The 71,197-nt window shown below is 42.5% G+C and overlaps 3 protein-coding genes across 6 annotated transcripts; 1 reads left to right on the plus strand and 2 right to left on the minus strand.

Annotated features, from left to right (window-relative positions):
- The first annotated feature begins 2,414 nt into the window (after positions 1-2,414).
- WDR82 (WD repeat domain 82) lies at positions 2,415-19,350 on the plus strand. The gene is made up of 9 exons (XM_081071901.1): positions 2,415-2,911; positions 7,061-7,158; positions 10,042-10,108; positions 14,517-14,616; positions 15,107-15,223; positions 15,449-15,604; positions 16,042-16,111; positions 16,676-16,818; positions 17,797-19,350. Exons 1-9 carry the CDS (start codon positions 2,751-2,753, stop codon positions 17,824-17,826), a joined length of 942 nt encoding a protein of 313 aa, XP_080928027.1. The 5' UTR covers positions 2,415-2,750; the 3' UTR covers positions 17,827-19,350.
- Positions 19,351-22,552: 3,202 nt separating this feature from the next.
- On the minus strand, positions 22,553-27,554 carry PPM1M (protein phosphatase, Mg2+/Mn2+ dependent 1M). 4 transcript variants are annotated; one of them, XM_081071902.1, is made up of 11 exons: positions 27,052-27,554; positions 26,237-26,360; positions 25,841-26,095; positions 25,285-25,397; positions 24,818-24,902; positions 24,611-24,729; positions 24,386-24,449; positions 24,071-24,178; positions 23,813-23,961; positions 23,392-23,464; positions 22,553-22,912 (listed from the first exon to the last, which is right to left on the minus strand). In XM_081071902.1, the coding sequence occupies exons 1-11, from the start codon at positions 27,273-27,275 to the stop codon at positions 22,754-22,756; spliced, it is 1,473 nt and encodes a 490-aa protein (XP_080928028.1). In that variant the 5' UTR covers positions 27,276-27,554; the 3' UTR covers positions 22,553-22,753. The 4 variants fall into 4 exon arrangements, with proteins under 4 accessions (XP_080928028.1, XP_080928029.1, XP_080928031.1 ...); XM_081071903.1 differs by having other exon boundaries at positions 22,559-22,766; XM_081071905.1 differs by lacking the exon at positions 25,841-26,095 and having other exon boundaries at positions 22,622-22,912.
- A 20,310-nt stretch (positions 27,555-47,864) lies between these two features.
- LOC308507493 (cyclin-dependent kinases regulatory subunit 2) lies at positions 47,865-48,286 on the minus strand. The gene has a single exon (XM_081072494.1). The coding sequence runs from the start codon at positions 48,201-48,203 to the stop codon at positions 47,964-47,966; it is 240 nt and encodes a 79-aa protein (XP_080928620.1). The 5' UTR covers positions 48,204-48,286; the 3' UTR covers positions 47,865-47,963.
- Between the last annotated feature and the right edge of the window lie 22,911 nt (positions 48,287-71,197).

The raw sequence follows: 71,197 nt of genomic DNA on the forward strand, positions 1-71,197 counted from the left end.
CATTTTTCTTCCTCTTTAGCCACTGCAATTTAGTGAAACAAAGTAAATAGGCTCCATCTCCATTGTTGGAGACCCCAGGCAATTAAACTTTTGAGAAGCTGCAGAACAAATTAGAGATCTATGAACACTCATGGGTTGCACCGAGTTTAACTCCTTGCATAGAAAGTTAAAGCCAGGGTTCTTGGTACCTATTTTGTGATTAGATATAGCTTTCTTTTGTTACGGATCAACTTTCCTTCCTTTAAGGCAAATAAATCCCTTATTAGGAACCATTGAAACAATTTCGTTGACTACAAAGAGGGTAATGAAACTGTTCTATACCTTGAATGTGGTGGTGGTTGCACAACTGTCTATGAGTGTTAGAACTATTGATTAAAAAGGCCAATTTTTACTCTACATAAATTATACCTCGAACATGGAAAAATGTGATCTATACAATATTAAAGAAGGGGAAAATGGTTTATGTCGGTATATAAATAAGGGGGGAGAACTCAGGAGAATTTAAAACTGTATTTTGTTGAATGAGGAGACAATTTTCCCTCTTAAAAATTTCTTTGTAATTGATGCTGAATTTCAGAGCTGTAAATACATTTGAAAACTTAGATGAATGTTTATAAAAATGTGTGGAACACTTAAAATTTGTTTACTGTATGCACTTTATGTTATGTATCAATTAAAGTTTTAAAAGAAGGCTTGAAGTTCTGCCTGGTGGTCACATGAGTGTACGAGGTGTGATTAAAAAATACAGTGAAGGTTTATTTTTTAAAATATTTCTAGAAGTTTTTAATTTTTATTTATTTTTTGAATGTTTAAATTTAAAAAATTTATTATAGTAAAAGACACATTGCCATTAATCCCCCTCAAAATACTCTCCCTTACTTCGAACACACTTATCCCATCATTCTTGCCATTTTCTGAAGCAGTTCTGGTAGTCCTCTTTTGTGACTGTCTTTAGTTGTGCTGTCATGGCTGCCTTAATGGACTGAATTGATTAAAAAATGTTTTCCTTTCATGGTCATTTTGACTTTGGGGAAGAGCCAGAAGTTGTACAGTGCCAGATCCGGTGAATAAGGTCGATGAGGACACACTGGAATGTTTTTATTTGACAGAAATTCCCTTATACCAGCAGCGATGTGTGACATGGAGTGTTGTCACGATGGACAATGAAGGAAAGACACTCAGGAAAAAGGACTTCCAGAACTGTTTCAGAAAGTGGCAGTAACAATAGGATCAGTGTATTCCAAGTGAGGGTGGTTATTTTGAGGGGGACTAATGGCAATGTGACTTTTACTGTAATACATTTTTTAATTTAAACATTCACCATATCTTTTAATTACACTGCGTATATCCAAATGAAAAAAATTCATCCACTAAAAATGTTTGCTGTCTACCGTATATTATATACCAATAAAAAAATACAGAAATGGAAACTATGTTGACTCTGTCATGATGTGTAGAGCATGATGACTGTGATCGTTGTGTCCGTCACGAAGTGACAGTTATGCCAGAGCGGCACAGGAAAGGTGTACCCAGTGAACGCCCTAACCACGTAACTCCAGACCAGAATGGAGCGTGACCACCTGGACCGTTTTATCTGACTGCAGATGAGCTTTACTGGACTGCAGATGGGTGCACTGCACCCAGTCTTGAGCATAGAAACAGAGGCTCTCTGACAGCTCATCGCTCAGGCCGTAACAGCTGACAGCCTCATCTGCACTCCTCCAGACAGAGCGCCTGAAGTCTTCCGTCCTGAGCATCTCACAAGCGCGGCCTGGCGGAGGCTCTGCTCTCAGCACCGCAGGGACTCTCACTGAGCACGACTCTTTCTCATCCTTCTTTTGTAAGACTGTTCGCCTTGCCTAACCTTATTGTTTGCAAACCTGCGTGACCCTCGTGTGTGAAATCACCCTCCCTTCACTATCGGAGGCTATCGTCTGGCTAGAGCCTCGGTTAATGCCCGTGGTAAACCCACTAGGTAGGACTAGGTCCATTACTGGATCCATTCTAATAAAGCCTGACACTGTGGGGAGACACAAACTGATGTGAGACTGCTACTTGGATAGTCACCCCCGGCTCGGGACACGGGCATTTGCGGTTAAAGCCTGCCCGCCAGCTGATGGGTTCCCTGACTGACCCCTGGAGGGGCCTGGCGGATCCCCGCAGGACCTGCTTCCGGGTAAACTGCGATGGAGCCTCTGCAGAGGACGCGCCCGCGTCTCTAGTGGGGCTGCTACCCGCACAAAGGCCTACGGCTCCCAGGCACCAGCGGTCTTCCCGCCCACGGAGGTCGTGGGCCTCCCCACCCCCTTCCTCCCCACAGCAGTGGCCATCCCGCCACTCCACTCCACGCCGCCGTGCTGACGTCACCGCCCCGCCTCCCCGCCTCGCGCCGCCGTTCCCGCTCCGCCCTCCTTCCCGGCGTGCGCCGCGCTGCGGCTCCTCGCCCCAGGCTTCTGCTTGTCGCCCCAAGATGGCGGACACAATGAGCGGGCGTCGCTTGGGTTGTCCCTGAGGCGGCTGTGAGGAGGACCGCTGGGCAAGGCCTCACCGTCAGGCAGAAGAACACTGCACGAGCCGTAGGAGGGAGAGGAGGAGGCGGCCTGATCGTCGGCCGCCTTCCTGCTCGTCGCCGGCGCGGCGCCCGCCCCGCCCGGGTCGGCCCTTCGGCAGCCCGCCCGTTCGCCCGCCCGTTCGCCGCGGGGCCCCGCCCCAGCCCTGCTCCGCCGCCGCTGCTTCCAGCAGCTGCCGCCATGAAGCTGACCGACAGCGTGCTGCGGAGCTTCCGCGTCGCCAAGGTGTTCCGCGAGAACTCGGACAAGATTAACTGCTTCGACTTCAGCCCGAACGGCGAGACGGTCATCTCCAGCAGCGACGACGACTCCATCGTGCTCTACGACTGCCAGGAGGGCAAGTGAGTGCGGCGGCGGCGGCCCAGGGCCCGGCTCTGCGCCCCTCCCTCCCTCCCTCCCTCGCGGGGCCCGGCCCGCGGCCGGCTCCCCTCCCCGACTCCGGCCCCCGCCGGGTTTGGGCCCGCGCCCGCCAGGCCGCTTCCCCTCTAACGCTCCAGAGGTGCCCAGGAGACCTTTTGTGTTTTTTGTTTTTAACAAAAAACTAATGATAGCGTTCCTATTTCGTGTGTCTTTGGTCTCCTCCGAGAGCACTCCTGCATCTTTGGCCCAGCTCCACCGTGACCTTGACCTCTAAGCGTCCGACCCGCCCACCCTGGCCCCAGCTGGTGGCTTTTCCCCAGCTCCGGCTGCACAGGGTGCGCGTCGGCCGTGCCCGCCGCGCGGAACCGCAGCGGCCGCTCTCCCGCTTCATCACGCAGCTCGGCTTGCTCCCCGTGCCTTCTCCTCGGCGACCTCGATTCGGCCCTGGCACTCCGCCCGCGCCCGGCCCCTGGGCTTCCCGCCGTCTTTCTGCCGGAAGGCCGCGTGGGTTGCAGTTCTCAGCTGTCAGGATTTATTTGTTGTGCCTCTTTGGGCCCCGTGTCCTTTGCTTTCTGTTTCCAATCGTGCTCTTCCTCCCTCAGACCCCGTGCCCACGCTTGTTGTGAACTTTTGTAGCAACGTCTGAAACTTTTCCCTTTTACCAGACACGGACGAACTTGGCTCGACCTCCCATTAGAACAAAGAAAGCATCGTATAACAATTTCGTGTTTCCTCTTATGCTTTAAAAAAAAAAAAATTACACGTTAATTCCAAGTCTAGTCTGACCGTGAAATTTCTGCGTTGCCCCAAGTGCTGGATACCCACCCTACCTGCATCTCTGCAAAATCTTACAAGCACAGTGTTTTCCCTTTTCCCCTGGGGACCATGTCCGCTTCACGGCACCCTGACTTCCTCCACCCCTTGCTATAGTTGAGATGTTTGATGTAACTAGGTGGCTACTGGTTTTGTCAGACTTCATTTTGTTGCCTTCCTTGTTCCAGATCTTATTTTTTGAATCTTTGGGTTTTTCTCTACTTTCTCCAGTTCTTTTGCCTTAAAAACAAAAAACAAAACTGGTGTCTTCTATAAACTTCTTTTGGAACTTGCCTCTTCGTTTGTAAGTTTGGTTCTCTAAAGTAATGCTGTTTTGGTCTGAGCTATAATGTTCTCCCCATTCCCCCCCCCCCCCCACTGGGGCTATGAAAGAGTATTACGTAACTGGCTCTGCATCTGCCTGCAGTATGTGGAAGAATGGCCCATAGTGGTGGTCCTGGGGGGAGAGAGAGTTGTTAGCTGGACCTATGCTGAGTTATTTGAGTCAATGTTACTCATTTACTATATGGATTTCCTTGTCTGGCCACTTGAATCAGCTTGGAAGAGAGAGTAAGGTATAAAGCTAGGGAAGGGCGGGTCGCTGTGCGGTCCTGGGGCTAGAAGTAACTTGAAGCTGGCTTGCTTGAAATGTGTAGTGCTTGTGCACGGATTGGAACCTTTCCCTGGAATCTGAGGATGGAGCTGTATATCCTCATTCAAAAGAAATGAAGGTTGTGATAGCATTTCTTCATAGTTTGTCTCCTAATTTCAACTCGTTGCAAGGGATGACAGTGACTTGAAGTCCTGTCTTGTTAAAAGTAAAATGTTAATTTTATGACATAATGCAGTTTATTCACTTATGTAGCATTTTTACATAATTACAAACTTAAGAGTTACAGCAGTGTTTCAAACTCCCATATGATACAGTAATTGGCTACATTTGCCCCCTTTGATTTATTCTCTATGTATGTATGTATATGTATGCGTTTTTTTTTTTTTTTCTGAATCATTAGAGAATAGATTGGATGTATCAAGCCCCTTTATCCCTAAACACAGATCCCGGTGACATGGTTTTCCTAAACACGTAAGGACATTCTCTTACATAACCAGAGCACAGTTATCCAAATTAGGAAATTTAATATTGATAAAATAGTATAGGGCATGCTTTTAAAATTTTTCTCTTGTCAATTGTGGACTTTTTTCATTGTGATCTGTGATGGGAGAGTGGTTTGGTAGGAGATCTGAGTTCTAGTTTGTCCTTGTGACCAGGTACCGTGTTTCCCCGAAAATAATACCTAGCCGGACTATCAGCTCTAATGCGTCTTTCGGAGCAAAAAGTAATATAAGGCCTGGTATTATATTATATTCTACCCGATCTATTATAGTAAAATAAGACCAGATCTTATATTAATTTTTGCTCCAAAAGTCGCATTAGAGCTGATTGTCTGGCTAGGTCTTATTTTCCGGGAAACACGGTATGTGACTGATCAGATCACTTCTCTGGATATTAGATGTCCTCTTTTAGCCTTTAGGAGTCCATGATCCTAAATGGTAATAAGAAAACATTTGCCACTAGTGTAGGTCAAACTAACAATGGAAGAAAAGTATGTTGCCTTGTAAGGCATAATACGTTTGTTAGATGGTACTAATGTTAACATTATATTATAGCTAAAACAATGTTGTTTTTGCTTGACATTTTCTAGTTTACTGTTCATTTAAACTTATAATGGAGTTTATCCATTGAGTGATTTTTTTCAACTTGAAAGAATATGAATCTGTGGTAGGTGATGTGAATTATTCAAAGGAAGGCTTTAATATTATTTATTCATACTTGATCACCAGAATCATAATAAGTGGAGAGAAGCTTACCAAAATATTTGTGAGAAAATGTTCCTGGGCTTTTTAAAGATCAACTGAAATGGACGTAATACATTAGGATATTGCTTTCAAAGTAGGAAGTGATAAGAGGTAAAATATCTGTAAGAACAAATCTCAGGTTAGTGTTATTGATAAATTTGAGACAAATAGGCCACATAAAAATTTTCCCTTAATTCCACACGCTTTATTTAACATTGGCTCTTTAGGCTCTGTCTTCATTGTTGTAGATAGACTGAAATACTGGAATAAGTAAGCTTTTCTTTGCACTGGTAGAGGCAAAGTCAGCTTATCTTTTGAGAGCAAGACCATGTGCACATGCTCATACTCACTCCCTCACTCCCTCACTCACTGGTTACTTTTACTACACAGTAACCCCAATGCAGAACCTGGGACAGTGGACTAAACAAAGTAGCCTTTGAGCTGATACTTCTAGCTGATTTTTCAGTAATGGTAAGGTTGTGGAACATTCAGTGCATTTGGAATGAGAAGTCTTGTTTGGAAATAAGTTTTATATAGGGAAACCCGTAGCCTCATTGACATTAACAAAAATTGAAACTGCAAATGATTGACTTCATAAAGCTGCCTGAGGCATCTGATTGTTTAGCATCTAGGTTCCAAGAGGATTTTGCATTGACAGGGTGAAGCTCTTTTTCATAAATTGGAATTCTTGGTAAACATTGGTACAGGATTTATGAAATCCTCCTATGCTGAAATGTAGAACATTGTAAGTTTTTGAGTTTGGTTTCAGCTTCATCTTCAAGCTTCTATAGAAGAAGACATTCAAGGAGCTTCAATGAATGGATTGATATTCTCTAGATTGGAAATGTGTAATTTTACATTAAAATCAAAAGAAAACTGATGACTGTTTTGCTAGGGATAGTTAAGCTTGCCTTTCCAAAGGCTCGGTAAGTGCTTTGACCTTTAGGACAGGGAGGATGGATAGCTTCTGCAACAGCAGGTTGTATATGTTAGAAGTTTTGCATCAGGTTTCAGTTTTGATGAATTATTTCTTCTTGAACAAAGAGCCTAATAAGTGAGTGCCTTAAGAAAAAGTTCCGGCCTCATTGGTTTGACGTTTTTCCATATCCCCTTTGTTATGTTATGACTTAATGTTGTTTTCTGTGCCTTTCTTACCAATAGATGTACCTTTTTGCAAAGCTTACTTTTGAACATTGGAGTAAAAAGACTGAATAGAGTCCTCAGATTTACTTCCACTTCCTAACCATGGCATTTGCTATTCAGAGGGGAAAGTTGTTGCACTTGATTGATTCTATTTGTTTCCTTTTGGAAGAAATTTTGTCTCTTTCCAGTTTTATAGCTTACCAGGAGTCATTCAAGGGTTTACCACATCATTCAAGGGCTTCTCTCTTTATTAAGTTCCCAGATTTTGGTGATGGAGGATTTTGATGGTTTTCTTTCTCTATCCATTTCCTCACCAGACCAAAGAGAACCCTGTACAGTAAGAAATATGGCGTGGACCTCATCAGATACACTCATGCAGCAAACACAGTCGTTTACAGCTCTAACAAAATAGACGGTAAGCGAGCCTTCTTTTTAGGAAGTTATGGCTATGGTTTCCTTTGTTAAATAGTTCGCGGATTGTTTGTGACTACATCTATTTTGTTTATACCGTGTTTCCCCCAAAATAAGACTGAGTCTTATATTAATTTTTGCTCCATAAGGGCTTATTTTCAGGGGATGTCTTATGTTTCCATGTTTCCGTGTATAGCAACCTACATTTATTCAAATACAGTCATAATTGTCTTCTGGAACATCGTCATAACGTACTAAACGCATCCATCTGGCTGAGATCTTAACTGGGGCTTATTTTTGGGCTAGGTCTTATTTTTGGGGGAAACACGGTAGTTACTTTAAGTATTTTCCTATGATGTTAGCAATGCTAATAGCATTGTTATGATGAAGAGATGCTGGAAGCAAGCCACTAGTGTTTTGAAGGACTTGAAACAGTATGAAAGAGTAGAAAGTGGGAATAGGAAGTAACAAATTGTATTTATGGTTTGTGCTTCTTGAAACTTGAAAGAATTCTTTTAGAACAAATAAAAGGAAAGAATACTTGACACACAGCAAGGGTAAACAACAGTACTTCCTGTTCAAAATATAGAGATCTCAGAAAAGTTTTCACAAATGTGTGAGCTATGATAATTTAGGGCATCTTAGAAGAGGTTTTGGTGTATGCCCAACCTTGTATGGTCTGAGTCATAAAGGATAGCGTACTGACTTTGGGTATCTTTGATTCTGGGGATATTTTTTGATCTGAATTTTATCCCTTTCCCCTTTACTTTTAAATAAAGCTAAAGTCTTTGAAGGTTAAAGAATTATTTGTAGAAATTAAACTTGTGAATTTCTTTCTCTAATAAATGGCCTCTGTTTTTACTTGCATTTCGCCGGGGAGAAATCATTTTCATTTGACAGATCATCTTGGTAATTGAGCAGTAACACTCACTTTCATGTTAGGGCTTTTTTTTTTTCTTTCATTTAACTTACTGATTTATTGATCCCCCCCTCCTCCCCACACACACTTTTTGTAGTAAGATTTTTCTAATGTCATTCAACAGAGATTGTTTAGACTGCTATTTTAGCTATGCCTACCTATCTCAGAGCAGGTGGGCAGGTCTTTTTTTTTTTTTGACTTTTTCTGCCTGTACTTGACTTTTAGTAAGTATATTTCTACTTTCCATGACTTTATTTCAGAAGTGGTTTTCTAAGTAAGCGTGCATTTGATGCTTTTGGATAAGAGTATAAAACGTTAGGATCCAGAGGAACGTATCTCTGACCTCTGCATGACTGGTATATTTCTTCTGTTGGGGTGTTTTTCTGGGTGGTTAAATGAGGATTGTCCAAATGGGGTGCACGATGAGGCAAATGTGTGGCACTTGCAGCTTTGCTGCCAGGCCTCTGCTGTGAGGATGTGGCCTTTCCTGTCTCGAGTGCATCCTGAAGAGTTCTCCAACGCTTCGTTTCCTTTTGCCTGATTCCAGGCTGAGGTAGTAGTTTGTACAGTTTGAGGGTCTATGATACCACCCGGTACAGGAGATAACTGTACAGGCCACTGCCTTGCCAGGAACAGCGCGCCAGCTACCGAGTGGGGCGGAGAGGATGGCGACGCCCTGCTCATCTCTGGGAAACCAGGTAATGGGAGGAAGCCTTTTTCTGCTTAGGGCAGGTGAGTAGTTCCTAGCAGTAGAATAACCAGGAAGACTGTAGGTGTCATTCGAGAACTTTGAAGATGTTTCCAAGGAAAACCATGTAGAATTCAGTTTTGGAACATACAAAGAGTATACTTTTCCCTCTCTCAGGTTACATGCCCTCTTATTAGAAAGTACCCCTGTGAACCACTGGGATGACTCAGTGCTCTCGGCCTCTTTGTTCCTATGTTCTGTTTGCCTCCAAGAATGTTCTTTCTGTGCTTTCCTTTCTGCATTTTGGCACCATTTCCTATTAACCTCTTTCTGCACAACTGTTCCTTATTCAGTCTTTAGGGGACATAGTACTCTCCAGTTCAATATTCTTCATGGTACTTCATTCCCTTCCCATCATCATTTTTGTTTGTTTGTTTTCTTTTTCAGATAGAATCATTTGATTTTTAAGAGTGTCTTATTTTACCCAAACACAAATCTCTATGATTATTCCTTTCTTTGATATTGTCAAAAGTCTCACTGCTATGACTTGGTATAGTTCATGAGTTTGGTTTTGAAATGTCTTGAGATCTTTTAAACTCAATTTTCTCACTTCTTTTGACTACATTATTATTATTATTCTTTTTCTCACTTCTCTGGTACAAGGGACGAGTGGATGGCTGGCTAATTAGAAAAGAAGTAGTAGGACATTACTTCTCTCCATTTTGTTTAGTTTTAATGTAAATTGTATATCCAGTTAACATTCAGGTGAGGTTAGGGTTGCACACAGTGTTAGAGAACTGTGGACAGAAATATTATGCCAGAGTCCAGCCTGATCCTCAGCTTGGCATGGCTGCTTAATTCTTTGAGTCTGTACCCTCAGCAGCCAGATGTTTTTCTTTAAGGCTTGCCATTCTGTGGGCACTGAAACTGTTGTGGTGGTTTTAGCGGGGGTGTGGGGTAGGGGGTGACAGGCTATGTTTACAGAACAAGTTGCATTGTAACTACTTGTATGCAGAAGCCAAAGATTGGTAGTAACAATGATTTTAAACATTGCTCTATATGCTGTCAACTTAAGAACTCTGCTTTTGAATTATGTCATTTCTGTAGTGCCCACTCTTCAGCTGTGGATAGGGATTATGCCCAGTATTTATTCACACCTTGCTTGGGTTATGGAAAACAATGAATTCTTCGACTTTGTCTTTTCAAGATGAAAATGCAAAGTAAATTCCTTTAAAAATAGTAGGCTATGATACCATCATACCTTATTTGTCTTCTTACAGATACTATTCGATACCTGTCCTTGCATGACAACAAATACATCAGATACTTTCCTGGACATAGCAAAAGGTAAGACCCAAGTGTTGCAGAAGTAGATTATTCTTTTATCCAAACAATAGAAGAATGGAAAGATTTTTATCAGTGAACTAAAGCTAGTTCCTCACTGCTGTTTGGCATTCCTCTTAGTCTTCTCTTGTGAATCCCCGCTGAACAGTCAGCTCTTGATTAACTGAGGTTGTGGAGGCAGGGGGAGGATTTCATAGATAAACCGAAATCTTAGTTAAAACATAAGTAGGAAAAAGGTTGATTAAAGATATTCAGTGGAAACCTATGTAGTAAAAATTACACTTAGCATATAGGAACCCCAAATATCATGTGTCCTTTAATGAAAGGATCACTTACATATATGAAACCTTCTAGTATTGATGGCCCCCATTTTAGCAGGCCCCTGCTCTACATGAACTATGAGAAGATCTTAATGAGGATGCAAAAAGAATTAATAATTGTCCTTTGTTACTTTTGAATGCCAAGGATCTTGTTTCCTCATTCTATTTTGTAATGCAGGTTGCTTCTCTCTTTCCTACTCCAATTGCCCCAGTATTTTTTCTCATTTTTTCAAGTTTTGGTTGAACGTTAAACACTTTTTCCCTTGGATGATACTTTAATCATGGGGGAAAGGGGTATTTCCTCCTGCTTTCACTTGCAAATGTATGAAAACCAGCTTGGAGTGGTTGAGAACTCTGGCAGGAGGTTGGCCAACAGCACTGTTTTCTGCCCCACTTCTGATTGGGCAGGGCATTTCTATGTTGGTGAAGATAAGAGGTGGCAGCTTACTGTGCAGTTCCACAGAAAGAATGGCTTGTGACAGGTAGATGTTTTTGCTTGTTTATAATCAAATTAGTATTCACAAATGTACTGTCTGTAATTAAGAGTTGACTGCAGTTATTCAAAATTCTTTCCAATCTTCCCAATTATTCAACCTCTACTCCCTGATTCTTAGTAGATGACTTTGTCTTTCCTTTTTTGAGAAAATCAAAGCCATCCAAAATGAGTTCTTTTCCGTTTCTATCCCTTCCACCTAAATTCTTCTCTTCCTGGGAATCCTTTCCTTGAGAAAGAAGTAGCCTTTCTTCCTTGACAAAACCAGCTTCTCTCTTTCTCACTTCCATCTCCTTAACTGTACTTTTCCTTGCTGCCTACAAACTTTCTTGGTCTTCCTTATCTGAAATCTATTTCTTGAGCCTATCACCTACTCCATTTCACTGTCAAACATGAAAGAATAATCTGCATACTCCCATCTTCACTTCCTCACACTCATTCACTATTTTAAGTCACTCTCCATCTAGTTCCAGAGTCATGGGGCTTTTTTAAAGCTGTTTTATTACTTCCCTGCTGCCTCCAGTCAAAATCCATTGCCTTGGGCTTTTTTTCCCCCTTGTGCTCAGGCTGTCAGTAAAGCTTTTTCTCCCCGTTTTGGCAGCTGACTTTCCCATCTTGGTTGTGTTCTAGCTATTCTTGGCCCCTCTTTCTCCTTTTGACTCTAAAATGAACAAGATTCTCTCCTAGCTTTCCCTCCTTCTTGGTATTTTCTCAAATATTTCCACTGATTTCATTTACCTCTATTCAGATAGCTTCTCAAATCAGTATTTTTAGTCCATGTCTGTCATGATTTCCAGACTCAACTTCCACCTGTAGGTTTTATACACATCCATGCAGATCCAACGGGATCCTGCCTTACAGGTCCAACACTCCATCGTTATATTCCTTGGGCCAGCTCCTCTCTGTCTGCCTGATGTTTAATCTCTGTCCTTTCCAATTCTTCAGCCTCAGAGCCTGTGTTATCTGTTCACTCCCTTTCCCTTGCCTTCACATCCACTGAGATGTTAGGTCTTATTGATTCTACCTCGGTTTAACCTTAGGTGTCGCTCTCTATATTTTCTTCTTTGCTTCTGTTCTGACTTAATGCTGTCAGGTGAATTATTGTCAAATCCTAATTAATCTCCCTATCCCTCACCATCCTGCTTCAGCATCCTTTATTACAGTTCTGACCATTTCACAGCCTCCCTTAGGAAGCCTTAGTGATTCTCCACATCTGCCTGCTCTTTCCCCTTGGAATTAGGTTCTCTTCCCTCTGGCTGACATGTTTTCCCAGCGTTATCTCCCATCAGTCCAGTAGAGGCGCACTGAACATGTGCCTCAGACTTTCCTATCTTGTACCTTCTGGAAAGGCATCTCCCGTTGAAACCCTGTTGGCCACAGGTGCTGCTTCTTCCAGAAAGCCTTCCTTGACCCTCTCTGGGAGTTGCCTGACTAGACAGTTAAGCTTCTTTTGTATTCCTTGTACCTCTCAGCATAGCCTTGTGCCAAGATAGACTAACTCTAAGCTTTTGCTTGAATACCATGGCATAAAATTTTATGTCTGTATGCATTCTGCTCATTTATTTCAATATTGCCTCAGCATTTTCAGGAAATTTTGGCTCACATTATCTTTTAAATTTTTAAGTTGAGGAGCTAGTGCAAGTACTGAGTTTTTTTGGGGGGGGGCAAAAACTTAAAAAAGATTTTTCTCACTTTCTATTCATGGCATACATTTTAATTCTTTCTAGTGTAACCAAAGCCTCCTGAAGCCCCTTTAGTGTCATCTAAAACTTGAACTTCCTTTATTTCTAGATAAAAGATCCATTCATAAATAAGCTGTGCAATTCAATCACCTTTTTTATTTACTTCAAGTTTTTCTTTGTCAAAATGAAACAGTACAATGTGCGCATTTCCTCTGTAATCTTCATCTGTGATACCAGCTCCTATACCTCTGAAGTGTTTTGCAGCCGAGCCAGAATGTGGAACTACTTGGCCTTAACACCCAGAAGGAAGAGCCACCTGAATGTCTGCTTTCACAAGGGCTTTCTCCATAGGTGGTACTATAGAATTGCAGGCACTGTACAGGTCAGAGCCCGCGGCCCTCAAGGACCCCATGTTTGGGGCCATGGTATGCTCTGAAAGGCAGGTAAAATGGATCCACATGTGGTCCTTCTCTGCAGGCCAGGCCCAAAGGCTGGGGAGATGGCATGGCAGAGCACGGCATGACAGAGCGAGAACATGAGCAGAAGGGACAAGAGAGCTCAGGATGAGCCCTTGGAAGAAATGTTTTTCAGTGAGTGATTCTTAATGGTATAACCATAAAAAGGGACCCCTATCGGAAATACAGTTGCTATTAGCACAGATCTGTGTCTAAGTCTAGTGTCCAAACCAGCAGTCTCACCGTCACCCAGGAGCTTGTTAGAAACTCAGATTCTCAGACCTAAGCCCAGACCTATTGGATTAGTCCTGGGAGTGGATCGCAGCAGTCTGTTTTAACGCACCGGGTGTTGCCGATGCCACTCAGGTTTAGAATATTGGTATAGTGCATAAACGGCTAGTTAAGGGATCTTGGTTTTTGTTTTTAATTGAGATATAGTTCAGTACTATAAATTCACCCTTTTAAAGTCACCCTTTTAAAATACATGGTTCAGTGGTTTTTATAGAGTTGGGCAACCATCACCACTAATTCCAGAACATTTTCATCATCCCAAAGAGAAACCCGTACCCATTAGCAGCCTCTCCCCCCATTTCCCCTCCTCCCTGTCCCTAATCTACTTTCTCTATAGCTTTGCCTCTTCTAGACATTTTGTATAAATGGAATCAGACAATATGTGTGGCCTTTTTTGTTTGACTTCTTTCACTTACCATGTTTCCAAGGTTTATGCATGTTGTAACACAAATCAGTATTTCATTTTTTATTATTGAATAATATTCCGTTGTATGGATATGTACCACATTTTGTTTTATCCATTCTTAGTTGATGGATATTTGGATTTTCAATTTTTAGCTGTTATGAATAATACTGCTGTGAATTTATGTGTGTATTTTTGTGTGGATATGTATTTTCATTTTCTTGGTATATACCTAGGATTGGAATTTCTGTGTCACATAGCAACTCTAGCTTTAATTTTTTGAGGAACTGGAAAACTTTTCCAAAGCAACTGTATCATTTTACATTCCCACCAGCAATGTATGAGGGTTCAGTTTCTCCACATCCTCACCAACACTTACCTCTTTTTTTTTTTAATCTCTCGGATTATAGGGACTTGTATGAATTGTCTTGATATTATCTTGATATTATGGCTAGTGATATTATGGCTAGTGGAATTATCTTGATAATGTCTTAATATGATAGCTAGTGGTTATGAAGTGATATCTCATGATAGTTTGATTTGCATTGGAATCACCCATTTTTATGCTGCAGCTTTAAGTTGTTTTTTTTTTTTTACTATAATAGTTACCTTTGATTATTCCAGATTGCTTGTGTATGTATGTTTCTTAAAATGGTAATTTGGGGAGAATAGATATATATAGATTAGGCTGGTAGAGTGGCTTAAAGTTCACATCCAAGTTTTGCAACTGTTTTGCTTCAACTCCTATTTATCTCGATGCATTGCAGGGTGGTGGCCTTGTCCATGTCACCTGTGGATGACACTTTCATTTCTGGGTCTCTTGATAAGACGATTCGACTCTGGGATCTCCGGTCTCCTAACTGCCAGGTAATGGTACCTCACAGTTACACTTTGAGTGTTTTCTGTGGTAAGCGCTAGCATCCGCTTTCCCTCTTAAGGAAAGGGGATACCAGTGGTTCCATTCTGGGATCCCTGAGTCTTTAAATTTGGGAGAAAATCTGTTTTCCTGGTAGATTAGCTGGTAGTTAAGCAAATGCCCTGATCTGTTACATATTACGTTATGCTCTATGGCTTTAAAAAAACAGTTTTCCTGGAGCCTTTGGGCTATAGCTTTTAGCCTCAAGGGATTTGTTTTTATTTTAATTCAGTGTTTATAAAATTGTACAGTTAGGGTTGATCTGAAATCAGCTGTATGGAGACCTGTTTTTTAAAAGCCTCATTTTAGTTTTTCTGTTCTGTAGGTAGGTTAGTATCTATTTGTGTCACTTTCTTATTATAGTTTTCATTGGGAAAAGTAATTTTTATAGTGGTAGGATCCTAGGTTCATTAACTTATTTTCTTGTTTCTTTTTTCCTAGGGACTCATGCATTTACAGGGCAAGCCAGTTTGTTCTTTTGATCCAGAAGGGTTAATTTTTGCTGCAGGTGTCAATTCTGAAATGGTCAAACTTTATGACCTTCGTTCTTTTGATAAGGTAAATCTTTGAATCTTTATGCTACCTTGATATTATGGAAGTGTTGAAGGGTGAAATGGACATGTAAGAACCTTTTTTATGGAAGAGGAGGGATGTGGTAGATTAATTAGTGTCAGAGCAGTTGTTTATCCTAGTCAAAAAGGAATCTAAAGGGATAGAATGATGGTTGGCTCTGGCAGCAGGAATTATTGATGTGCCTTGGGCCTGGGGCTGCTACTTTTACAGGGGCCATTTGCGACCTTTAAGATGCAGTATGATCGGACTTGTGAGTGGACAGGACTTAAGTTCAGCAATGATGGCAAACTCATCCTCATCTCCACCAACGGCAGCTTTATCCGGCTCATTGATGCATTTAAAGGAGTGGTGATGCACACGTTTGGGGTGAGCTGACAACGTTTGAGCATGGATGTTTCCATGCTCAGACCTTCTGGGCTGAGAATTGTGTTGGCTGGTTGGTGGAAACCAGCGGTTATCCTTGACTCACTGATTAAGGCTGGACTTGCATTTTCTTCCTGCACATGAACTTCTTTCTCTTGGATTCTAAGACATTCACTTCTCACCCAGTGACCCACGTTTGGTTTTTAGATATAAAATAATTCCTGACCATAAACATTTTCTTGCCCTCTTGAATATGGAGTTGTTGGGGTTAGGGGGTGAATTGTAAAGGGTGGTGACCAAGTTTGCAATCTGGATGGGGCAGTGCATGAGGAGAGGGGTTCACAGAAAGGAAGGTGATGTGTGTGCCGGGTTGGATCAGCGTTTCTAGGCAATTGTTTCTGTTAATGGTGCTATAACAGAACTATTGTGCTTTGTCTTAGGGTTATGCCAACAGCAAAGCTGTCACATTGGAGGCCTCGTTTACTCCAGACTCCCAGTTTATTATGATTGGTAAGTTTCCTTTATAATACCCAAGGGGGGTATTTCCCTCGTACTGTGCATTTGTTTATTCATATTATTTTTAGTTTTAACTAATTATTATTTATCATACTTTTGATGGATGTTCTATGATTTTTGTATAGCACAATATGTAAAAAGTATAGTGTCTTTAAACTATCCTGATTTTGCAGGTTTTTACTGGGAATTGGCATTAATAGGTCTTCCCTGAACCAGCATTAGCGTTAAGCTCTACAAGCGCTGTTTTACTAGTAACTTTCCGATGTCACCCTGCTTTCAGTCATCTTAATGGCGAGATGGCGGCAGTGTAGTGATGCTCAGTCCTCTTTTAAATGAGAAAACTGGGGTTAGAGGGGAGGTGACTTGCCCAGTATCAAATAACTAGGGTTAAGATTAATCTCCCCAAGTGACCTTTCCTCACTGCTTCTCCTCCCTCAATTTCTGCTGAGGGCTAGGGCCTGAAACTTGGCCTCTTTCCAGATGTCAATCTGTGTCTCTTTCCCACTTGTCTTTGTATTGTGCTTTGAGCTGTTGTATTTTCCTTGATCATTCTCTTAGGTTCAGAGGATGGCAAGATCCATGTCTGGAATGGAGAAAGCGGTATAAAAGTAGCTGTGTTGGATGGCAAACACACAGGCCCCATTACCTGTTTGCAGTTCAACCCCAAGTTCATGACCTTTGCCAGTGCGTGTTCCAACATGGTATGTGAACAACGAGAGATGTCCTCCACTGAGTGGCCCTTTCCATTTGGGTGGTGGGTGTTTCAATGAGCACAGCAAGCTGTGTTCTAAATAGGTACATTACAAGCACCCAAGTTCATGTTTCTCAACTGGTGGTGTCCCTCTGTCACCTCTGAGCTCTGATCGGGCTAGTCTTTTCGCTTTTATTCTTTATTTCTGTGATCTGGGATCACCTCTGAGCTCCTGGGAGATCTTAAGCCAGTTTTTGCTCTGGCTCCTGGTTTTATACCCAAACTGCCTGGGCTATACTTTCAGCTTTTTGGCTTCTTAAAATACTTTGAACAAGCCTTTTGTAGCTGCAACATTTCAGGTTTCTGTTCAGTGGATGCTGAATTCCTCAGAAATTCTTAATTGATCATAACTCACCACTTAAAATTTCCTCTAGGCCCCCGTTTCTTCCTAGATAATACTAGCAGAACAAAGCATCCTGAGTGAGTCTCAGTCTCCAGTTTCCTCTCGGCATTTCCTAAACCTTCCTGGGTATTTGGGGATGACGCACTTCAGTGCTATCTTACCTAGAATACATTGCTTCTTCTCCCCCTCCTTTTTTTAAAAGAACACAGTGTCAGAAAAAAAAATGCAGCAAAACCATCCAATCCAATCCCTCTCATTTTTTACAGCTCAGGAAGGAGAGGGCCTGCCTGAGGTCACCCTGTAGATTAGCAGTGAGGCCAGGTTACCCAGACCTCCCACCTCTTGGATAGCACTACTTTTTAAGGTACACAGTGTTGGAGGGAAACAGAACCAGCTTACTTTCATGTAAAGTGGGGAATATTTCTCCATAGATTGCCAGACTCAGTTGGTCAGGAGGCTGCCGCCAGCCATAACACCTCCATTATTGAGGTTGGACAGTTTGATGCCATGGGAAGGGGTAAGAAGAACCCTCAGCAGTTAAGAGAGGCTTGGCTTTTAAAAATTGACTTAATGTTCTTCTTCCAGGCCTTCTGGTTGCCCACCATTGATGACTGACCCTGATGCTGCTCGGCTGTTTCTGTACAGCGAGGGTGGCCAGCAGGAAAAAACTCAGAGGGGACTGAGATGGCAGTGGGATTGGATCATTAGACTGGGCTGGAGAGCATCCTTCCACATGGCCCTCCCAAGGATGTGCTGTACATCTCCTCAAAAGAAAAAAATTACTTTGCCGAGCTTCTTCAAAAGGACTCCTGGTGCAGCAGATTCAATCGGGATTCAGATTTTCCAGCTGTCACTGCACTGAGCTCCTCCAGACTCATGATTAGGGTATAGTGGGGCCCTTAAGACGCCTTCAATTTTGAATGTATTTGGCTGCCGAGGAGCCGGTGAAGTTGTTAATTCTGCACATCCCTTCTTCCACCCCCATAAATGCATGGGAAGCCACAGTTCTGGTTTTGAGATGCTAGGGCAGCTCAGTGCCCCTCGCCCTCACCCTGCATGTCTTATTACTGGGTCTCCCTGTGTCATTGTGGTACAATCCACAACCATCATGTTACTTAGGTGCCAAACATTTACAAAAATAAGTCTTCATGTATCTCGGGGTTAGAAAGGGACAGATACACAGTGACCTTGCTTGTCAGAAAGCCTTGCAAGTTAGTTGTTGGAGGCCCTGGGTGTTGGGTGGGAAAAGGCCCAAGAGCCTGCAAGGGAGGGAGGGGTAACAGGTGAGTTCCTAGGCCTGGGAGGTTTAGCAGCTGCCTGGGGTGGTCCCTCATCATCAAGAAAAACCCTTGGTTCTCCTGGGTGCCTACCCAGCTTGGTTGTGTACAAAAGCAAAGTGGGAGTCTATTTTTGTACATGAGATACATCACACTTTTCCTGTGGGCCAGTATTGTGGAGTAAGTCTGAGTTGTTTACACTGATGCCTTCCCTGCCCACCACAAATTGTGTACATAGTCTCATAATACCACCCCTTCCCCAGCTCCCAGCCATGAGCTGGCTATAGGCCTGTGTTATATGTTCTATCTAGCCTTTTTATATATGACCTGGGATTTCTGTTGTTTGTATTTTAGCACAGTATGTATACCTTCATTTAAATATATCTGTGTGTGCATACATATATATGTATATGTATGTATGCATATATATATATATATATATAAAATATACCTATCATTTCTCAGAGTTCAGCCGAAGGACATGGAGTCCCGGAACCCCGGGGGAAAGACTGCATCTTTGCTGATAGTGTTTGCCACAAGTGTTAGTGAGTCTTCCCTATTACATTTTTCCCTTCAGAAGACTGAATGAAGCAAAGCTTCAAGTGTTTGTTTTTCCCATGGCAGCTAAGTGAGGGTCTTGGGATGACTCCCTTGTGTTCCTCAAGCCGCACTTTGGGGCCCTTTGAAGTATTAGCCCCCTTTTTTGCCTGGTGATGGCTCTGTCTGCGCCTATATATGTGACAGTCACTTTTGCATGCCTTTGGTGTCTGGCTTGCAGTATTTGGGGACAGGATGCTGAAAACGGCATTTTCAGTTTGTCTGAGGCTTCTTTACCAATTACAGGTCACTCCTGTTTACCTGGTATGTCTGCCTTCTTGTTTCTTTTCCTTGCCTTCTCTGGGGAGAGGGAGGGGTCCTGATCAGGGTTGAGATGAGCTGCTGCTGGCTCATGGCCTCTTCCTCCCCTGCATGGCCTTCTTAGAGCAGGATGAATGGCATGTTATTTCACTGAATTCCCAAACATTTTAGCAGGTATCATATTCTCTGTAGATCCAGAAACAGACTCAACAAGGTTATGATTTGCCCAACAGTACATAGCTGCTAGGGGAGTAAGCAAGCCATTATTGCCACTGTTCAGCAGCAGGAATAGGCTGTGAATTGTTAGCAATTACTGTTTTGTTTCAGTTTTTTTTAGCAATTACTTTTTGACTTGTTCCTCAAACTAGAAGGGCAAGGGCACGGATCTCTCCCACATGTTGACTAGAATCTGCAGCTTCTGCAGTGCCACGCACTGTATGGCTTTGCCATGTCAGAGTGGAGGGACTCAGAAGCCAAATGATCTGAGCTGTTATTGCCCACTCCTGGTTTTCCAGGGTAGAAAATTTATGGCGGCAGTAACTGTCCAGAGAGTGCTCCGAACTGTGGGTTAACAAGAGGCTGCATAATTAACACATCTGTAACCAGAGCAGCCACCTGTCAGCAGGTGACTTGCCTGTCAGCAGGAAAATGATTTGTATTGAGCTCCTATGTGTCCAAAGCTGAGGTACCATGTCCTTTGAAAATATGCACTGCATGGCCTCTATTTGTGGGGACCTACGGCTGCAGAGCTGGCTCCTGAGTTGGGAAGGAAAGGGAAAAGATGCAGCTACAAGTGACTGGAGATGATGTGGTGCTGGGAATAAAGCCGAATAAAGGGAAAAAGGAGGCTGTGGGCCAGAGAGGCTGAGGGCTGGGGCTGCGAGCATGCTCAGTGGGAACAGGTGCTTGCGATCTCGGGGGAGGGGCTGCTCCCCATGCTCTCAAGAGGCAGGGCCAAAGCTACCAATTTGTATGACAGATGGACTGCACTGCTCAACCACCAGCCAGTGGGGTATTTTTCTTTTAGGAAAAAACTTCCCTATTGAAATTATAATGAAAGCTTATTAAGGAAAATTTGGGAATTTTTAAAAGAATCAGTTTGCCACCCAAACGCTACCACTGTTAATCTTTTGGTGTTAAATGTTCCTCTAGACATTTCTGTGTGTAGATTTTCGGTGTTTACATAGTTGTTATTCTACTGTACATACAATTTTATGTCCCTTTTGTACTTAACATAAACATTTTTTCCATGTTATCTGTCTTAAACAGAATTTTATGGCTGCAGTCTCTTCCATTGAGTTTCTGTAGCATTGCTTGCCTGGTTCCTAGAGTTGGAGGGAAGGATGGGTTGCCTCCTGGCTCATACTGGGACTCGCTGTGATACTGTGTGGATGGATTATTGGTCTCCCTGGGACTGCCCCTGACTGTCCCTGGTGACTAAGGCCTACGGACTGGTGAGAGGAACCCCTTGACCCAGCCCCCAACAGATAGCAGCCTGGGTCTCCTCAACCCCAGGCTCTAATAAGCAACCATAAGGCCAGAAATGAGTGACTGGGCCTGGGAAAGGCCAGCCCAAGCCAGCCTTGATCTTCAAAGACTGCATCTAGCGTGTACCTCAGGCTGCCTTTCATCGGCATTGTTACCTTGCCCTTGATCACATTGGCAACCTCTAGTTGGAGTAAGGTTCATCCCGCTAGGCCCTGGCTTCTGGGGGGCAAGGATAGTGGGACAGGGGCCTTGTGTTTGAGGCTCCTGCACCATTTCTGGCAGAAAGGCCTGGCCAGTTACTTGCTGACCCATTGCCAGTCTGGTGCGTTGGTAACTCCTAGAGCCAGTTCTCTAGCTTTATCCTCAGAGCTGCAGGACCTGCTGCCTGCCTCTTTCCTGACCCTTTCGAACCAGAGAGGACATCTTTGGGCCTGTCACTTTGCCCATAGTCATTGGAGGTTGGCTAAGGGCTCTGAAGGGCAGCAGAGGGAGCATCCAGCTTGTGAGTGGTAGGGCATGTGTATGCATGCCGGACACAGACTGCTCCAGGAGGAAGAGACCCCTACACAGCCCTGGGAGCGCTGCTGCAGCCTTTGGCTCTGCTGAGACCTGCACAGGTGGGTTAGTGTAGCTGCCCTGCAGCAGCCAGTCACTCCTGTCAGATGGCTTGCCTACCTGCTTCCCAGGGTTCAGCCTTTGGTGTGAGGAGCGAGTAGATTAGTGGGCTAGGTGGGCTGGGTCAGAAGCAAAGCAAGGGGGCTGTGGGATCAGCTGGCTGAGCTGTTGATGTGGGTAAGAGGCAGGCACGCGCTTTGGGGTGGGGAAGGAGACTGCTGAGGGAAGGAAGGAAGACTGCAGGCTGGTAGGGCACACTCCTGCATTTGACAACTGCCTAAGTAGAGGATTCTTGGAGAGGCTGTCCAGGGCTTTTGGGGCCAACCACAGTTTATCAGGGCTCATCTATGGACAGGCGTAGGCCCAGAAATGCTGGGCTGTGGAATATGACTGAAAAATGAGAAATTTTGTAGTTTTTCCTATCTTGTCCCTGGAGAATGTATAGAAAATGGAGTCTAAAAATGAGTTCACGGGCAGGAAAAGGGGGTCTGAGAGCTTCCTCAATGAGTTAATAAATATACACAAGTTTTTCTATTAATTCTGGGGCCCATTGGCCCTTGTCCTTCCTGGGAGCAGTCTAGAGCTGTAAATTGCCAGGTAAGAACTCATTTCAAATGTAAACTAAAGTAGGAGTAGATCAAGGAAAAAGTGGGTAAGGCCTAGGGCATGAAAGTGGTTGCCTATAACTGAACAAATACTTCACCCGCCCCTGAACCTTCGCAAGTGCTAGATGATAAAATAGTCTTGTGGGGAAGAGGAAGATGTAAGCTAAGCTGCTCATCAAAACGCAAGTCCTGGACCCCCAAATGACTTGTCTCCAGCTAACTCTAGCTTTATAGAAATTTGCATTAAAAAACAAGTTAAATGGCAGCCCTTCTGGTACCTCAAGCTGAGAGCTCATAGGTGGAGACCTTTCTGTTCTGGGTAACAATTCTCTCACTGGGGCTCACCCCAAGCTTGGAACTAAGGAGGTCACAGAGAAAAATAAAAGTCCTGACAATGTGCAAGCTAGCAAGGTGAAGCTACGACTGATTTTCTGGCACGTCTAAGAGCAAAAGGTATACTGTAATGCCAAACCGTACAGCACTTCACGATTCACAAGGGCTCTTCTGCACACAAACATTTAATCACAAGGTGATGGGGAGCAACAAAACAATGGCATTACTGGGAAATCAGCCGAGGGCAGGGCTGTTGCCTGGAAGGAGCCATCGGCAGGCCAGGCCAGAGGCAGGAGCAGCAATCGGAGGACATTTTCCACTCAGCCAAATGAGGCTCCTGTTGCTCCTTTCTGTTCTCCCCCAACTTTAGCCCCAGTGCCTGTGCATTGGCAGAGGAGAGCAGGGCAGGACCTGAGCTGGTTTCTCCCAAGTGGCTGCTTCAAGATACTGTTCAGTAGGTAGCAGGCTGTCCATAGCCTCCCATAGGCACCCTGCATGACCGCCGGGGGTTGTTGAGTAGGTACCCTGACAAGGATGGGAGACTTGGGTCCAAACATAGGCTATCTGCTCCTCCTGGCACCCTTGGCCAATTCACTTAGTCCAGCCACCCCTATCTGGGAATAATATATTGGGGCTGTCAAGGATCCTCACGTGGGTGTCCTAAGTACAGTGCCTTGGCCAGAGGAATGTTAATGACTTAGCACTTTTTCCCTGCCTGCCACGGGGGACCTGGGGAGCAGGGTTCTCCATGCTCTGAACTTCTGATTGCCTGCTATCAATGCTTCCCTTGAAATGGGTTGGGGTAGGGAGGGGTGGTGAGAACCCTGGGCTGTGTCTGGGGCCAGGGCAGGCGGGCCTGCTGTTGACTACGGTGGAGGGATGCCCAGACTGCACTTGGCTCTGAGTGGTTCTGGAATGTGGTATCTGAGTCCTCAATGGCTACTGCTCCCTTGGCGCTGGCTGTACAAGGGAATCACGAACACAGAGATGTCATCGTAGGATACCTGCCCTTCCCCTGTGGGGCCGTCGTCCTTCCCCTGTGTGCTGTGTATCAACATTTGGGCCAGCTCCGAGAACCTGTGGAGACCATCCTGCAGATGTACTCGGGGGCCAGAGCAAAGAGTCAAGGCCAGCCCTTGGAGAATTCACTGTACTGGGCTAGATACTTGGGGACCCAAGCAATGCAGTCCAACTGTGGGGCCAGGTAAACTACAAGCCTGGGAGGGCCGCAGGTTGGACCACGAGAGTCTGGATCCAGAAATTTTGGAGACCCACTGTCATCCCCACCCCCAGGCATCCAGATAGCACTAATCCTGATTACTTGTCTGTAGCTGGCCTCATCGTCATTTCTGTCTTAGCCGTAACTACTTGGTGTTGCTGCCAGCGCTAACCCAGGCCCAGGCAGGACCCCAGCAGTTACAGTACCTGTGTGGGTCCTCTCGATTACCAGGGAGGAAGCTCCGTACTAGCTGTGCCACCTGCTCATTGGACAGGACGTCCCAGAGTCCATCAGTTGCCATGACAATCACATCATCCTCCTGCAGCTCCAGCTGGTCCACATCCAGCACTGTCACCTGCAAGTTAAGCGTGAGGGTCCCTCAGCGTTCCCTTCCCGGCTCCCACCAGGCTCAATGTCTGCCTTTCTGGGCAGATGGCAGCTGGGGTGGGCTGTTGCCCCCTCACCTGTGGGACAGAGAGCAAGAAGGGCTTGAGCTGAATGTTTGTGTCCAGGACTCTGAGCTGATGGTCTCCCAGGCCCCGGGAGACGGCCAGTGTTCCCAATAACCGAGCCTGGGGACAAGGGAGGTGTGAGGTGACAGCAAACAAATGCACAAGTAAAGCACAGAGGTGGACTGACCCTCACGCACCCTGGATTGAGGGAGAAACATCCTGTGGCCTTGAAGCCACATCAGTCACAGCCACCAACAAAGAACAAAGGTGCTCCCATCTCTGCACAGGCAACTGAAGAGGGATTCTTGGAGGGAGCCATTCACTGACCTGCCTACCCTGTCCCTGGATCAGTGGGTACTTGAGATCCGACTTCTCCACATGCTTGTAGCTCCTACCGGGAGGAGATCCAGCATCAACCTGGGCTCTACACCTCATCGCCCCCCAACACAGGACTCACTCTGCCCAGGTGGAAGGGGACTGCCCCAGGCCACACAGCTGGGCCTGAACCCCAGGGTTCTCCCCACTGTATCTCCCCACCCCCACCTTGCTCACCAGCCGCTCATGTGGTGATCCCTGAACAAAACCTTCTGCCCCAAGTCATCCCCCTTCAGTCGCCGAGGGAACTCCAGTCGGGTGAACTCACCAGCCAGAAGCTCGGGATAGACAAAGGCCTGGGGTAGGGAGGCCGTGCTCGGATCAGGCTCCCTCTCATGGCCTCGAGTTGGGGCTCCACCGCCTCCCCCTGCCAAGGGCACCTACCAGCTGCTGGATCCGCTGCCGCTCGGTCTCTGGGGTGAACTCAGAGCTCAGGGGCCGCACCTCATCTCTCCGCACCAAGATGGCCCTGGATGGGATTAGGGAGGACAGGGAGAGGTCTGGTGCAGCCTCCCCCCGCCACCCATGGCCTCCCTCTTCTGGCCTCTCCTCCAACCACTAGGGGCCAGCTCTGCCCATGCCAATCCTTTGTTCAAAGCCCTCCATGGCTGCCTACAGCCTGCAGGGTAGACTCAGCCCTTTGGCCTGGCACTTGAGGTCCTTAGCCTCCCTGGCATCTTCTGTCCACCTTCATACTCCACACATGCCAGGTATACAGACAGCTCAGCCAGTCAATCTTCCCTATTTCCGTTCCTCTACTTCCTGCCCCCTTTCACTGTCCCCACTGCCCCTAGTGCCTTTCTGCCCCACCCTACTCTACCAACCTTACCCACCCTCCTGGGCTCACTCACCTGCTATCTCCGGCATTGGCCACATACAGCTTTCCCTGCAGGGACACAGCCACCAGGGCTGTGCAGCCGCCCACTTGGCCTGAGGCCTCCAGCTCCCGCCCGATCACCTCATCCTGGGACAAACCGAGGCCACTTTAGCTGCAGTCCCCAATCCCCAGCCTGCAGTTCACTTCCCCACCAGCAAGCCTGGCAGTCCCAGCCTGACGTCTGACTGTGATTCCAGGATCCCTGTGGTCAGGAGATCTGGACATATGCCTTGGGAGGGAGGGAAATCCTATTTAAAACAGTGAGAAAGAGAAAGCAGCCCCTGCACCAAGGACCAAAAGGTGTGCAATGAGATGATGCAGGTAAAAGCACCTAGAAAATAGTAAGCGTTGGATAAATGGGAGGGATTATGATGATGGCCATCAGTAAGGAACGAACCAATCCAATCTTGTCCTTCCAATCCAAAGATCCAGGTGACTACCACAGTGTGCAGGGATGCCCCATAACCCAGAGTCCCCAGGCCCCTGGGGACAAAACTTTCCTGCCTTCCCTACCCAAAAACCACACTTACACATTCCTGGAAGGCACTCTCCAGAGCACCAATCACCAAATCTTCTGTCCTAATGCCCTTTTCCTCCACAAATTGAGGGTCACTGGGGCAGACACAGTGACCACTGAGGTGCATGGGGGGCTGACTGGCCACCATGCCTTCTACTATGGCTTCCAGTTGCTGGCGCAGGCAGGAGTGCAGGGTGTTGGCAGCCAGGATGGCTGCAGCTGGACCACCGTGCCCATCAAACAGTGCCCAATAATGACCTGTCAGGAACTGTACAGAAATGGCTCGGTGTCAGGCTCTTCCTGGCTTCCCCACTGGACCCCTGGCTCAGCATAGGGCACTAGGGCAAGAACCTCAGCCTGAAGTCCTGGCCCCAGCCTGTAAAAGGGGCTCAGGCCCAGCTGTGCTCACCTCCTCTGGGCACAAGTTCAGCCACTCCTGGTCCTCTTCAACCCCAAACTCACATCTCCGGATGCAAAGCTTCCCACAGGCAGCTTGATCCTCATTGAACTCAGATTTCTCTGCATTGATGATCCTGAGGCCAGGAAGTGATCAGAGACCCTTCAGGGACACACCCATGTCCCAGTGGGCACAGAGGCCACAGCTGGCGCAGAGAGGGAAGAGCCCTCCTCCTGCGGCAGTAGCCTCCATGCTGTTCCTTATACGTGGACAAAGATGGTGTAAGTTTGCTAACTGTTCAGTGAGCTCCTGGCGAAGGCAAAACTCAGGGCCCGGCCCCTCTGGAGCCAGCTCGACGACCTGCTGGGGTGCGCCGGCGGGGAGAGTCCTGGAGGCAAGCGCAGGGCAGCTTGGCAATTCCCGGGCTCCCTTGCCTATCTCCTGCACCGTCTCGGCCAGAATCCCTGTCCCATTTGCATAGGCCATAACCCGGGGTGGGGGGGAGGGGTGTGTGTGTGTGTTTTGGGGCTGCGGTGGGGAGTAGTCTCCAAAGCCCAGAAAGCTGGCATTCTACCCATGTCCCTGTCTCATGTGCAGGTCCTTCCCAACTTGCAGCGCTCTCGGAGGGAGGCTGGAGTCCCAAACAAAAAGCCGCGGTGGGATACGGAAGTTGTCAAGAGTTCAGAAGCGAAGACAGGAGGGAGTGAGCCACAGGCTGGGGGAAATGGGGGGGTCAATCACTCAGTTGAGCCATTCCCCCAGGCTGGATCAGCAGGGGTCTGGGGTCGGGGATCCCGGGATGGGGCTCGCTCGGGTGGGACACTCACTCTGCGTAGCCTGCATTCCAGGGCAGCGCGCGGCCCCGCGCTGGGCAGCGCACTGGCCGGGCCTCCGGGCGGCGCGGGGTGTCGGCGGTGCTGGAGCAGGAGCCCGAGCCGCGCAGGAAGCGGGGCCGCCTGTAGGGCAGGGGGCTGGCACGCGGCCTCGGTGGCCGCGGCGCGGGCAGCGGACCTCCCGGCAGGAAGCGACGCCGGAACCAGCCGGCGGACATGGCGCGGCGGCAGGGGGCTGCCTCGGGGCGCGGCGCGCGAGGGTTGGGCGGACGCCACCTGGCCGCCCGCCCCTGGGAGGAGGAAGCGGGTCAGGGGGCGGGGCGGGGCGGTGACTCCCCCCAACTCGACCTCGCCTCGGAGCCCGCGAGCGGCCTGGTGCTGTGGGGCCTGGGAAGCCTCAGAACAATCCTAATAAGAAAACGCTGTTACCAACCCCACTTTACAGGCCAGAAAACTGAGGCCTAGCATGGGAAGTCGCTTGCTCTGCGTCACACAGTAACTTGAGCAGGCTGATTACGGGGCACTAGCCTTCGAGAGGGAAAAGTTCCTCCTCCCCACATAACGATGCTGTGGGAGTTCAGAGCACACCCTGGAAGGACCTCTAGGCTGGGTCAGTGTCCACGAAGAGCTCAGGTCTCCTTCTGCTGGGTCCGGACCTTACGCAAGGGTAAGACGGGAACAGCCTGTCCTCAGAGGTGTCAGGCTAACACATTGAGTAAGAGTCTCAAGAGCACAGTGTTCCCTCAGGTGGCCTCCATTCCTCACCTGCCCAGCCTGGCCCCTCCACTCCCAGATGGGGCTTGGTGGTCACACTGGCTTTATTTACCCTGTGAACCCTCTCCTACCCTCGGCCAGTCTCCCAAATGGCTGCTACTCCAATCAAGGTGTTCTCTATGGGCAGACAGCAGGATCCTCACTAGAGTGTAAGTGACCGATGGATAACAGGAATCATGGTCCTCAAAAGGCTCCAATTAACTGGTCAGAGTTCAGACCTGGGACTAAAAGAAGTGAGACTTTCATCTGGGCTGGAGGCAAGATGTTGCAGTCTCTGAACCCCTGGCTAGCTGTCACTGTGGGGTCAGCAGCAGTGTCCCTCTTCAGATCTGCATGTTAACAGGGTGCTTTGTCCTCCTCTGTCCCTTAAGCCCAACTCCCTGTACAGGACTGTTGTTTCTGTCTCATGAGGACCCGGAGACCCACACGGGGGAAGTGTCCTGCCGCCCAGTGCTGTGCTGTTTCCATTATGACAGTGCAGCTGACTCAAAACCCACATCCCCAGGGGATTTCTCTTCCGCTTTCCTCCTCCAGGAAGGAAGGCTAGCCAACTCAAAGCCCCTGAGGCCACAGCCTGGGGCCCACAGGGAGGAGTTTCTGCCTTTGCCTAAGCACAGCACATGCTCACTTCCTCTAGGTGGCCAGACCTGCCTCACTGGGAGTTCCCCCTACCCAAAAAGGAAAATTCTTGGGGAAGGGAGCTGTGCCCAATGCCCCCGGCCCTCAGATGACTCAATTCTGAAAAAGACTGGGGGCTAATTTACTGAACCCATTTGTGTGTGCCAGGCCCCACGCTGGGCATAGGAGCACAGCACTAGCGGACATGAATGCCCCTACAGTGATGGTGGAAGTCCTGGTGGATGATACTTGAGCCAGCTGGCGAGGGGGAGGGACAAAGTTAGAGAAAGCTTCCCAAAGGATACCTGAGCTATGACCTGTCATTGGACAGAAATGGACCAGGTACCCAGTGTGGGGCAGACCCAATTCAGTCTATGGGGAAGCCTCCTCATCCCCACCAGCCAACAGCTCAGAGGCTTTTAGTCTAAAATTAGAGGAAACAACACAAACACAGTTTATTCTCCCAGCTCACTCTCTCAAACTCCGCTTGTGGGATGAAGGTGTATTCAGAGAAGCTCCTGGCAGCCAGGTGTCACAGGTGATCTGTTGCCCAGCTTAACCATTTTAAGATTTCAAAGCCATGTGGAGCCCTATGGCAATCCCATCCTTCTTGTTCCCAGGTGTCTTGAGTGTTCCTTCAGTACCACCCAGGCTCCTCTGGCTCCTTAAGCTCCTGTGAGCCTCTGTTCGCTCTTGCCGGGATCCCAAACCTGACTATCTTGGTTTACTCCCTCATTTTGCTGAAGCTCATCTCTAACACTTTCTAAGAAACGATGACTGGAAGATAATTTCCTGGGTCCTTGCAAGTCTGAAAAGGTTTGTATTCTGCCTTTGCTTTTGATTGATATTTTGGCTCAGAATTCTGACTGCTCTGTTCATTGTCTTTTGCCTATTGCTGCTGCTGAAATCCAGTGCCCCTCTCATTCCCAGACCTTTGGATTGGCTTGTGTTTGTCTTTTTCTCTCTCCACAGGCTTCCTGGTTTCTCTGTCTCTGGTGTCTGAAATTGTAGGTGAGGGGCCTTAGGGTTGGTATGTCTTCATTCCTGGGCTGGCCTTTCATGGAGATCATGCACCTCTTCACTCCCTAGTGACAGTCTTTTGACACCCTCCTCTCAACTGTTTCAATGAACCCCAATGTGTCCTCTCCTGGTTGGAATCGTCTCTTCAGCTAATTCAGCCATCATATGAGGGATGGAACAAGCCTACATATGCTACATATTTCCCCCCAGTCACAATAAAATAGCTTTTGTTGAGTCCCATATCCGTCCTTAAACAGATTTAGTTTTTCATTTATTAAAGATTTTTATTAAAATAGAGCTAATATACAATATTATATTAGTTTCATGTGTACAACATAGTTGTTCAACAGTAGCCACCTGGCACTACACATAGTTATTACCATATTATTGATTATATTCTCTATGCTTTACATCCCCATGACTATTTTATAACTACCACTTTGTATTTCTTAATTCCTTCACCTTTTTTACCCTCCCAACCCCCTTCCATCTATCACCCAATAGATCTAGTACCCGTCTGACACCATACCTAGTTATTACAATATTATTGACTATATTCCTTATGTTATACCCTACATCCCCATGACTACTGTGTAACAACCAATTTGTACTTCTTAATCCCTTCCCCTTTTTCACCCACCCCCAAACCCCCAGATCCCCTCCCATCTGGCAACCATCAAAATGTTCTCTGTATCTATGAGTTTGTTTCTGTTTCATTTGTTTGTTTATTTTGCTTTTAGATTCCACTTATAAGTGAAGTCATATGACATTTGTCTTTTGCCGTCTGACTTACTACACTCTGCACAATACCCTCTAGGTCAATCCATGTGGCAGATAGCAAGATTTCATTCTTTTTTTACAGCTGAGTAATATTCCACTGTATGTACGTACCACCTCTTTATCCATTCATCCATTCAGAGACATCCAGGTTGCCTTCATATCTTGGTTAGTGCAAATAAAGCTGCAATGAACATTTGGATAAGCATGTGCCCTCAAAATAGCATTTGGGTTTCTTTGGATAAATACCCAGAAATGGGATTCCTAGGTACTTCTTTGTCTCTTGTTATGGTCTTTGTTTTAAAGTCTACTTTGTGTGGTATAATTATTGCTACCCCAGCTTTCTGTTTGTTTGTTTCCATTTTTATGAAATATCTTTTTCCATCCCTTTACTTTCAGTCTGTGTGTGTCTTTCAATCTGAAGTGAGTCTCTTATAGGCAACATATGTAAGGGTCTTGTTTTTTATCCATTCATCTCCGCTATATTTTGATTGGAGCATTTAATCCATTTACGTTGAAAATAACTGTTGATAGGTACGTAGTTATTGCCATTTTATTATGCATATTTTTTAAATTATTTTTTTTCATCTTAAAGAAGTCCCTTTAAGATTTCTTGTAATACTGGTTTGTTGGTGATGAACCCCTTCAGCTTTTTCTTGTCTGGGAAGCTCTTGATCTGTCCTTCAATTCTAAATGATAGCTTTCCTGGGTAGAGTAATCTTGGTTGTAGGTCCTTACTTTTCATCACTTTGAATATTTTGTGCCAATCCCTTCTGGCCTGTGAAGTTTCTGTTGAGAAATCAGCTGACCATCTTATGGGAGCTCCCTTGTAGATACCTAACTGCTTTTCTCTTGCTGCTTTAAGGTTCTCTGTTTGTATTTAACCTTTGGCATTTTAATTATGATGTATCTTGGTGTGGACCTCTTTAGGTTGATCTTGTTTGGGTCTTTCTGTGCTTCCTGGGCTTGTATATTTATTTCCTTCACCAGGTTAGGGAAGTTCTCAGTCATTATTTCTTCAAATAGGTTTTCAATTCCTTGTTCTCTCTCTTCTCCTTCTAGTACCTCTATAATGCAAATGTTGTTATGCTTGATGTTGTCCCAGAGGCGTCTTAAACTCTCCTCATTTTTTTGGATTCTTTTATCTTTTCACTGTTCTGATTAGGTGCTTTCTGCTGCCTTATCTTCTACATTGCTGGTTTGATCCTCTGTTTCATCTAATCTGTTGTTGCTTCCCTCTAATGTATTCTTCGTTTCAGTTATTGTATTCTTTATTTTAGTTTGGTTCTTTTTTATGTTTTCTATCTCCATTTTTATGTCCTGTCTCTTTGATGAAGTTCTCCCGGAGATTATTGAGCATCCTTATAACTAGTGTTAGGAACTCTGCATCGGGTAGATTACTTGTCTCCATTTTGTTTAGTTTTTTTTTTTCCTTGAGATTTGTTCTGCTTTATTTGGGACATGTTTCTTTGCCTCCCCATTTTGGCTGCCTCCCTATGTTTGTTTCTATGTATTAGGTAGGGTTGCTATGTCTCCTGGTCTTAGTAGAGTGGCCTTATGTAGTAGGTGTGCCACGGGGCTTAGTGGTACAGTCTTCTTGGTCATCTGAGCCATGCACTCCAGGTGTGTCCCTTGTGTGGGTTCTGTGTACCCTCCTCCTGTAGTTGAGCCTTAGTTGCCTTTTGCATGTCAATGGCAAGGATTGACCCTCGGGCTCCAGGCTCTGTGGTTGTGAGGACTGGCCATGACTATAGTGAAAGAGTTGTGGTGCAAGGGCTGACCCTATAGAGCAGGATCTGCCTCAGCAGGGCTCTGGTGCCTGTCCAATCCACCCCTTGGATGTGTCATCCTTCGAGCAGGCTGGGTGATTCTCCAGCTCATTTTGAAGCTGGCCATTGGATGCGCCAGGCCTAGGGCCACCTGGGAGGGGATTGCTACAGATCAAGTTCAGCTGCAGTCCGTGCCCCACCTGGGGCCACCTGGCAGGAGCCATAAAGCAATCCACAGATGGACACCACCTGTGCCATGCTTGGAAGTGCCTTGAGAGGCCAAGCTGCAAATGAAGGCTGGCTGCTGCTAGTGCCGTCTTAGAGCTGCTCAGCCAGAGGTACGGGATACGCTTAAGCTAGATGCTGCTCTTGTCTGGGTTCCGCAAACCTCTGAGAGACCCTAGGAAAGTCTGCATCATGAGCCAAGGCAGGCGATTTGTATGAAAAAACTGGAAATACCTTGGGTGTGTCTGAAAGTTGGATGGGGTGGGGTCTCAAGTCACTAAGGCATGGCGAACCAACGGTGTTAACCAGCTTGATGGACCTCAGAAATGGCGGCTGCCTGCATCTGCACGCAGGGAGGGGGAGGGCTCAACAAAGAAACAATGGCCTCTGCCAGTTCCTCTGTTGGGGAGAAAGCCGCTCTTCCAGCTCTCCTCCTGAAGCCAGAAAACTTAGTTCCTGCTTCATATGTTCCTGCTGTGTCTCCAGCTGCTGCCCCAGTGCTGGAACTCAGAGCCAATGATTCCACTGGTAAGTTCGTGCACAGCCCCTTTAAGAGGAGCCCCTGGGGACTCTAGCTTCCCTCTGTCTCACTCATCCACCAATCTTCGCTGATTTTCACAACCAGAAATTATGGGGACGTCTCTCCCTGGCATTGGAAGCCTAGGCTAGGGAGTGGCTGGGACCCCTCAGTCCTCTGGTGGGGGTACCTCCGCAGCTGAGATATTACTCCTGATTTTTAGTGGTTATGTGGTGTGGGACCAGCCCTTTCTGCATCTCTGCCCCTTTTACCAGTCTTGAGGTGGCTTCTTCTGTGTGTCCTCAGGTATAGGGCTCCTGTTAAGCAAGATTTCAGGTGATTCTCAATGATGGTTGTTTTGTAGTTTAGTTGGTAATTTTGATGTGGTCGTGAGAGAAGGTAAGCACAGCATTTACCTACTGTGCTATCTTGACCAGAACTCCCAATATTTAGCTTTTTAAAATTAATACTTTCACATGACTCAAAACTAAAAAAGTGTAAAAGTTTATTTAGCAACAAGTTTTCCACACAAACCTATCTCCTGGCCACCCAGTTCCTCTCCCTGGAAACATCCAATATTACTACTTTCTTGTGGATCCTTCCTGAGATGTCAGGGGTGTTCTGTGAAAATTCAAGCAAAAAAAAAAAATTACATATAAAACAAGAAATAACAAGTGCTGGTGAGGATGTGGAGAAAAGGAAACCCTTGTGCATTGTTGGTGGGAATGTAAATTGGTGCAGCCACTATGGAAAACAGTACAGAGATTCCTCAAAAAATTACGGGGATTAGAGTGCTGGCAGAGAGATGGAAAGAAGTGTGTGGATTTGGGAGGGCTGTAGGAAGTGAAACAGGGCTGGAGAAGTTAATTAAATTGCCAACATCACATAGTGGTTATTTAAATTTATATTAGTTAAAATGACATAAAATTAAACATTCCATTCTCAGGGCATCAGCCACAATATGAGTGCTCAATAGACACTTATTGAACAGGCAGATATAGAAGATTTCTATTGTTGCAGAAAGTGCTGTTGGACAGGGCTCACCGAGAATCCAGGTCTCCTGGAATTCCTTGCCTAATGCACTGCTGGAGTCCCAGCTTAGTCTGAGGTGTCTGAGTGTTTGGAGGGCTGAGGTCAGTAACTCTGCATTGCGCTAGACCTGTAGGTTCTCCCCAGTCCTTAAACCAGAGTGGAGTCCAGAGCAGCTCAATTATTCCTACCTCATCACTACAAGGTAGTGACTGAGAAGTAGGAAGCAGCTATCACTAACATGCTCATGTGAATTTGATCTCAGGGCCACCGAGGCTACCTGGAGACCCAGAGGGGCCAAGCACAGACCCTTCTTCATGCATAACCAGCACTTGGGTTTGCCCAGCTTCTGTAATGTAGCACACATGGCTGGAATCACCCATTTCTGAATTAGAAGATGTCAGAAGAATCATAAAGTTACTTTTGGTGAGTACAAATTATCTATAACAAAATAAAATGGGATTGCAGCAACTATAACTCAGCCTTCTATCTCAGAGGCTTATTAACTCGAATCTCACTAGAATCAGTAGCAGGATCTGAGAGTGTAATAAAATGGATTCATGTTTTTACATTTTTTCCCCCCTGGTGCTGATGGTGTAAACATTTTTAAAAATGAGCACTTGTTCATATTTCCTCTGCTGATGTATTATTTTTTTGCAGTGATCTTTGTCATAGTCCTGCTGTTTTGGGATGGTGGCTTCCACCTCGCCTGAGTTCAGAGCCAGGATAGCAAGTCCATGGCACAGGTAGGTCTTGGCTCTCTTCCTTGCAGACGTCATGGATCAGTCAGAGACTCTTTCCCCCTGACTCCACACATGGCCTTAGAATCCTTCTCAGCCTTGCAGTCCAAGCAAGTGGAGAGAACAGGTCAGAAATCTATGTAGTTGCTATCCTTAGATTAGGAACAGGCATTTTATCTGACTGTTCAGATAAAATGGAGCAAGATTAATATTCGGTTCTCAGAATAGCAATGGAAAATTGTTCAGAGCTGTCTACTTCTGGGAAAAAGGGGAGCAATCTTGCTCATTTGGGGGCTATTAAAGAGGAATGGTTTACCCTAGTCAGCCTGGCAGGAGCTAAATGGCGGGAGTAGCATCACAGAGAATAATAGGAACCCTCAGTGTGATGATGAAAATATTTCTCAGCACTTCTGTTAGGCATTTTTTTGTTGTTGTTGCTTGAGAACTCATTTATTAATACTTTTTTTGGGGGGGGAGGAAGGAGAACAGGACTTTATTGGGGAACAGTGTGTACTTCCAGGACTTTTTTCCAAGTCAAGTTGTTGTCCTTTCAGTCTTAGTTGTGGAGGGCGCAGCTCAGCTCCAGGTCCAGTTGCCATTGCCAGTTGCAGGGGGCTCAGCCCACCATCCCTTGGAGGGAGTCGAACCGGCAACCTTGTGGTTGAGAGGACGCCCTCCAACTAACTGAGCCATCTGGGAGCTCAACGGCAACTCAGCTCAAGGTGCCCTGTTCAATCTTAGTTGCAGGGAGCACTGCCCACCATCCCTTGTGGGACTCAAGGAATCGAACTGGCAACCTTGTGGTTGAGAGCCCATTGGCCCATGTGGGAATCGAACTGGCAGCCTTCGGAGTTAGGAGCCTGAGCCACCGGGCCGGCCCCATTTATTAATACTTTTAACTCCAGTATCCTACTGATGAGACCTGGGGCTGTCCCTCAGCCAAATTTGACAGAAAACATGTTGTGTCTCAGATCTGGTTCCGACTCCACTGGCTTTCTTGTAAACCACTTGGCAGGTGTCTCACTCAAACAAGCAAACTTACTGAAGTGGCATGAAAGAATTCTGGAACTTGGGGAGACGAAGAGAACACGCATTAGTGGATGAGTGAATGAATAAATAAACAGCCTGGTATTGCCTAAAATGGCTTCCGTGGAACCATTCTCCAAGTGTTAATAGGAGTTGCAGATTAAAAGGGTTTTGTGGTCAATCATATTTTGGAAATGCAAGTGAAACAAAGTAAAACAAGCTCCTTTAATGCAGGACTTCTCAGAACTTGTGTGTGTCAGTGCATCTTGTGATTCTCCAAAAGGGTAATTCAATATGCCGCACGTTCCAACTTTATTTGCTCACAGGATATTTTTCTTTTTCTTTTTTAATCTATAAAATGTCTTGTAAAATTAATATTTTAAGAAACACATTTTGGGAGACACCATGCTGGCCCAAGCTCCTCATTGTACAGGTTACAATAAATGAGTTTCAAAGAGGTTCTCATGACTTTCTCAAGGTTGTGTAGGATGGTGTTTAGGCTGGGATTCAAACTTGTCTAAGGCCAGTGCTTGGGCCACTACATCATGTCATTTATTGGAGAGTTGGAAGTACCTGGCACCTCATCATTTCACAAGACATCTGGGCTAATACTTTCCCTTCCAGGCAGACTATTAGTATATAATATAAGCAGGATGTCTTAAAACCTGCTACCAGGTCCATTTGGTTCATGGTTTGTCACGAGCAGAGGTGAGAGGTCTTTGTTGTCCTTGCTGATGTCACTATGAAAAATGAGTGCCATTATTTTTGTTTCTAAATAGCAGTGTACAACCTCTTTAATTGATCCAAACCTTTTTCACGGATCCTGGCTACTCTTCTTGGTGGCAATGATTGTCTGAAATTGTGAGTCCCACTTGGGCACAGAGGTGATTTGGGGTAAATCATTGCAGAGGCTTATTTAAACTATATGCAAGCGTCATGGGAGCCCCTTGGGAAATTCCCTTACCTAGGGCTTGAGACTCCTGACAACACTATGTAAGGACTTTTTCATTTCTTGGGAATTTATGAACTGTAGCGAGTTTCTAACATTCTTTTTGTGGGGTCTTCTAAGCTTTCTGTGTCTTTCCCCAGCGATGGGCTGGGTATCTATCTGCTCAAAGTAAGGGAATTCTTAATGTTTGCAAACCCTCTGCTGAACACTTCTTCATGTAAAAATCATGCTTGCGTGTTATGCTTATTCTTAGGCATGTTCTTATTCATATTAGGGCAAAGCCTATACTTTGTATCCCCCAAAATGGCCCAAGAAATTTGGGATAGGATAACACAACAGCCTCACAATTTCTTTCTGGGGAAGAGCACTAAAAGTCATCAAACTACCCCTCTCCTAACCCAATTGTACCTGCAAGATTTTCTGTCCTACCCCACTGCTGAGTGAGCTCTGTAAGCTCTGGGGTGCAGGGATATTCAGACTTTTCCAAACTTTGGGAGGAGCCAAACTTTCCGAGAGGGAGCAGTGTGGAAAAATCTGGATATTGCTTAGCATGGCTTCTGGAATGCAATAATGAGAGAGTAAAGTCATTTTTGCTGGTTGCTGGTTCTTTATGTCCTGCAATTTCTGTCTCGGTATGGTCAAAGGGGCTGGAAATATTGTTTTATGCCAAAGGGGAGCAGCCCAAGTCTGGCTGATTTCAGGACAATGCAGTGGCCTTGCTTATACCACTCCATTCTCTAGGCTTTGATAGAAGTTGTTGGCTCTCACCAGGTTCATAGGTGGCATTCATAGGTGGCATTCCGTTCTCTTGTCCTACGTACTATGGCTGTGAATCAGGTTACTGCAACACAAAGAGAGTTATGCCCGTGGATTCTGTGGGTCAGGAAATCTGACATGGTATAGTGGGGGGTGTCATGTCAGTGTTCCAGGATGTCAGGTCTCAGTTAGGAAGACTCAAAGTTTGATGGTGATTCAACAGCTGGAATCTGCTGAAGGTCCATTCCTGCACATATCTTGTCCCTGGACTAGGATGCATCAGCGTCTATACTTGGTAGCATGGCTACCTCACGGCATGGTGGCCTCAAGGTAGTTAGACTTGAGGTGGAAGCTGCCTCACCTGTTATGACCTGGCCTCCAAATCCAACTGCATCAACCCTGCTCTTCTCTATTAGGTGAAGTACCTGCAACTCTGTCTGGTTTCCAGGTTGGAGAGTCACATAGTAAAAGAGCACATTGCAGCCATCTTTGGCAAATACAATCCCCCACCTCTCTGAGGAGTCCAGTGTGAGGAAGGACAGGCCAAAGAAGGGGTGACAGCTTTCAATGTGTGACAGCAGGTACCCATGTTACCTGCTAGTGCTCTGAATTTCCTGGGGAATGTTCCTTCTGTAATAGAAAAGTTTCCAATGGGAGTTGTGACTCTTAGGCCAGTTGGTACACTAGCATGTAGCATTTTTTCCCTAAATTCTACCTCATTGAGGCAGTTGTAGAAGTTATGGAGCCTTTACGTAAAATAGAAAAAGATGCTTTCTGGATGTGGGGGAGGAGCAAGCAGAGGACAGCCCCTCCCACCTTGGATGAGCCCCTTTTGCAGTGCACATACTGTACAACTAGTATGTCCTAGTTGTAGCAGTCCTTGTAAGTTATTGTTGTAGTTGGTTTTACCATTAAAAAAAAATTTGGCAGTCCCCGTGCCTAGGTCCCTCCTGGTTGCCTTCTCCAGTGTCCATTCCTAACTGCCCTTTTCACTGGACTGTTGTCCTTTCCCTTTCTAAAGCCCCCACGTTTCCCCAGAAACATGATGCTCTCTAGCAGTTCATGAACTTGGTAAAGAGTGGCATATTTCCAGGAATGTTGATGACTTAATGGGACTAAATATGCATTTAAAATATTTCTGAACATTTAAAAAATTTCTAATTTCAAATGTAATACATACGTGTTAATAAAATTCAAGCAAACAATATATAAAGGTAGAAAAGATAGTGACTCAGAACTCCCTTTACTTACGGGGACTTTTAGCAATGTGGTAGACCTATGTGAAAGTAGGGGAGAGGGGTATAGTAGCACACACGCAGATTTGGGTGCTTTTAGACTCCAGAACAGTTTGTATCTCAGTCTGTTCAGGCTGCTATAACAAAATATCACTGACTGGGTGGCATATGAACAACAGAAACTTATTTCTCATAGTTCTGGGGGCTGAAAGTCCAAAGCCAAGGTCCCAGCATGGTTGGGTTCGGTGAGGCCCCTCTTCCTGCTTTATAGCGGCACCTCTTGCTGTGTCTCTACGTGGTGGAAGAAGCAGGGATCTTTGTTGCGTCACTTCTATAACGGCATTAATCCCATTCATGAGTTCTCACCCTTATGTCCTGATCAACACCCAAAAACCCCACCTCTTAATACCATCACTTTGGGGGTTAGGATTTCAACGTAGGAATTTTTGAAGGATATAGACATTCAGACCACAGCAGTTACGTGGAGGTTTAATTCCAGTGTGTCAGTCTCCCTGTATATCAGGTGTGAAGCCACCGCTTATGTTGAATACCCAGTCTTCAGTATGTGACAGAGTAGCCTTGGTTCCCCAATGTTACGCCATCAGAGTCACCTGGAAAGTTTGTTTAAAATACAGATTCCCAGGCTCCACCCCTCCAAGAGGTTCAGGAAGGCTGGGGTGAGAAGGAATGATGTGCAGGAATTGAATGGACAATAAGTGTTCATGTTTCATTATCTCCTCTTATAAAAAGGGAGAATCAGACTTGTGAATCATGCTCTGAATAACGGAATGTGAGTGTGTGCGTGTATACACACACGCACAGGCACCACAAAGTGTGAAAAGTGAACCTTGGTCCATTGATACTTTATAAAGATTTTTCCTCTATGAATTTTTGTTGGAGCTGATGCTAATAAATCACTTGCCTTGAGTAAATGTGAAATAGTAAAAATCAGTATGTAATGGGCTGTGTCCAAACTGTCTGTAAGGAAAAACAAGGAAACCAAGGCTGTATTTCCCAGCAGCAGAGCCCCAATTCTGCTTTCTGGAGCCAAGGTGCAGCTTTCACCTAATGGCACTACTTCTATACTGGCATTAGTCAAAGAGGACTTCTGCTGGTGGAATGACTACGTCCAAAAATAAAAGAATTAAAAAAAACATTTACAAAGAAAGAAACCACGGGGTTGAAGAAAAGTAGCCATTGATTCTTTGAGTTCAAAATTCTTGTAGATGTTTCACTAAGGCTTTCCCTCCAAAAAGATCAAATCAAAACAACAGAATTGTGCTTACTCAAAGGAAAATAAACTCTGTGAATACTGTAAGAACATTGAATTATATACTTTAAATGGATGAATTGTTTGTCATGTGAATTATATTCAATAAAGCTGTTGTAAATAAAAAAAAAATTCAAGAGGCCCAAACACATAAGCATTAAGCTTTCTGAGAATCAAGTCATTTTCACTGGTAATTAACAGTCAGATAACAAATCTTAGGGTAACTTATCTTCTAAGTATGACCTTGTTGCAGACTTTCCCAGGAAGATTTCATAATTGAGGTACTTAATAATAAAAAGAAAAGACAATAAGATGAATAGTACTGTTAAAAATACTAAAAAGGGGGGCCGGCCCGGGGGCTCAGGCGGTTAGAGCTCCATGCTCCTAACTCCGAAGGCTGCCGGTTTGCCCACGTGGGCCAGTGGGCTCTCAACCACAAGGTTGCCAGTTCAATTCCTCGAGTCCCGCAAGGGATGGTGGGCTTGGCCCCCTGCAACTAGCAGGCAACTGGACCTGGAGCTGAGCTGCGTCCTCCACAACTAAGATTGAAAGGACAACAACTTGACTTGGAAAAAAAGGCCTGGAAGTACACACTGTTCCCCAATAACAATAAAGTCCTGTTCCCCTTCCCCAGTAAAAAAAAAATAGGTAGATTTTTAGAAAACAATGGTGAAAAAATGCCAAATTGTTGATTATTATCTTTCTTTGTCATCTACATTTAATTTATTAGATGCTACCCATTTGGACTTCGAGCGGGGAGAGGGGTGGCTGGGGATGAGAAATATTGGCCAGTTGGCTGCTGTTAAGTTTTCATTATTCTCATTTACTGAAATCTGTAAATTGAATATGGTTGTTCGTTGAAGTGCTCTGGAGTTCAATCAATTTTTTAATAATGTAACAACAGCCAGAGCCATTGAAAAAGAGACATGGACTACGGAAAACTACACATGTTCCCTTTTACAGGGCACCAAATAGGGAATTCAATGCCTACTTTACAAAATCTCATCTAATAACACTGCACATCTGAGTGGCTTGGGGGAGGGAAATGAAATGTATTTTTTAAATGAGAAAAAAGAAAGTCAGAAATGATTATTGTTCCATGAGCAACCAAAAAAAAAAAAATCGAGATCTCAGCAGCACCGGATGAAAGGCAAATTATCCTATTCACATTGCTCGCTTTTTCTCCCTTTTTTTCAAATGATTTATTATCCTTTGATATTACAATCAGTTAGCTAGCTTGCCACTGCATAAATATTTGATCTTGGCATAACGCTTTTCATAACTGCTTTTTGCTACAGTCAGACATCCGTGCTTTTTGCCTCCATCTTTCCTTGATTAAAGTGAGGAGGCAGATATTAGGTGTTCAAAGAGAATAGAAATCATTGATCTGTAAATTGGCCAAGTGAGATAAAAAAGCCCCAGGGGATAAATATAATATTGGCAGGGAGAAAGTCCAAAACCGTAATTCCTGTGGTCCATATTTGGTGTGTCCTCTTTTGGCTTGTTTTGTATCTACTTGCTGGGGACAATCAGGATTTGATGGAATTGAAGTCTTATTGCTTTTTAGTAATTATTAAAGTGAGCTGTACAAGAAGGGGGGCTGGGTTTTCAGATAATCATTATATGTGTCAAAATTCAGGTTGAACAGAGTGTCTGAGAAAGAGCAAACATTCAGTAGTTTTGTGGTACATCCCAGTGCGCATTCTCCAGAAACAGGTGCTACTGTGAGAACTTGGCAGCCAGCACTCCCAGAAACTTGGGTTTGAGAGGATGGTTTGGTAAGGGGGATCTGGGTGGGGCACTGAGCCTCCAGGATACCTACCGACTTGTGTTCTGTTTTCTGAGATCAACAAATCTAGTCCAGCTTCCATAAGAGATACTAGGTTGGTACAAAAGTACTACTTACAATGTATCTTTTAGACATTTTTCCTGTTTATCGCTAGGGTTTCTGGGAGGCAATTCCCGCCCGTTCTCGGGAAATTTTTTTTGTTTTCCCGTTCCCAAATCATTAGGAAAGTTGGTCGGAAAACAATTTATATATCAGGATTCGGGAACAGGAAAGCGCAAATAATTCCTGAGAATGGGCGGGAATTCCCGCCTGGAAACCCTAGTTTTAACCAATTCTCGTATGACATGGTTTAAAGAGTCACAGTTCCTCTCATCACTTGCCCTGGAGTCAATATTCCAGATTGAAGTCTTGGCTCTTGCTTGGGTCTGTGTATGACCTGGCGGTGGGGAGAAGTGGGTGCAGAGAGGGGTGGTACATCCATTTCTTCATCTACAAAGCAGGGAATGCAATGCTTCCCACCTTGTGGGATGATGGGAGGAAGATGTGCATGATGCTTGTGGAGGGCTTAGCGCAGGGCCTGGCACAAGACCACCACTTAGAACAGTGGCTATTACCATAATTCTCTTTAAGAGAGTCTTTTAAAATCAATCATGGTGGCTGCTGGCTTTTCCCCGGGCCTGGAAACTTTGTCATTTTTGTTCTTACTGGTTCTGGTTCATTGCCTGGCTCTGCTCTTGGGTTCCGCAATCAAGGCTGTGTACCACAGCTACATGTTGAGGTGGCTCAGTATTAGTCAGCATTGTCACTCACCTTGGGATATTTACTTGAGCTCTCTGAGCCTCAGTTAACTCCTGGAAAAATTGTTCCTTCCTCATAGAGTTGTGGGGTCAAAACAGATGACCTGTAAAGGGGTTGGCATATAAGAGTAGCAGCTCTTATATGGTAAAGGATTATAATCATTTTCTCCACATTAGGTCTTCCTTCTGCCTTAGTTCCATTCTTTGCTTGCTTTGTTTATTCTCATTTTCCTCAAATCTCAGTTCAAGAAGGCCTTCTTTGATCACCCTATCTGAAAGAGATTCTCTCCTGTTACTCACACCACCATTTCAACTGTAGTGACAGTAACATAAACACTTATGTTTATGTACATAGTTATTATCTATCTTCCCTGCCAGACTGTTAAGATTCATGAGGGCAGGGACTTTGCTTTGCTTTCTGCACTACACCTAGCACAGAGCACACACTCTCTATATAGTTATTGAATGAAGACATGATAATTTTCACCACTATGACAGAGAAGGCCAAAGCACGACTAAAGCGAGTTTTCCATCACTGGAATTTTCAGGCACAGCATGCTCAACCTTAAATGGCTTTAAACAAACTTCCAAGGGCCACATTCTGTGCTTCTGTGACTGCAGGGCTGAATTGATGCTCATGAAATGGGATCCACTGCGCAGTGTCTTTCGCCTGTAAATAGGATTCTGACATTTTATTCCCATACCCCAAGTCTCCTCTCCTACCAACACATGCTCTCTGAGTTTCATTCTTATCCTTTCCCACCCATCCACCAGCTTTCCTACTAGAAATGGTTAACATTTGTTCAGCAGTTATCATATGACAACCACCTGCACAGTGCTTTAAATGTGTTATTTTCCAAATTATCACTATCACCACTTGTGATCAAATCACAGCTATTCCTAGTACACAGAATTCCTGGTTACAGTTTATTCCAACAGCATTAGGTTCTGACCATGGATCTTGAAGAGAAAGCAGGAATCCAGGAGAAAGCAAATATGGGCAAGAATGGAAATGGAAGACAGGAATCCCCAAAAACTGACAGTAGGGATAAAGCTGATCAGAATCCAGTCAAGAAAGCATAAATCACCAATCCCAAATTCAAGAAGCTCAACAGGGTTCAGGAGCCTACCAATGCCAGGGACCATGGTCAAAGAGAAGTAGAAGGCCACCTGTCTAGACAGTCGGGGACACTCAAAGGCATCTTCCCCAAGAAGATGTGACATGGACATCTCGGTCATTTCCTGCCGGGGCACCCTTCAACAACTGGGACCCCATGGCATATCCTCTTCACGGTCTACTGGTGAAAATGGGGACAGGGGAATACCTATTATGGAGAAATCAGGTAAAGGATATGAACTGATTCTGCGTGGGTGTGTGTGGGGATTTAGTGGTAAAGGCATCCCAGATACAAAACACATTTTTAAAGGCATCTTCACCAAGATCATTCTTTGAAACTGGGACAGAAACCTCTCAAATGTCAAGAGATAAGGTTTTTGCTAAAACAACAGACTGCCGATGACTGCAAGGAAAGGTTCTTATTATAAAAAAGTGCTAAATTTCGGAGTAGGGTTTAATTATACTTGAAGTATTTCTGACTTGGTGTCTGTGTGGGAGGCTCTGCCTCTCTCTCTATTGCTGTTATTATCTCATGGGTCTACAGTTTCATTTTTATCACTATGGGGTTCCTTAGTCGTCTTTCCAATCCCCCAGATCCCTCTGAGAGGCAATTTCTGGCAAAGCACTCAACCACCAATAAAAGCTGCCCCCCAAGTTTCTGACTATATGTATTAGCAATCAATTCCTGGCCATGGCTAATCATGAGGTTTAATTACATGTTAATCATTTGCCAGGATGGCGTGGGGCAAACTCCAGATACGTATTTCTGAGGCTGAGTCTGCATAGCACAGATGTGTCTACACAAAAGGATTTCTACAGAAAACCTTTTCTCTACGGCCTGTGGGAGCTGAAGAAAGTGGGAAGCATGGTTGCATTTCAGGCTGCCTCATGTGATCTCTCTTTATGGACTTGCTGTTCTAAAACTGCTGGTATAGCTTCAGTGCTGTATTTGACCTGCTTTGTCTCTCAAGCTCTCTGGCTGTTCTCCATTTGTTTTGCTGGCACCTTCTGAATATTTTATAAGCCAGTATTTTCCAGTGCCACCGGAGGTCATCGGGTACCCATCAGTGCAGTTGCTTTCTCTGGATATCAGTGCATCGAGTAGTGCTGAGTCCTTAGGAGCCAGGCTTCCTCTGCTCAAATCTTCCAGGGGCAGCCCATCTCTTTCATTGGAAATCCAAAGGCCTGACCAACGCACAGAAGGCTTTGAATTTTTTTGGCTCCTGGCTATCTCTCCGATTTTATCTTCTCAAAAACTTCCCTTGCTTTACTCCACTCCTGCCTTATTGGCCTCCTTGACTTTTCCATTAGTTTTCTGTTGCTGCATAATAAATTACTATAAGAGTAGCAGCTCAAAACAACCCCCATTTATTATTATCTCACAGTTTTGTGGGTCAGAAGTATGGGAAGGCTCAGCTACATTTTCTGCTTAGCCTATCAGCTAACTGCTGGCCTGGATTCTTGTTTGGCGGGTCTAGGGAAAAGGCTACTCCCAGATTCATTCAGGTTGCGGTAGGACTCAGTTCCTTGTGGTTGTAGCACAGAGATTCTGGTTTTCTTGCTGGCTGTCAGCTGAGGACTACTCTCAGAGCCTGGAGGCTACTCACAGTCCTTGCCACGTGCTCTCCTCCATCTCCAAGCCAGCAAGGCTGCATTGGATCCTTCCCATGCTTGAATTTCTCTGAGGTCCCCTTCTACAGGCAGCCAGAGAAAACTCTGCTTTTAAAGGACTCAGGTCATTAGGTTAGGCCCACCTGGGTAACCTTCCTAATTAAATGTCAACTGATTAGTAATCTTAATGACAGCAGCAAAATTCCTTTAACATACGTAATCATGGGAGTGATACCGGATTGGGGGGCAATCATGGGGCCCCTCTTAGAAATCTGCCCCCCATGCTATTCCTCAAACATGCTGTGATCAGTCAGTCTCATCTCAGTACCTTTGGAATTGCTGTTTCCTTTGTCTGGGACTCCTCCCCAGATAGTCACATGGTTTGCATAATTGTTATGTATTTATATGTTTATTTGTTTATTACTTCTTGTCCCTCACTGGAATAGAGACTCCTTAAAGATTGGACATTGCCTGCTGTATCCTCAGCTCCTAAAATAACTCTTGGCACACAGAAGATGCTCTACACTTATAAATGCATGCATAAATGAATCTTTAGCTTTCTCCACCCCTCATGTTCTCTTTTTTCTCTTTGCCACTAAGACGTCTCTGAATTTTAAAATTCCCATAAAATGATCATTATAAATGGATTTTCCCTCTCTGAATACAAGCAGAAGTCATGAAAGGAATCAGGAGCCTCTGCTTTTCCACTTGATCTAAATAAGCATGGAGTTTAAAGAGGAAGGCTCGTTTCTCTCTGTGTTTCAGTCTTACATTGTACACAGGTAAAATGTACCGGGTAAGTGCCTCATGCATTCCCATCTTTATGCCCCACCTCAGAGTTGGTGAGATCTCGAAGATGTTTGATTGCAGCTTCCCATTCGATGAGTGACTCTTCTAAACTGGCATATTCTCCCTCTGCTTGCCAAGAAGATTCCCTACTTTTTAAGGTCCAGCTCAGGACTCACAAGTTCTATAGCATTCTTTGTTTGGTATACTTCATAGTAAGATCTTTCTTTTCTGAACTAATTACGTATCTGAACCAGGGGCCCTGGAAGCACAAGAGCCGGATTGGGTGAACTCGTCTATTTTCTGGCTTGTGTGGTCATTTAAAAATGTTGGAGCCTTCATTTAAAGGATATTAGAGTCAAAAACCTAGAATTCTCACCACCTTTCAAAATGGAAACTTTGAAAACTCTAGAGTTTGTTCTATTTCCATGTGATGGAAATGTTCTATTTCCATGTGATGGTGGGAAGTCACGTCCTAAGGCCTATATAATAGATTAATCTCTACCTTGAACAAGCCCTGTCCATAATTTTTGTGCATCTAGAATGACATACTTAAAATGTCAGAATAATCTCTTCTTTGGACCTCCAAAGACAAACACCCCGTACCGGTGAGGCAACCCCAACATTCCTCACTATTATCCTTTACCCGCAAATCTCTATAAACTACGTGTATATTAAATGTTAACTATCCTACACCCGCCAATATGAAAGAACATGTATCTCTCCATTTTACTTTTCATCCAATCCCAGAGATGCTCCTCTTTGCTTTCTCCCGCCTCCTTAATCTGCCACCAATGGATGTCATGTGACTTTTCTTATGTCTTTTCTGATTCTAATAAATAAAACAAACCACAAAATTGCTGTTCTCCGGAACTTTATCTCAATCTCTTGAGATTTTGCTTCCTGGACGGGCCCCCAAATGCCCGGCTCATCATAAACTCTAAACCTTTCTTTAGGTTTGGGATTTCTTTTGCTGACATTTATTATGTCGGCGGGAGAAACACTACCAAGAGGGACAGAAGCAAGACCAAGGACTACCCTGCTAGGTACCAGTAGGGGCCATAGTGCCCCCCTTCGCAAAAGGCGAACTTGGGTGAGTTTTCTCTTGGAATTCTGGACCTCCCTGTTTGGTTGAAGGTCTTGACTTTGTTTGAGCTGTTCTTTGAAAATCCTCAAGGTGGCAGGAAAGGATAAGGAAAAGAAGAAAAGACAGGTTTTCTTTTTTTTTTTTTTTTTAATTATTTTTTTAAAATTTTGTTTTTATTTTGGTCTTTCAATTATGATTGCACACTAACCTTTGTTTAATGTACAAAATACGGTTGGTTCCCAGATTTCTACTGATATCACTCAATAAAGCTGTTACTCTTACCAGGATTCTACAAGGTGATTGGGGAAGATGTACAATAACTGCTAACTAGTCGGAAAACTATTATTTTTGAACTTTAATGAGGTACTAGACAAGAAAGGCAGTTGATTTTCCCTGGTGATCTGATGCGGTCCTTGAGGTCATGCTATGGGACGCATTGCTTATATTGAACAGGGCTGTCTGTATTGTTTGACCTTAGTAAAAAGCCGCTGATTTGATTCTGGGCTGCAGAAAGACATCTTTACATAGTCACTTTATAGCACTCAATTTCTAAACTATAGGGAGAGAATAGGAAAAAGCAATGATTTCCTTATTTTTAAAATTTTATTATTATTATTTTTTAATTGGGGAACAGTGTGTTTCTCCAGGGCCCATTAGCTCCAAGTCATTGTCCTTTAATCCAGTTGTGGAGGGCGCAGCTCAGCTCCAAATTCAGTCGCCATTTTTTTTTTTTTTTTTTATATGCAACATACAAACTTTATTTAACAAAAGTAACAGGTAAAGTCAAACAGGCGCTTATATTAAGAGAAAAACTGACCAGAAGAAATTTTAAACACCTTAAAGTAACCTACTTGCAGCTGCATTTAACTGAGCTCTGTTGCTGTGAAGAATACAGCTCATGCACAGGTATGGAGGAATGATTTGTACATTTTTCAAGTATTCACTGAATACTACCTTATATACACATATACATTAAACTTGAAAAAGATTTAATTGATGATCCCCAGATATACTTCATTTTTGTTGATCTTTTGGAAGAGGTCGTCTAAAGAGAAGAATATGTGGTTCTGGCTCATGAATCATGTAATGAACCCAGCCTAGACTCTGTTGGACACCAAGTCTCCTCCACTCCTCTTCAGACATCAGATGGGTTTTGGGTACTTGTTTAGAAAGTTCCCTGGGTAACATGACATGCCGGTACTCGTAGTGCTCGTCGAAGTACTTGTCTGAGTAGTAGATCTGTTTGTGGGCCATCCTGCCGGCAGGTAGGCGGCGCGGAAGGGGAGCGACCGGGCAGGAAGAGCGGGCGCAGCTGAGGAAAGCTGTGCGTCCGACCAAAGCAACGACTCAACTCAGTCGCCATTTTCAATCTTAGTTCCAGGGGACACAGCCAACCATCCCATGTGGGAACTGAACCAGCAACCTTGTTGTTAAGAGCTCGCGCTCTAACCAACTGAGCCATCCGGCCACCCCTCCGGCAACTCAGTGGTAGCTTGTCTTTAATCTAGTTGTGGAGGGCACAGCTCACTGGCCCATGTGGAATCAAACTGGCAACGCTGTTGTTCAGCGCTCACGCTCTAACCAACTGAGCCATCCGACCGCCTGAACAATAATTTATTTTTAAAGAAAAATCCAATTGGGTGAAGCCAATTCTATGGAGATTGGATATGAACAATAAATATTAAGTGTGTTATAGGTTTCTTACACAGTTGTCTAGGGAAAAACCCTAGATCACTTTTCTGAATAGTCGCCCACTGTGGAAAGATGCTGATATCTACCGTAATCCCTTTAATACCATCAGTTATGCTGAGCATCAAAAGATACATTTTTATTGTTCATATATAAAAAAGCATACTGGATAATTCTAGATAAATGAATTTTTAAATAGCTGTGACCTTTGGGAGAACAAAGCCAGAAGAGCACACAGGCTGCCTCTTCTAATTATATAACTAAGCAGACATTACTAATTGATTGCTGTACATTTCCCATCATGTCTTCAAAATTGTTCTCACCACAGTGCTCCAGGCCAAACTACCACTTGATGGGAATTGTCATGTGAAATGAAACCTTTTGCCATGCTTGATGTAGATAACAAGAAAAAGTTATCTTTCTTGTGTCTCCTTGCTGTTTTTTTTTTTTAACCTTCTGGAAAGGCTTATAGATAAACAGCCTGGGCTTTGTCTTTCCATCTGAATCACTAAATGGCTCATTGCTTGTCATGTCACATTGAAAAGTGGGGCATTTCAGAAGTTCCACTGGAGAATTTGACAGGTTTGTTGAGGCAAGGCTTCATTTGATTTTTTCAGCTTTTAATTCCATGCCAGACATTGATGAGAGCCAACTCCTGGAACAGATGGAAAATTGTGTATTTCAGGAGAGAAAGCAAATAGGTTGCACCAAGTAAGAATCCAGTCCTTTAGGTGAGAAAGTTTTCCCTGATGGCAAGTCAATACCAAATGACCCTGAATGTTCATGTCTATGTACTTGATTTCTTTCTTCCCTGCATCTAGAAGTTGTTAGTAAAGGCAGGCAAATGACCACCCAGAACAAAATAATGTGATTGGAAGGAAAACTTAGGCTATAGCTTCCAAACCTGAGAAGTGAAATGGTTTCATTAAAAATGCATTATTCACAGAATGAAAAAACACTGCTTTCATCTTTGGTTGGCACATAATTATTAGACCGTCAGGACTACTTTAATTTGTTTTGCAATTGACACAACACAAATGGCATCAGAACTTTTTGAACCACGGAAGCAATTTAAAAATTCAATGTTGCAGGAAAAGGAAAACAAATAGGCCTTGTCTGTTAGTATAGAGTGTCCCTAAAAATACGCAACTACAATTTCATGGCTGACCTGTGCTGTAATTTACTCCTGGTCGTTCATTTATTGAAATGTTAATTCTTGGGACTGAATGTTTGGCCCCAAATGATCTATCTATGAAAACCACTACATAGCCTCTCTCTGTAAGGAAAAGAAAGACAAGGTGATGGGTATAACCTTAATTTTTATGGTGTGGTCAGGAGAGTGAAGGCTCTAGAGTACTTGGATCCTGGCTGTGCAGCCTTGAGCAAGCTGTCAAACTTCTCTGAACCTTAGTTTCTTCATCTATAACTGGAGTAATCATACACATTTTAGCCTTGTTAGGAGGACTGATGAGCATATGGAATGCCTAGCACAGAGCCTGATGCATTGAAAGGGCTCAATACATTTTATTTGTCATTTTTTATGGCTTTGAATGGCAGTGTTCTTTCTGCTTTAGATAGTATTTAGAAAAAAATGATCTTGGGATTGTGGAATAGAAAAAGTTCTAAAATCACTTTCCTGTGTTTAGATTTTAAGCGTCTGCCTATCGCACTTTTGTTCGTATTTCTTATGGTAGATTACAAAAATGGCCCAATTCTTCCTCTTTCTCTCTATCCATACTCTTTGCCATGTGACTCTGAAGTTCCTGCCTTCAAGAAGGGGTTCTTATTTGCTTGCCCCTTGTTTCTGAAATTGCCATGTGACTTTCTTTGGCCAATGAGATGTTAGCAGACATGATACAAAAAAAGGCTTAACAAAGTCATTGAGTGTTTCTGCTAGTTCTGAGTTTTTTCACACCAAAATGCCAAGATTCTTTATATTACTATTAAGATTCTTTTGAGGGATATTTCTAACTGGTGCAAGTTTTATGACAATCTAGCATAGCAGTGAGTCATTTCTTTCAAACTGTTTCATGCCATGCCTATATCCTGCTCTGGGGTTCAAAACCAAGGGCTTCACCAAGAACTGTTGCCAGGTGAAGAGGCAGGGGTGGCAGTTCATATATTGTAAAATAGACCTAAAACATAAGACAGATGTAGTTCCTTTAGTCTCTGTGCAAAATTGGGTTATTTCCTTGGGAAAATGGTTTTACATTATCAAAAGAAAAAAATAAATGTAAGCATTCTGTAGTAAAAAAAAAAAAAAAATCACACGTCTTCTATAACCATGAAAATGCCCAGAGCAGTCTGCTGGAGAGGATGAGAGACTCATGGAGGTGAGCCAGTCATTCCAGCCAAGAGAACTTGACCTCCAGTCAGCTTCTATGTATTAATCAACTCTAGCCGAGAATGGCAAAAACCACTTAGATGATCACTTTGGATTCATGAGCAAGTAATAAGAGTAGCTTCCCACTGAGGTTCTGTGGTTGTTTGTTATGCAGCGTTATTAAAGCAATAGATAACAGTTACATTTCTATTATAGCTCACATTCTCTTGTGTTGCAATTACGGCTTACCTGTCAGGCTCTCCAGATATATTGGGAGCTCCATGAGAGTAGGGATGGTATTTTATGTACCTTGTATTCGCAGGTCCCAGCACAATACCTGATAGGCAATATTTGTCACCTGAAAGTTCTGGCTTTAATAAGCCATTCCTCCATTCATTGGTTTATTCTTACTTTCAGAGTTTCACTATTGGTTGCCTCCTATATGCCAGACACTGTCCCTAAGAAGAGTCCCATAAGTAGGACTGTAAACTGTGTCTGCATGCATGCTTTCAAATGTGAATAAATGAATGGATAGATGAAATAATCAGTTATGAATAATCAGTTATGCTGTGCGTCAGGCCTGGTGCCTAAAGGGGAGGGCACTTGAGGTGACATAAATGATGGGGGAAGTAATGGGAGGGAAGAGATACATTAAAGAATTAGTAAAAGTTGAATGGAAGACTTTGGGCTAGGGAGTAGTGAGAGAAAGTTTTGAAATATCGTTCTGGATGGCTTTGCTGATACGCCAAGGGGTTTGGATTAGGGTTGAAAGCTGAATGTTTACATGGGCCAGGAAGGTAATGTAAATGAGTAAAAAAGACCATATGTGAAGGAAGATAGACTGGTGGGGACCATACCAGTCTGGAGAGCGCATGTCTATCCAAAGATCTTGCCCAGGTCCAGCTCAGTGCTTCTTAGGTAGACTTTCGTGGGCATGGGGGGGGGCGGTCACCTGGGTACCTGTCTCTGGAGCTGTAGTTTTGGGAAGGGGAGGGGGCTGAGATTCAGTATTTCTAACAAGCTCCCAGGTGATGTGATGCTCATGGTTTCCTCATCCACCCTCTGAGAAGTAAGAATCTAGTTGATTGTTGCCACGTGACAAGGTGGGTTCAGGTTTGCCAGCTCATTGCACTTTTTCAAGAATACCCAGAAATCTCTGTTTTATCTGAAATACCCTAATTTCTCATAGTAGTAACTAATATTTGCAAAGGTGCTTATGAAATGGGAGACTTCTTTTTTGCTTCATGGAATTATGAACATGAACTATTCTAATCCTAGGGGTGCTAGGATATCACCCCTATGGATTTCACCATACTTTGCACTTTGCATTCCATGGGTTTGCCCTTGCAGTTTTGTTTTTTCATTTCTCTATATAGAATTAAAGCTTCTTAGGGACATGAATGGGATCTTTTTATAATTTTTCTATTTGTTGGCAGTTATATGTGGCAGATTCATACCCTGTGGGAGGTCAATAGTAGTAAACTAATGGAGGTAAATGGTGTATTTATAAAACTGGAATGGGTTTCCATATATTATCCATAGGAGTTTTATTTTGGGGTGGGCAAGCAGAAAGAGTTGCTTAATTTTATTAATCACCCTCATTTTATAGAAAACATATTAATAGCTTCAGGATATCCTGGTCTACATGGGGAAAAGTTTAATACACCAAAATGCTTATGATGTCATCATAATTGTGCTACAGAGGAGGGAGGACAGTGCTGTCATAATGAAATAAGTTGAGTGTTAAAAAAAAGTAAAAACTCAGCAAAAGGCTGAATATTCTTAATGATTCATGAGCCAATCTTGAAGGACAAATAAAATTTATCATAAAACCTGAGAGGATCAAAGATGACACAGTGGAGCAGAATTCATGGAGGCAAATTCATCTTACTTCAGGATTGTGAATATTGTTGGAGAGTCAACTTTGGGCAGATGCCATTATAAACTTGTCAGACCCTGGAGGATTACTTCTGAAAATCACCAACCCTTCACTTAAGGCACAGCACCCCTTTATACATGTATGGCACTCTAAAGTTTACTAACTGCTTTATTAGTTAATTTGACCCTCACAGTTGTCTGGTAGTTCAGATGGAAGATAGTATCAAGAAAATTATCCAGGGATGGCCGGTTGGCTCAATGGTCATAACACCAAGGTCGCCGGTTTGATTCCCACATGGGCCAGTGAACTGCGCCCTCCACAACTAGATTGAAAACAATGACTTGACTTGGAGCTGATGAGTCCTGGAAAAACACAATGTTCCCCAATATTCCCCAATAAAAATTAAAAAAAAAAAGAAGAAAATTATCCCAAACTTGAACATAGACAACAGGGAGGATGTTTTTCTTTCGATATTAGCACAAACATTGTCTAGCAAACCTCCAGGGATTATTTAAGTCAACAAGGGTATAGAAAGAACATCCATTGAAAACTTCTGTAAAGCACCAGATAATAAATATTTTAGGCTTTGAAGAATATATACATTACCTGTTGAATAGTTTCCTTTCTTCCTTCTCCCCTCCCTGTCTCCTCCTGAATGACTTGAGTAAAATTTTTAACACATGTTCGTTTTATATTTGCATGAGTATCATCTTTTTACCTGTTTGAAAGCCATCCTGTTGCAGTAATATTATCCTCTTTTAACAGATTAGAAAATGAACATTATGTGTAGTTAAAGAATTTATCCAGGTTAAACCAGTATGTGGCTCAACTGGTACTTCAACATGTCTTTGGATTCTTCCTGAAGAAGAGACAAAAAGCAATTCTGCCATTTTGCTCTTAGTCTTGCTCTGAGCTACCTGGAGAAATTAATTTTCCTTGTACTGGGATTTTATTAATTGCTCTCATTTTATAGAAAACATATTAATAGCTTCAGGAAATCTTGATCTGCATGGGAAAAAGTTTAATACACCAAGGTGGTTATGATTTCTAAAAGAAGAAAAGGGTTTGTATTTCTAGAAGAGAAAGGTTTGCAGTTTTAAAAGGCCTTGCATCTCAAGATAGGTCATGTATCAGGAACTTTCCAAGAGCAACCGTGAGTGATTAGGGCATCCATAAGCAACACGACTCATGAAATGGCAGCAGATTCCTCAAAAGCCTGCTTCCTAGATAAACCATGAAAAATAATGAGGTCCTGTATTTTGTTATTCAAGACAAAATCTCCTGGTATCTGTCAAAATTGATCCACATATTATCTAATCTGAATTGTGACTGCCATGTAGTAAGTGAAACAATTTATATCATTCATTTTCTGTATTCTATGAGCGCCTTTAAAAAAAAATTCAGCTCCATTATATGCAAGTAAAAACTCTTTCTCACACCACAGAATTGTCTATGAATTTTTTAAAATACTAGTCTGGTTGTCTCTTTCTTGTACCACTCTAGCCATCAACCAGTCTGCAATTTAGATTTACTATAGAATTGCAGCGCTCTAAGAGGCAGGCACACTGAGAATCAGAGATGGATGACTCTGCCCAGAAGAGGTAAAAATGACAAACAAATGTGATTCAATATATCCTGTAGTCACACAACAGCCTAGCCCACTGTCCCTCCATGTCTTTCCTTAAGGAAAGAAGAGTCTGTGAGATTGTGCCTTTCTGGGACTCTGTTCCATCCTTGTGTTTACACCTTATGTCTCTCTGTCTGATCCCCAAAAGATGGTTTGCAGCCAAAGACGGGTAAGATATCTCACGGGAGATACAACCTAAGCCAGGCGGAACCAAGTGGGGACCTCTAATGAGCTACCTTAGAAGAATAAGGGAAGAGGCCTTGCCTCCCCTTCCCCCTGCCTGGGAAAGTCTGTTGCCGGCCCTGGCTTTTCCCTTGCAGCTGTTTGTGAGAGAAGTCATGAGAACAATAAAGATCAGTTCTCTCCACTTATCTCAACCGAGCTGTTACAATATGAGAGACTTGACCCTGAGAAGGTACAGACGTTAGGTAAGACATAATGGGAACTTGTGCTTCAGTTGTTTGAAGGTTAAAATAATTGGCTTGGGATGTTTCTATAACATGATAAGTGAGTCTCACAGACTGTGCCAAAAACACTGCTACTCCCTTGTATACTTATCAATAAAAACCCTCAGTCAGCCTTTTTCTGGGCTCCAGTCTTCTGAGACTGAGAGACCTCTGGCCTTCTGAGAGATTTAACAGCATTAAGTCTCTGTTTGTTTCTTTCTTAAAAACTTAACCCAAACCGCCCCTTCTCGCCTCCTCACTGCCCTTGTTGCGTGGGACGCGACAATGTCCCTTTTGTGCAGATGCTGGAATATTGATGGGTTTCAGGTTATCAGTGATTTGCTCATCTTCAATCTTCTTTTATTTCAATCTTAGATGTAGAATGAGAGTACTATCTATGACCTGTGAGGGCAAACCTGGGTATTGGTCAATAATATTAGACACCAAGGAACCAAAGCTGATAGGACCAAATTCATAAGTAGGACTGTGTTGTGTATATTTAGGGGCCTATCCATGTTGGGTACTGCAAATGTCAGCTTTGAGATGTTTTAAAGTTGAACTTTGGGCATATCTGAGGTCTAAGTTGGTAGGAATTGGTATATATGGGAACTATGGTGGGTTTATTGGTCTAGGCCAACTTCTGAGAAATCTTGCTGGGACCGGAGTCAACTCCTGGGAGTTCCTGGGTTCCCCTCTATGGCTACCACCACACAGCCAGACCTGATAGCCACACACCTTTGATTTTCCAGCTCCTCTCTCCATTGAAGAGAAACATGACACCATCTTGTGTGAGCTCTGGTTTGTGGAAGTAGCCAGATGATCTAATCCAGAGGAGTGGAGGAGTTAATTGCTTAAGGAGAGAATGCTGATTATCCAGGAGGGCACAGTATAGGTACATTTTTCTCTCCTTCCTCCTATGGACAGCTTAAAGCATGGTTTATGCATAGAGCCTGTCTGAAGATGCCCTGTATTACTGAGTGACAAGCAACCTGATACATGTTTTTATGACTCATTGTGATGCACTGACCAGCTTTGTTTTCAACCTTTCTTATTTCACATCCTTTTGCCTTACTCTCACTGTCCTGGGATTGCAGCTATAAGTAACCATCAGTGCTTAATCCTGGCCTCAGGTTCCGTTTCCTAGAGAACTCAGGTGAAGACAGAGTTCCTTCTCACACATACCTGGTGTTCTTTCTCAGGACTAGAGGATTTAATGGCCACTTTGACTTTAAGTAACAAAAAAGAGAAAAGAACCACAAAACTACAAATATGATAGTCCTTGTACTTTATTTATTTATTTATTTATTTATTTATTTACAAAAACGACAAATATGATAGTCCTTGTACTTTATTTATTTATTTATTTATTTATTTATTTATTTATGGGAAGGTGAACAGGACTTTATTGGGGAACAGGACATTTTCCAAGTCACGTTGTTGTCCTTTCAATCTTAGTTGTGGAGGGCACAGCTCAGCTCCAGGTCCAGTTGCCTTTGCGCTCCAAGTGACTGAGCCATCTGGGAGCTCAGCGGCAGCTGAGCTCAAGGTGCTGTGTTCAATCTTAGTTGCAGTGGGTGGAGCCCACCATCCCTTGCGGGAGACGTGGAGTGGAACCGGCAACCTTGTGGTTGAGAGCCAGTGCTCCAATCAACTGAGACATCTGGCATGGCCCATGTGGGAATCGAACCGCAGCCTTCTGCGTTAATAGCAAGGAGCTCCAACCACCTGAGCCACCGGGCTGGCCCTGATAGTTCTTGTATTGACAATCAAATTCAGTTCCAAGTAACAACAATAATAACAACAAAACATAAAAATAAACTGGCTTAATCAGGACGGAAATTTACTGCTCTCCCACATAAAAGTCTGTAGATATGCAGGACAGGCTAGCACAGTGCTTCTTCTCCACCAAGGTCTTAGGGAAGCAGCCTATCTCCAGCACATCGTACACCCTTCTTTAGGGCATGGCCTTCAGCCCTACTCCCCAAGGTCACATTTGCTTCCTAGGGAGCAGCGAGAAGCAGAGAAATAGACAATGGTCAAAGTTGTGTACCAACTGTTTTTTATGGAAATTCCTGAAAGCTGCCACAAGACATTTCCGTTTATATTCTATTGGCCAGAATCTAGTTTTACAACCTGCAGTCTAGCACTTATAAACTGAAGCAAGAAAGGCTGGGAAATGTAGTCTTTATTTTGGGTGGCCATGTACTAAGAATTCAGTTTCTTTTGAAGAACGATAAAAAGACTACTCGGAAACAGCTAGAAATTTGTCACATACTTCCGTATCAATTCCACTCTTTCCCCCTAACTTTCTAGGATCTATTTGACAGCGGTGGGTATTTTCAGAAGATGGTACAGGATATAAGTTAGGACAGATGGTGTGAAAATGATAGGCATTCAGTAGAAACCATACTTCGAATTTTGATCTTTTCCCCAGCTAATGATGTGTGCTACGATACTCTCTTTTGGTGCTGGGTTGTGGCAGTGAGATGATTTTGCCTAACTGTAAGCTAATGTTAGTGTTCTGAGTGCATTTAAGGTAAGCTAGGCCAAGCTATGATGTTTGGTAGGTTAGGTGTATTAAATGCATTTTGACTTATGATATTTTAAACATATAATGGGTTTTACTGGAGCATAAACCCATTGTATGAGTATGTGGAACATCTTATTTCCTAATTTAAAAATTTTCCTCTTGAATACCACCCAAAATTGTATCCTAATATCCATTGATAAAAATGAATTTAAAATGAGATGGGCAAAGGGTCACATCATCTCATTTACATTTGTTACTCAATTTATTTTCATTAATATTTTGATCTTTTTTGATTAACATGACTAATCTTCCTCACATGGCTGGGAAATGTATTAATTATGGGGTTAATTAATGTTGATGTTTAAACTTAGAATAGGTTCCTATTAAAGCTTTTATTTGCTGGGGGTTTAATAAATTAGGTTCTAGAAAGCTCTTCTAATAAATTCCACTCCGTATTAATGAACCCCATGGATCACCATATTTGGCTCTAACTGTTGCTACATTTTCTCCTGCACTCCTAAGCCGTATTTTATTTGTTTACATACTTCCCATAGTCAATAACAAAGCCTTTATTTTTACACCATATAATTGAGATTAGGAATATCTATATTCATTCAGTGCAATGCTTACATAATGCATATCATGGAAGAATATGCTTAGCTAGAAACTTGTTAAGCAGTAAAAGAAAAAAATCCAATTGGCATTAATGAAGTATGGGAATAATGTAAAGCGGAAGATGTTATTTATGAAAAGAGTCAATAAAGCTTTCAATTTAAAAATGTTTGCTATAAAGTAGCACAGGGATAGAAATTACAAGTTTTAGAAAGCATTTGTTTCTTCTGCATCCTTTAAAAAATAAATGTGTATTTCTTTACTGGGATTTAATTTACATACAGTGAAATTTACAGATCTCTTTTTAAAATTAGTTTCAGGTGTACAAAATACCATAATGAATATTTACACCCCTCACAAAGCGATACCCCACCAAGTCTACCACCCCTCTGACATCATACATAGCTATTACACTACCATTGACTATATTCCTATGCTGTACTATACGTCCTGTGACACTATATATATATACACAAATATATATACACACACACGTATATGTTATATATATAGTTTGATACCTGATAACCCATCTGACACCCTACATAGTCTTTACAGCATTATTGATTATATTTTCCATACTGTATTTCACATCCTCGTGACTATTTTGTGACTACCAATTTGTACTTCCCAATCCCTTCAACTTTCTCATCCATCCCCCAAACCCCCTCCCATCTAGCAACTATCAGTTTGTTCTCTGAATCTATGAGTCTATTTCTGTTTTGTTTGCTCATTTATTCTGTTCTTTAGATGCCATGTATAAATGAGATTATATGGTATTTATCTTTCTCAGTCTGACTTATTTTACTTAGCATAATACCCTCTAGGTCCATCCATGTTGTCGGAAATGGTAAGATTTCATTCTTTTTTATGGCAGAGTAATACTCCATTGTATATATATAATACAATTTTTTTATCCAGTCGTCTATTGATGGGCATTTCATTTGTTTCTATATTTTGGCTATTGTGAATAGCACTACAGTAAACATAGGGGTGCACATATTTTTTCAAATTAGTGTTTTGGATTTCTTTGGATAAATACCCTGGAGTGGAATTGCTGGGTCAAAAGGGAGTTCTATTTTTAGTTTTTTGAGGAACCTCCATACTGTTTTCCATAGTGGCTGCACTAAGTTGCCATCTCAATAACAGTGCACGAAGATTCCCTTTTCTCTACATCCTTGCCAGCACTTGTTGTTTGTTGATTTGTTGATGATAGCAATGCTGACAGGAGTGAGGTGATATTTCACTGTGGTTTTTATTTGCATTTCTCTGATGATTAGTGACATTGAGCATCTTTTCATATATCTCTTGGCCATCTGTATGTCCTCTTTGGAGAAATGTCTATTCAGGTCCTCTGCCTATTTTTTTATTTTTTTGGTGTTGAGTTGTATGAGTTTTTTATATAAATTTTGGATATTAACCCCTTATCAGATGTATCACTGGAGAATATCTTCTCCCATTCAGCAGAATGTCTTTTTGTTTTGTTGATGGCTTCTTTTGCTGTGAAAAAACTTTTTAGTTTGATGTAGTCCCATTTATTTGTTTCTTTTGTTTCCCTCGCCTGAGGAGATATATCAGTAAAAATATTACTACGAGTAATTTCTGAGAGTTTACTTTTTATATTTTCTTCTAGGAGTTTTATGGTTTTGGGTCTTACATTTAAGTCTTTAATCCATAAAATGTATAGGTTGTAAGTGTACAGGTAGGTAGGCTTTGAAAAATGATGTACCAAGGTAACCATGGTTCCAATCAATATAGAGAACATTTTCAACACTGCAGAATATTTAAAATCTTACAGAATGTGCTTTATTTATTCTGACTTTCTGGATTCAGCATGTTTCTGAGATTCATCCCGATTTTTTAATCAGTAGTTCTTTTTTTACTTTTGCTGAATAATAATCCATTGTATGCATATGCCACAATTTGCTTACTTATTCTTTTATCGATGGACATTTAGATTGCCTCTACCCAACCCCCAGGTTTAGGCTTTTATAAATAAAGTTGTTATGAACATTCTTTGTATAAATCTTTTTGTGGGGATATACCTAGGAGTGAAATAGCTAGGTCACATGGTAGGTATATATTTAACATTATAAGAAATTGCTCAACAATTTTCCAAAGTGCTTGATCAACATTTCGTATTGTTAGTTTTAAATTTTAGCCATCAAGTATGTGTGTAGTGGTATCTCACAGTGTCTTTAATTTTTTGTTTTTCTGTTGACTAATGACATTGAACACTTTTTTGCTTATAGGCCATTTGTACATATTCCTTTATGATGTGCCTGTTAAATTCTTCTCCCCTTCCTCCTCCCACCATTACCATTACCACTCCTCTACCTTCGCTTCCTCCTCCTCCTTCTTTATACTGGGTTGTCTTTTTATTCTTTATAGAAGTTTAAACATTCTGCATTGAGTCTTTCATCAGATACATGTATTGATAATATTTTCTTCCATTCTGTGGCTTTCTTTCCCATTTTCTTAATGGACTTTGGTAGAAGTTTGATAGACAGAAGTCTTTCATTTTGAAGAAGTCAAATTTATCATTTTTTTCTTTTATGGTATACTCTTTTATGTCCTGTCTAAAATATTTTCATTTACACCAAAGTCATAAAAATATTCTTCTGTTTTCTCCCAGATGTTTTAGAATTTTAAGTTTTATATTTAGGCCTATAATTAATTAAGTTTAGTATATGGTGTGAGATAGAGGTCAAGACTCATTTTTTCAATATAGAGATCCAGTTATTTGAACACCATTTTTGAAAAATCTTTCCTTTTCTTATTGCATTGCTTTGATGCCTTTGTTGAAAAGCAATTGACTGTCTAAATGTAGCTCTATTTATGAATTCTAGATTCTGTACCATTAGTTACAGAATTTGGTTATCTTTTTGGTTATTTTTAAGCCAGTACCATATGATTTTGATTAGAATAGATTAACAGTTTTTCTTAAAATTGGGAAATGTAAGTCCTCCAACACTTTTTCTTCTTTTTCAAGGACGTTTTGAATATTCTAGGTCCTCCTTTTATATATATATATATATATATATATATATATATATATATATATATATATATATATATATATATATATATATATATAAAGATTTAGCTTGTCAGTTTATACAAAGTCCTGTTGGAATTTTTGTAAGATGTCAGTGAATTATAAATACTGAGTTTTCCAATCCATGAGTATGGTATGTTTCTCCATTAATTTAGGTCTTCCTTAATTTCTCTCAGCAATGTTTTGTGGTTTTCAGTATAGAGATCTTGAATATTTTTTGTTAAATTTATTTTATGTATGTGCTACTTTTTGTGTCAGTTTTGGCAATACGTCAGGAGCAGATGCAATCTTTGGTTTGCTCCACTCATGATTTAGATTACATGGTGGATTTCTGATTTTTGGCTTAGATATGGTGCCCATTAATTTTTTTCTTTTTATTTATTTATTTATTTATTTATTTATTTATTTATTTATTTATTTATTTGGATGACAATTGTTAGTAAAATTACATAGATTTCAGGTGTACAATTCTGTATTATATCATCTATAAATCCCATTGTGTTCACCACCCAGAGTCAGTTCTCCTTCCATCACCATATATTTGATCCCCCTTACCCTCATCTCCCACCCCCCACCCCCTTTACCCTCTGGTAACCACTAAACTATTGTCTGTGTCTATGAGTTTTTGTTTCTCATTTATTTGTCTTGTTCTTTTGTTGTTTTTGGTTTATATACCACAAATCAGTGAAATCATATGGTTCTCTGCTTTTTCTGTCTGATTTATTTCGCTTAGCATTATACTCTCAAGATCCATCCATGTTGTCACAAATATTCCTATATCATCTTTTCTTACCGCCAAATAGTATTCCATTGTGTACATATACCACAACTTCTTTATCCATTCATATATCGAAGGACATTTTGGTTGTTTCCATGTCTTGGCCACAGTAAGCAAAGCTGCAATGAACATTGGAGCACACGTGTCTTTATGGATAAATGTTTTCAGATTTTTTTGGTGGATACCCAGGAGAGGGATTGCTGGGTCATATGGTAGGTCTATTCGTAATTTTTTGAGGAACCTCCACACTGCCTTCCATAGCGGCTGCACCAGTCTGCTTTCCCACCAACAGTGGATGAGGGTTCCTTTTTCTCCACAGCCTCTCCAACACTTGTTACTATTTGTCTTGTTGATGATAGCCATTCTGACTGGGGTGAGGTGATATCTCATTGTGGTTTTTATTTGCATTTCTCTGATGATTAGTGATGTTGAGCATTTTTTCATATGTTTATTTGGCATTTGTATGTTCTCTTTGGAGAAATGTCTCTTCAGGTCGTCTGCCCATTTTTCAATTGAGTTGTTTGTTTTTTTGTTGTTGAGTTTCATGAGTTCCTTGTATATTTTGGATATTAGCCCCCTTATCGAAGTCACTGTTTACAAAAATCTTCTCCCATTCAGTTGGTTGCTTCTTTATTTTGTCGATGGTTTCTTTTGCTATGCAGAAGCTTTTAAGTTTCATATAGTCCCATTCATTTATTTTAGCTTTTACTTTTCTTGCCTTTGGAGTCAAATTCATAAAATGCTCTTTGAACCCAAGGTCCATAAGTTTAGTACCTATGTTTTCTTCTATGCGCTTTATTGTGTCAGGTCTTATGCTTAAGTCTTTGATCCATTTTGAATTAATTTTGATACATGGTGACAGAGAGCAGTCCAGTTTTATTCTTTTGCACGTGGCTATCCAATTCTCCCAGCACCATTTATTGAAGAGGCTGTCTTTTCTCCATTGTATGTTTTTTGCTTCTTTGTCAAAAATTATCTGTCCATAGTTATGTGGTTTTATTTCTGGGTTCTCAAGTCTATTTTATTGGTCTATGTGTCTGTTTTTCTGCCAATACCATGCTGTTTTGATTATTGTAGCCCTGTAGTACAAGCTAAAGTCAGGGAGTGTGATACCTCCAGCATTGTTCTTTTTTCTTAAGATTGCTTTAGGGGCCGGCTGGGTGGCTCAGGCGGTTAGAGCTCCATGCTCCTAACTCTGAAGGCTGCCGGTTCGATTCCCACATGGGCCAGTGGGCTCTCAACCACAAGGTTGCCAGTTTAATTCCTCAATTCCTTCAAGGGATGGTGGGCAGCGCCCCCTGCAACTAAGATTGAACACGGCACCTTGAGCTGAGCTGCTGCTGAGCTACTGGTTGGCTCAGTTGGTTGGAGCGTGTCCTCTCAACCACAAGGTTGCTTGGTTCGACTCCCGCAAAGGATGGTGGGCTGCAACTAGCAACGGCAACTGGACCTAGAGCTGAGCTGCGCCCTCCACAACTAAGACGGAAAGGACAACAACTTGAAGCTGAACGGCACTCTCCACAACTAAGATTGAAAGGACAACAACTTGACTTGGAAAAAAGTCCTGGAAGTGCACCCTGTTCACCAATAAAGTCCTGTTCCCCTTCCCCAATAAAAAAAAAAAAAAAATCTTTTTTTTTTTTTTTAAAGATTGCTTTGGCTATTCAGGGTCTTTTGTGGTTCCAAACAAATCTGATAATTTTTTGTTCTACTTCTTTAAAAAATGCCATTGGGATTTTGATGAGGATTGCATTAAATATGTATATTGCTTTGGGTAATATGGCCATTTTAACTATGTTGATTCTTCCAATCCATGAGCACGGAATGTCTTTCCATTTCTTTTTGTCTTCTTCAATTTCTTTCAAAAATATCTTATAGTTTTCAGCATATAGGTCCTTCACATCCTTGGTTAAATTTATTCCTAAGTATTTTATTCCTTTTGCTGTAATTGCAAAAGGAATTGTTTTTTGTATTTCTTTTTCTGAGATTTCATTGTTAGTATATAGGAATGCAATGGACTTTTGTACGTTGATTTTGTAGCCAGCAACTTTACTGTATTCGTTGATTGTTTCTAATAGCTTTTTGGTGGAGTCTGTAGGGTTTTCTATATATAGCATCATATCATCTGCAAAGAGTGACAATTTAACTTCTTCATTCCCAATTTGGATGCCTTTTATTTCTTTCTCTTGCCTGATTGCTCTGGCAAGGACTTCCAACACTATGTTGAATAGCAGAGGTGAAAGGGGACAGCCCTGTCGTGTTCCTGAACGTAGAGCAAAGGGCTTCAGTTTTTCACCATTAATTATGAGATTAGCTGAGGGCTTGTCATATATGGACTTTATTGTGTTAAGGTATTTTCTTTCTATACCTGTTTTATTAAGTGTTTCAATCATAAGTGGATGTTGTAGCTTGTCAAATGCTTTTTCTGCATCAATTGATATAATCATATGATTTTTGTCCTTTATTTTGTTTATGTGATGTATCACATTGATGGATTTGCGGATGTTGAACCATCCTTGTGCCCCGGGGATGAACCCCACTTGGTTGTGATGAATAATCTTTTTAATGTATTGTTGTATTCGATTTGCACGAATTTTGTTTAGGATTTTTGCATCTGTATTCATCAGAGATATAGGTCTGTAGTTTTCTTTGTTTGTGTTGTTCTTACCAGGTTTTGGTATCAGGGTAATGTTGGCCTCATAAAATGAGTTAGAGAGTACTATCTCTTCTTCAATTTTTTGGAAGAGTTTGAGCAGGATTGGTATTAGATTCTCTTTGAAGGTTTGGTAGAATTCACTAGTGAAGCCATCTGGTCCCGGACTTTTGCTTTTGGGAAGGTTTTGGATGACGGATTCAATTTCGTTACTGGTGATCGGTCTGTTTAGATTTTCCAGTTCTTCATGATTCAGCCTTGGAAGCTATATGTTTCTAAGAACTCGTCCATTTCTTCTAGGTTATTGAATTTGGTGGCATATAGTCCTTCATAGTATTCTAGGACAATCCTTTGTTTTTCTGTGGCGTCCGTGATAACTTCCCCTTTTTCATTTCTGATTTTGTTAATTAGTGTCTTCTCTCTTTTTATCTTAGTTTAATTTTGGTTTATGCTGGGCTCCAGGAAGCGTGATTTTTGAACCTTTCAATTGTTGGTAGGACAGTCAGTTTATAATTACCATTGCTGATCACGAATGTTTTCCCCAGGAGCTGAACAAGGCAGTAAGCATTGTAGGCTTGCTCCTACAATCACCGGATCATTCTCTGTTGGAAGAAGAAATCTTTCAAATCCATTTTCTATAGTCTGCATCTAGGGAAATCAGATTAGAGACTCCTTATAGCTACTGATATCAGGGGGCTGTGATTTACAAAATGCTCCTCATACAGCTTTAGGGTTAGGAGAAAGCAACAGAGGGTTAGTTTCTTAGCTTCTTCCTTAAAAAAGAAACAATTAGCACTTTGGGTGAAAACTCATTTGATACATTAGTCACCAGGCCTGTCTTTGTCCCATACTAATGTGCTAATCTGGTCTGGATCTATGGTTTCATTTCCTTTTCAGTATGTACTGTAATGTAATTCTCTCTCAGTCTCAATTTTATGAAATAATGGGGTGGAAGAAGATATAGTGAGGTTATTAAGTCCTTCCCCAGCCTTGAGGTAGTCTTAATTCTTACTCTTCTTAACTTATCAAAGTTATTTAGCTGTGATTACCCAGGTAATTCAGGCAAAATACTTATTCCTTTGCTTTCACTGTTTAGACCTGCCTGTGACTGCCTGTTTAACGAAAGGCAGTAAGTTCAACAATTCCATTAAATTAAACACCTTATAAAACGCACAAGAGATTGAAGGCATTAATGCTGCATGATTATCTAACCACAGGAACTAATGCTTTGTGGCACTTTACAGCTTATAAAGCACTTTCTATTTATTATCTTATTTAAGCTTTGTGAGATTGGTGACATTATATCCATTTTAAAGATGAGATAAGTGAGGGTCAGAATAATTGGACATTTAATAGATATTAATATCTGTGATGACAGAGCCAGGACTTGACCCGAATTCCTTATCCTTTTATATTATACACTGTGGATTTTTAATCCAGGCACAGTTGTTCAGGCAATTAAAAGCAAAGACCATGGGTAACTGATTTGTTCCAATTGTGGAATTTTAAAGCTGGTTGGGACCTTACGGATCATCTAGTTGTATCACTTCATTTTACATAATGAGCTTGGAGATAGTATTGCTTCCCACACTCCTTTGAAAACTTCAGGCTTAGTTAGAAGGATTTGAGCTTGCAAAGACAAGTGCTCTAGCCTCTTTTACAGGGAGGTGAGGATGCTGGAGTTCCGAGAGTGTGAGAAGCTTGCCCAAGGTCACATAGTTAGCTTGTGGTAGAGCTGGGAGTTCGGGTCCATATCTCATAACACCCAGTCCCATGCCTTGTAGTACCTTTTTTACTTAGGGAGAATTTAACTTACCGGTTTACTTCAGCATTCACATAGGCTTTAAAAAAAACAAAAGGAAATAAAAAAATGCTGATTAAATAGAGCAAGAATAGGCAGTTTATGGATTTCTGCACAACCCCAGAGTGATCCCCAGAACCATGAAGTTGTATCATCTGTGATTCTCTCTGAAGTAATTAAGTACTTTAAGAAAGATGTATAAATATTGACCATCATGATCAGCCACACAGAGACTCTCAATAAAGTGTCCAAGTAGAAATCGGCTGAGCTATATTTTCTGAAAAATAAACCTGGGAGAAATTGATTAATAGAGACATAAATAGATAGGCACAAACTTTACTGATTGGAAATTATAAATATCTTTACTGGATAATCCCGAGTCAAAGAGAAAAATAAAAATCCACATGTGTTGAATATTTAGAAAATGTAGACACTGAACAAACCACATATAAAAAGTAATGAGATGTAGCCAAAGTTGTATTGAATGGAAAGTTTATAACCTTAAATATTTGTGTTAATTAAGTGAGAAAAAAAAGAATTAAGTATTCACAGAAGGAAGTTCAGTATAACAAAAACTTAACAAAAACATAAATATGGATTTAATACATACAAATTATATATTATTAATTTTAATATAATTAATTAGAAGAAAGGAAAAAGGTATAATTGATGCATCTAAAAGTTGGTTCTTTAAAAACCTATGAAGAGAGGATTTCTGGTCAAGATGGCAGAGTAGGTAAACTGTGCTTGCCTCCTCTCATCTCATGATCACATCAAAATTCCATCTAAACTACAGAACCATCATTGACAATCACCTAAAGTCTAGCTGAACATAAATCCTACAACTAAGGACATACAGGAGAAGCTACATTGAGACTGGTGGGAGGGGCGGAGATGCAGAAGAGGCTGGTTCAACACCGCATATGACTATTAAAAATCAGTAGGGGTGGGGCCGGCCCGGTGGCTCAGGCGGTTGGAGCTCCATGCTCCTAATGCTGAAGGCTGCCGGTTCGATTCCCACATGGGCCAGTGGGCTCTCAACCACAAGGTTGCCAGTTCAACTCCCGCAAGCAATGGTGGGCTGCTTTTTACTTATTTATTTATTTTTAAATTTTTCTAAATTTTTATTTTTTTAAAATTTATTGGGGTGACAATTGTTAGTAAATTTACATAGATTTCAGGTGTACAATTCTGTATTACATCATCTATAAATCCCATTGTGTATTCACTACCCAGAGTCAGTTCTCCTTCCAGGTGATGAGTCTTTAGACACAAAACTGAAAGCATGATCCACAAAAGAAAAAATTGATAAGATGAACTTTATTAAAATTAAAAAATTATTTCAAACTGACAACCAGGATCATGTCTCATTCTAAAACACTAGAATCTTTCCTTTATCTCAGATGTGAGACTGGATACCTGCTCTAACCCCAGCTTTTGACCATTTTTTCTGACAGTGCTTGCCAATGTGGTTATAGAAGAGACATAAATAAGAGGAAATGGCTTTGGAAAAAAAGAGGGAAAATTATATTATCATATGATCTTATAATGCAAAACAACAACCAAAATCAATGAACAGCTCCAGAAACAATAAATACAGTAAATGTATGATAACCAAAAGAATGTATAAAAAATACCTTTCTTTTAAACATTAACAGTAGCCAGCTAGAGAATGTATTGGATAAAATATTTTTTTCTAATGGTGTTTAAAACATAAGTTATTTAGGCATAAACTTTACAAGAAATGCTCAGGATATTGATAAAGAAAATAATTAAACTCTGCTGAGTGACCACAAAGGACACCTTGATAAATTAATAGAAAATTATATTTTTTTGGGGGAAGGAAGATTTTAATATTATAAAGAACTAAATTATCCTTAATGTAATCTATAAACAAACATTCACAAACATTACCATGGAGCTTTTTTTTTTTGAATTTGACAAAATAATTCCAAAGTCTACTTGAGAGAATAAACACACAAGATTAGCCAGTTAATTGCTGAAAAGCAAGAGGAATGAGGGGAGAACATGTTCTATAAGACATTAAAATATATTGCAAAGGTAGAGTGATTGATTATTATGCTAATGGCATAGAAATGGGCAGAGTAAACAATGAGATATAAGATAATACAGTTTTAGATCCAAAATGCAGTTCAAACTAATGGAAGAGAATATTCAATAATTGATATGAAACTGATTTTTTATATGGGAAAAAATAAAGCTGGCTCCCAATTTCACTTTTTACACCCAAATCAATTCCAGATAGATCTATGATTTAAATATTATGATGAACCTAAAAATACTACTTGAAGTTAAGAGTGCAAATTTCCATAATTTAGAAAATAAATAAGGGAACTTTTATAATCAAAATAAATAAGGAAACAATAAAGAAAAAAATTAGATTTAATTACTTAACAAAACCAACACACACACACACACACACACACACACACACACACACTTTTGTACAGAGAAAATAGTCATAGACAACCTTGAAAACCAAGTTATAAACACCAAAAGAAGTATTTATAGAAATCATTTTACTGTTTACATTGTGGGGGGACTGTGAGGGAATTCTTGGTGCTGCGTGAGTCATCCCATATATAGATTAGATATGGCAAGTGTGTGGTGATACCTGGGTGTCCCATGGCAGACATGAATAATGAATCACAGCTCTCTTCCTTGCTGAGCCAGATGTGGCCTCAGAATCCTTGTGGTTTTTCAGAGAGCTATTATCAACTGATCAGAGGTTACACACATGAGGAGCCTCATACTGTCCTCATAGAATCCAGCTATGGTTAACCTAGTGGAGAGTGCAGGAAATAAAAGTTCCATCCCATCGGTGGATCCAGCGTAGATTTTCTTACCAATGAGATAAAGAGTCCTGCAACAGCAGATGTGCAGTGCTAATAGGAAATCACAGAAAATATTTGAACTAGGTTTAGGAGCAATATTTAAGGAGGGTTAGCATCTCAGTGACTTGAACATTTTGGAACAGGGAGATTCTGGATGAATGGACTAAGGGAAGAAAGGAAGTTTCTGTGGAAGGCATCATGAATTCAACACACATTCTTTGAGGGTTTAATGTGTGTAAGACTTTGTGTTAGGTATATTGAGAGACACATAAATGAAAATACAATTGTGTTCAATTTCAAGAAGTCTAGGGACACAGCTTAGACATGAGTGCAAGTGAGAAGAGTCTTATTTTGAGAGAGGTTCTTATGGATGGTGAGGCTCCAGTGGGTTTATCACATCCCAAAGTTGAGCCCTCAGATTTGCACTTCCTGAAACTATACTATCTATTTTCTTTTCATACTGGACTAACTCAGGGGGTCTGCACCTGCTAATCAATCTCAGAAAAGAATGATGGTTAACCTAGAAAATCACTGCAGAACTTTGAAATGAGAAACACATCATGTTTCATCAAATCTAAGAAACCATCCATTGTAAGGTAGCAATTATTTTATGTATTACTAAATAGTGTTACCAGAGAATAGATTTTTGGTATTTCACAGGGTAGACTTCAAAGAAGTACCGAATAAGTTATGTGAACAAAGCCAAAAGCAGTGGATTTATTAAAAGAAAGAGGATAGTATATTTCTCAAGATGGTGGGAACAGATAGGCCCAGAGAAGAGCAACTGTGCCGAAGAACAAAGAAGCTTAGGATTTTCTTAGAATGAGGGTGTGAAATATTCAAGTTTTAGGAGTGGTGGTATAGGCATTCCCAAGCTGGGTCCTCACAGAGTACTCCTTCCCCTTGTCAGAGTTGGGATTCCCTTGTCCTTATTTGGCCCTTGTCAGAATGGTCATGGCAACACAGGGGATGGAGATTTTTTTCCCCTGCCCACAATGCTAATAGTATTATAATCCATTACAATTAGCTGTAGCTGCACCTTTTCTTAAGAATGACCTCATCTCCTTCCTTTGTTTCCCCGCACTTTCTTCTTCCTTCTCCCATTCTCCACATGGTCCTATTCTTTCTGCCTACAGTAACAATAAGTTCTGATACCAATTACAGTGTGTGTATGTGTGTGTGTGTGTGTGTGTGTGTGTGTGTGTGTGTGTGTGGCAGGGTTCCCTCACACCACCAGGCAATTCTCTGACACCAGCTACGTGTCCTACAATTCAACTCAATTTAACACTATCTACCTGGAGATAGTGTCAGATCCCATAGATAGCATCAGTACCACAAGACCGGTCTTCCCTCCCCGATTCAGATGCCAGTCACAAGTTCAGGTTGTCACCTGTGCTTCTGACTTATGGGCTATAGATAAGAGGTTCTAACGAACCCCCTCCTTGGGTTTGATTAATTTGCTAGAATGGCTCACAGAACTCAGAGGAATAATTTATTTACTAGATCACTGGTTTGTTATAAAAGGGTGTAACTCAAGAATAGACAGGTGAAAGAGATGCATAGGGCAAGGTATGGGAAAAGGGTGTGGAGCTTCCATGCCTTCTCAGAGCCCACCATGCTACCCATTCTCCACGTGTTCACCAACCTGGAAGCTCCTTGAACCCAGCCTTTTTGGTATTTTATGGAGGCTTCATTACATAGGCGTGATTGATTAAACCATTGGCTATTGGTGATTGAGTCAACCTTTAGCCCCTTTCCCCTCCCTGGAGAGTGAGGGGTGAGGCTGAAAGTTCCAACCTTCTAATCACCTGGTTGGTTCTCCTAGCAACCAGCCCCCATCCCGAGGTGCTTTCAAAAGTCACCTTATTAACATAACAAAAGACAACTATGCGGGCTCTCATCACTTAAGAAATTCTGAGGGGTTCAGGAGCTCTGTGTCAGGAACAGTGGATGAAGAACAAACATGTACTTCTTATTATAAATCACACTATCACAAC

This window comes from Rhinolophus hipposideros, assembly GCF_964194185.1.
Source record: "Rhinolophus hipposideros genome assembly, chromosome: 14".
Lineage (NCBI taxonomy): Eukaryota > Metazoa > Chordata > Mammalia > Chiroptera > Rhinolophidae > Rhinolophus > Rhinolophus hipposideros.

Bases quoted from the DNA above. Each gene is read 5' to 3' on its own strand.
- PPM1M (XM_081071902.1), bottom strand. From the start codon at position 27,275: ATGTCCGCCGGCTGGTTCCGGCGTCGCTTCCTGCCGGGAGGTCCGCTG. The intron at 24,730-24,817 runs GTAGGTGCCCTT...TCCCTACCCCAG, and splicing joins GGCAGCGGATCCAGCAGCTG to GCCTTTGTCTATCCCGAGCT. The intron at 24,450-24,610 runs GTGAGCAAGGTG...TCCTCCCGGTAG, and splicing joins GATCACCACATGAGCGGCTG to GAGCTACAAGCATGTGGAGA.
- WDR82 (XM_081071901.1), top strand. From the start codon at position 2,751: ATGAAGCTGACCGACAGCGTGCTGCGGAGCTTCCGCGTCGCCAAGGTG. The intron at 14,617-15,106 runs GTAATGGTACCT...CTTTTTTCCTAG, and splicing joins TCCGGTCTCCTAACTGCCAG to GGACTCATGCATTTACAGGG. The intron at 15,224-15,448 runs GTAAATCTTTGA...CTACTTTTACAG, and splicing joins ACCTTCGTTCTTTTGATAAG to GGGCCATTTGCGACCTTTAA.
- LOC308507493 (XM_081072494.1), bottom strand. From the start codon at position 48,203: ATGGCCCACAAACAGATCTACTACTCAGACAAGTACTTCGACGAGCAC.